The sequence below is a fragment of the Cornus florida genome, unplaced genomic scaffold, assembly GCF_030987335.1.
Source record: "Cornus florida cultivar Cherokee Brave unplaced genomic scaffold, ASM3098733v1 CherokeeBrave_3.0.0_Hap2_Chr04, whole genome shotgun sequence".
NCBI lineage: Eukaryota > Viridiplantae > Streptophyta > Magnoliopsida > Cornales > Cornaceae > Cornus > Cornus florida.
Genome location: NW_026775574.1, coordinates 100,231,729 through 100,303,817, shown reverse-complemented (window position 1 = coordinate 100,303,817; position 72,089 = coordinate 100,231,729). Strand labels below are relative to the sequence as shown.

General features: G+C 34.2%; 6 protein-coding genes and 1 non-coding gene across 9 annotated transcripts in view; 4 read left to right on the top strand and 3 right to left on the bottom strand.

Annotated features, from left to right (window-relative positions):
- The window catches only part of LOC132304206 (stemmadenine O-acetyltransferase-like), a 1,746-nt gene extending 744 nt beyond the window's left edge, over positions 1-1,002 (top strand). Inside the window, exon 1 of the mRNA XM_059801778.1 lies at positions 1-1,002. This exon is cut by the window's left edge and continues 744 nt beyond it. Within this exon, the coding sequence (XP_059657761.1) occupies positions 1-837 (837 nt within the window). The 3' untranslated portion in view covers positions 838-1,002.
- A 27,410-nt stretch (positions 1,003-28,412) lies between these two features.
- Positions 28,413-32,897, top strand: LOC132304205 (F-box protein SKIP14). The gene is made up of 2 exons (XM_059801777.1): positions 28,413-30,065; positions 31,176-32,897. Exons 1-2 carry the CDS (start codon positions 29,151-29,153, stop codon positions 31,659-31,661), a joined length of 1,401 nt encoding a protein of 466 aa, XP_059657760.1. The 5' UTR covers positions 28,413-29,150; the 3' UTR covers positions 31,662-32,897.
- A 3,101-nt stretch (positions 32,898-35,998) lies between these two features.
- LOC132304204 (uncharacterized) lies at positions 35,999-38,267 on the bottom strand. 2 transcript variants are annotated; one of them, XM_059801776.1, is made up of 2 exons: positions 38,135-38,267; positions 35,999-37,159 (listed from the first exon to the last, which is right to left on the bottom strand). In XM_059801776.1, the coding sequence occupies exon 2, from the start codon at positions 37,084-37,086 to the stop codon at positions 36,148-36,150; it is 939 nt and encodes a 312-aa protein (XP_059657759.1). In that variant the 5' UTR covers positions 37,087-37,159; positions 38,135-38,267; the 3' UTR covers positions 35,999-36,147. The 2 variants fall into 2 exon arrangements, with proteins under 2 accessions (XP_059657759.1, XP_059657757.1); XM_059801774.1 differs by having other exon boundaries at positions 35,999-37,140.
- Positions 38,268-42,949: 4,682 nt separating this feature from the next.
- LOC132304203 (trihelix transcription factor GT-4-like) lies at positions 42,950-53,844 on the top strand. Its single transcript, XM_059801773.1, has 5 exons — positions 42,950-43,807; positions 49,004-49,042; positions 52,435-52,566; positions 52,849-53,073; positions 53,403-53,844. Exons 1-5 carry the CDS (start codon positions 43,255-43,257, stop codon positions 53,603-53,605), a joined length of 1,152 nt encoding a protein of 383 aa, XP_059657756.1. The 5' UTR covers positions 42,950-43,254; the 3' UTR covers positions 53,606-53,844.
- Positions 53,845-55,223: 1,379 nt separating this feature from the next.
- Positions 55,224-55,295, top strand: TRNAW-CCA (transfer RNA tryptophan (anticodon CCA)). The gene has a single exon. It is a non-coding gene; the product is annotated as a tRNA-Trp (tRNA).
- Positions 55,296-57,222: 1,927 nt separating this feature from the next.
- Positions 57,223-60,027, bottom strand: LOC132304202 (mitotic spindle checkpoint protein MAD2). 2 transcript variants are annotated; one of them, XM_059801772.1, is made up of 7 exons: positions 59,498-60,023; positions 59,350-59,365; positions 59,119-59,249; positions 58,872-58,992; positions 58,663-58,766; positions 58,440-58,561; positions 57,223-58,354 (listed from the first exon to the last, which is right to left on the bottom strand). In XM_059801772.1, exons 1-7 carry the CDS (start codon positions 59,568-59,570, stop codon positions 58,298-58,300), a joined length of 624 nt encoding a protein of 207 aa, XP_059657755.1. In that variant the 5' UTR covers positions 59,571-60,023; the 3' UTR covers positions 57,223-58,297. The 2 variants fall into 2 exon arrangements, with proteins under 2 accessions (XP_059657755.1, XP_059657754.1); XM_059801771.1 differs by having other exon boundaries at positions 59,350-60,027.
- Positions 60,028-60,658: 631 nt separating this feature from the next.
- LOC132304201 (uncharacterized) lies at positions 60,659-70,432 on the bottom strand. Its single transcript, XM_059801770.1, has 3 exons — positions 70,403-70,432; positions 62,588-62,676; positions 60,659-60,867 (listed from the first exon to the last, which is right to left on the bottom strand). Exons 1-3 carry the CDS (start codon positions 70,430-70,432, stop codon positions 60,720-60,722), a joined length of 267 nt encoding a protein of 88 aa, XP_059657753.1. The 3' UTR covers positions 60,659-60,719.
- Positions 70,433-72,089: the final 1,657 nt, after the last annotated feature.

Here is a 72,089-nt window from a genome sequence, read left to right as displayed (position 1 = left end):
ATGTTCATGTTTGTCAATGGCTGGGCTGGCACTGCTCGTGGGGATAGTGATATGGTCACTCCCCATTTCGGGTTGGCCAAGCTCTTCCCTCCAAGAGAAATGTCTGGATTCAAGGCTGGCATTGGGATCTTCAAGGAGGAGATTGTGACAAAGAGGTTCATTTTCAGTGCCTCCAAGATTGCTTCTCTAAGAGCAAAATACACAGACAACACAAGTGTAGAAAACTCCAGACGCCCTACTCGTATTGAGGCCTTGTCAACCTTCATATGGAGCCGTTTTGTGGCCAGCACACAAACCAAAGAAGAGACCGAGAAGCTCAACACCGTGCTCCACGCGGTGAACCTACGCACGAGGATGGACCCTCCTTTGCCAGAGTACTATTTTGGCAACGTTAGCAGCTTCGCGATCGCGGTGCCATCCATGGACTCCAAGGAAGAATGTTACGGGGTTGTGAGCAGTGTGCGAGATGCTATCAAGAACATCAATGGTGAGTTCGTGAAGAAACTTCAAGAGGGTGATGACTTCTTGAATTTCATAAAGAATAGGGCTAAGTCGGTCAAAAAAGAGGAGGTGGTTTCGGTTAGCTTCACCAGTTTGTGCAGGTTTCCTCTCTATGAAGCTGATTTCGGGTGGGGAAAGCCTGTGTGGGTTGGGTCAGCTAGCTTGACATTCAAGAATTTGGTTGTGTTCATGGACACCAAATTGGGTGATGGAATTGAGGTATGGGTCAACTTGAAGGAAGAGGACATGCCTAAATTTGAGAGTGACAAGGAATTACTCAAATATGTTTCACCAATTGCAGACGATAAAAGTTCTGGTTTTCAGCTTCTGGTTTAGATGACAACTATACATATAAGTTGTGGTTTAATTGTTCAGTTAATTTTATTTCAAGTTTTTTATACTAAATTCAATTAAAATGGTGTAATAATGATCTATTTGATCTCTGCAAGTGTGTATTTTATCTGCTCTCTCTAGTAAGAAATATGTTTGGCCTTTTGGAAATATTTGGAGTTGTAGATGGCAGTTTTTTTTTTTCTTTTTCTTCAAAAATGTTATGAGTTCTTGTTTCACATCCGATCTAAATGGAAATGTGAATTGACAACATTATCTAATAGTTTATTCTGAGTGTTATAAATTTTGTAAGAATAAGTCCAGTCCTTCAAAGTAGTAAGAAAAAAATATATTTGGCCTTTTTGAACATTTAGAGTTATATATGGTATCCGAAAAAAAAAAAAAAAGAAGAGTTTGGATTTCACAAACTTTAGCAAAGTTTTTTGTCAAATGAAGAATGCTAACTGAGAAATTTTCAAATCAAAATGTATTAAATCCAAATCTTTGATATTATTCAATACAATTAAGAAACAATTTACCCAAAAAAACAAAGTCAAGAAATAAAAAAATTTCGACCAGCATCCTTTTTTTTTTTTTTTTTTTGGTTAAAATTTCGACCAGCATCCTTTAAATCACATGCAAGTTCACTTTTTTTGTGACTCTTTTTTCTACGCCTTATATGAGAGCTTTTGACTTCTATACACGACGCATCATCATGCACTAGCATATAGCATTTGAATATATATATATATATATAGAAACTTTATTCCTCAGCCGGCCGTATATCTACAATTATTTTCCATGTTTTTCATACTTTACAATATAATTGGTAGGTAGGTCCATTTCATTCGAAATGGAGTGTCCATAATCCATACCTTGTCTCGATCGAAGAACTGTTGGGGCACTGTAATACATAATTTGTGGATCCCATCAATTGTGGTTGGCTCCACAGTCCCTGTGCGAGGGGATATACATTATCACTCTGGCAGCATTAAAAACATATTTATTAAAATTTGCCACCTAGTAATAAATAAGATCCGCTTTAAGTTTAACCAAAAAAAAAATTGATCCGCTTTAAGTAATGTATTTTTTATTCATATGACAATATAGGTTGATGACATATATAATATATTACTCCAGTTGTATTAATGATATGGTATCATCAACGGATTAAAAAATGCCAAACTTACTAAAATAAATTATTTTTACTTATACGACAATATATAATTGATTGATATCCCTGACCTAGTATCACCCGTGTACACTAAAGTCTTTCTCCCATGTCGAGAGTACCAAAAGTTTCATTCGAACAACTTATCAAATATTGCCTTTGAAAATAAAATGGCTAGGATATAATATTGATATTAAGAAGTATGATTACGGTATTCTCTAATGATGTTTTTGAAAAAAATAAAAATACAGTATTCTCTAATGAAGTTTTTGAAAAAAAATAAAAATACGAAGAAAATAATATAATCTAAAAGGACTTTATTGGAGTCGTGATTAATCTTTATTTCTCAAAATATCATCATTTCATTTTTGTTTTAGCAAACAATCAACTCAACCCATAAATTTTTTAAATATCAAATAGTGCACAAACATCAAATGCTCACAACCGTCACAAATCATAACAAAATCTACGAAAAAGTTTATAATATTTTGGAATTCTCACACGTGCTGCCCAACCAATAAAGAAACATATAAACTCTCAATTTCTTATGTAATAAGGTAAATTGAGAATTTTTATGTCTATTCATTAGTTAGGGATACCACATATATAATACCCCTAGGGTATCATAAACTTCCTCAAAGTTTACAATACTCCGAGAATATTTTGATGCAGAAGTTTATAGTACCCCGAGAATATTTTGATGCACCACTCCGATTAAAGTTTACTCTATCTCAATCGATGGGGAGTTGGTTGGGTTTTGTAAAGGTTCTAAGGGGTTAAAAAAGGGTGATCATGTCTCTCCTTTCCTTTTTGTGATCTTCTCAAAGGACTCAAAATCTTCCCATCCCTAACTAACTGACAACCAAACATTGCAAAGAGTCAGATTTTCACTTTTAATTTTTCTATTAAGACCCCAGTAAATCATGGTTGCTAATTGTGGATTTGAGTTGGGTGAATTACCTTTCAAGTATTTGGGACTGCCTTTGACTTCATCTAGATTACTAACATCGTGTAGAATATTGCTAGTTGAGAGAATTACTGTTGGACTTCCAGATTCCTTTCCTATGCTAGTTGGCTCTAATTTATTAAAATTGTGTTGGTTAGCATTCATTCTTACTCGAGCAACCACTCGATCGAATTAACCAAATGATACTTCAATTCCTTTTCCATACCAGCCCAAGGAAATTCTGTTGAATCTACCCAACTCTTTTTTCCACAAAATAAGGAATCTGAAAAAAAAAAAAAAAAAAAAAAAACAACAAGAAGAGATATGTGGGAAGACTCCACAATATATTTTTCATTAATATTATCCTCCCACCTTTTGACATGTATTACTTCTTCTACCCTGCCAACCTCCTCTCAAACTTGCCATCGGATCCCAACTACCCACTGTCCTTAAAGACACCCCAAGGATAACCCCAAATACGTGATAGGAAATGAACGAACATTGCACCCAAAAGTATCAACAATAGAAGTAATTCATATAAGGGTCCTCCCTAACCATAACGATGACGCTCTTTCCCATATTAACTTTTAAGTCAGATATAACTTGAAACCAAATCAACACTCATCTTAAGTATCTCATCTGAGGCTCGTGAGCATCAGGAAAAACTAAGGTATTATCAGCGGATAACAAATGAAAAATCTCCAACTGACTGATCAGAGAATCCCTTCCCCACCTTAAAACCTCCGATAAAGCCCAAATACTTTACCCTCCTCAACATCGTACTAAGAGCCTCCGTCACAATGAGGAACATGAAAGGGGAGAGTGGACCACCTGCCTTAATCCCTACGAGCTACTGAAGAAACCAATCAGAGCTCCATTCACCAAAATAGAGAATCTAATAGTGGAGATGCAAAACTCGATCCATCTCCTCCACCTCTCCAAAACCCATCATCTCCATCATATAGAGTACAAATTTCCAATTCACGTGATAGTAGGCCTTATTAATGTCAAACTTGCAAAGAACCCCAGAACACCGCTACTCAATCTGGAGTCAACCCATTCACTTGCAATAAGGACTAAGCGAGTCGAAAATCTGATGACCTCTCACAAAAAATTTTGAGAGTCTGAGATAACCTCATCCATAAGATACAGTTGTGGCGATTGGTGGTCCAATTAATTGTAACTATATAACAATATTTTTGTTTTACTGGTCCAGCATTTTCCTTCTCCCAAAGGCAATTATCAATGAATTGAACAAGATACTTGTGATACCCCTCGATTCTAGAATCACGGGTGATCAAGTCCGAGCACAGATCCGAGGGATACCAAACAATCAATATATAATTGAACACCGAATATAAAAAAAAAATGAAATAAGATAAAATAATAATAAGCTGATAAGAATTCTAAATACGAAAAATCCTTCGAATAAAATTTTAATATAATTTAAACTTTCCAATCCTTACAACTCGGGAATCCACCAAGTGGACCCCTAATAATCCTCAACTGTAAATGAAATACAGAATTAAAGCCCAAAACTAAAATAAGAAAGAAACTCCTATACAGTCGGAAGAGTGAGTGTCTGTATCTGCATCACCACGATCAAGCCCTAAGTCTGGTACTCACGAACACCTGAAAAATAAGGGTGGGTCAGGCCCACATGCAAGTTCCATACTACTACAATCCATACATAAACCCGATAAGCAGATACATCCTAAATAGCTCGGCAATAGCTAAAATAGTCCATATAGATATAGATACACACTATAGGACGCTCACTAGTCCAACAAGTGTCTCAGCCTGAGGAGAGATACCATGCAAATCGCGCATACTGTGGTCATGTGTATCTAGACCTACCAAGGAACAACACCTGTGTTCAGTTATCCATCCTAGGCGATATACGCACCCTAACCATGGTCCTGAGACTCAAGCTCATACCATGACACCATAATGATATGTATATAAAGTCCGTATACTCCTAATACAAAATATCATCCATCTTTTGTAGTGGTCTGATATAAGTATAACAATCCATCCAGAAACCAAAGTATGTAATTCAATTCATAATTGATATGACACAAATATGAGTGGGATTGAACCTTTATGGTAAATTCACACCTTAATCCAGAATAAGTAAGTTATAGTGTTCGAACTAATCCATACCTAGTATGCCACCGTCCCATACCGGTGCATACCATCCTCCATCCAATATAGTTGACAAATTAATAATAAATATTCATTAACCATACTCCAAAATAAACATATATACAGTCTATTATATGTATGACCAAATTATGCATCCAGTATATAATTATAATCATAAAACTTCCATTTAAATTGTTAACGCATTGATAGACAATTTAAACCATCCATATCCATCCAATTGACAAAACAGAAATTTCAATAGTTCATCAATTAACACCCACACTATAGTATAATGACTATCAAAAATATGAGCTGAGCACATTATACTAGACATCCCAAACCATACTCTCATACTAGTTCATTTAAATTATTAAAACAAATACTAGTAATGAAAATCCTCCTTAATCCTTGACGGCATGAAAATTATCGTTTCATTACATGACGTCCTTTTTAATCCTCCATGTTAAAACCTATCCTTGACATAATATGTCAACTAAGAAGTCTCACAACACATTATATACAACCCCAATGGTATTTTATATTTACCAAAATAAACTGGTTAAAACAAACCGGCAAATAAAAACTCCTCCACTCCTGACAGTATACAACAATGTATTTAAATTACATGACGTCCACAACCACAACCCAACCAAACCTCATGGAACTTAAATATATCACAAATATCTTTGGTACAACATCCCTAAAATATCTTTCAATTCAGTCCATTCAATTGGCTAACCAAACTAGAAATTTAAGACTTTCCCATTCCTGAACAACATGCACATTAATCTTTTTAAAAATTCATGATGTCCATTAATATTAACACACTAGCATATACTTGTTGGGAAACGTGCAAGTTTTTAAAACTTTTGAGGGATTTGCAATCACGGATCTTGATTCATCACACAGAGACAAGTTTTATGCAAAGATAAATAAAGATGATGCATAATTCAATAAACAGATTGAATACTTACATCAAAGGTCTGAGTAAACCTTTTGAACTTTCCTCTAAAGCGAATGTTCTCACTTATTGTAGATCCCTTTAGCAAGATCATTTCTCCTTCCATTCGATTATTATCTTCCCTTTAGGAATCACCAATATGCCTTGATGAATGACCTTGGAATCTAGGCTGGTGGTAGCCTCCTTTAGAAGAGAAAACAAAACCCTAAAATCTAGAGAGAGAAAGTGTATTCCTTTTTCTTATTCTCCAAGTCACACCTAAAATATACATGAACTCATGTATATATAGGCAAAATAAAAATAAGAATAAGGAAACAATAAATCATTCTCCATCTCTAATTCAACTTTCTCAATCCTAACATGACTCCAATATCAACTTGGGCTATTGGTGAGAATCCTTTTGGGCTTACTATTTTCTTGGCTCTTATAAATTAATAATTGGTCCGGTCCATTAAACCATGGACCCAATTCAATTAATTCATAAATTAATTTCTACTCCACTAAAAGAAATTAATTGCACTCCAATTAAATAGTAAATAACCTCTAAGTCAATGTTGCACTTTGACCCCTCTATACTTAATTATTTATCGGATAATTAAAGCCATCAATCCGACAACATAATTAATATAATTATTTTGTTACCTTTGATTATTTCCGGCTCGATCACAATAAAATATTTATTTGACAAAAAATAATAATAATTTATTAAATAAATATATATATAAAACATTTGTCTAAAACATACGAAGGCCTTCGAATTTAATTTGTGATCAACCATAATCAAAACAAAATAAATACAAATAGCACTGATGCAAATATTGAGAATATAGACCTCTAATTATTAATTACATAACTACCTAAAGTGTCGATCTAAGGATCCCGAGGTATCCGCCGAACAAATCAAAGTAATTATTAATTAATAAAAGAGTCTATACTTCTCTCATACTTGAGAGTCAAAAACCATGACTGTGATAGAGAGCAATTGCATACGACAGCTCTCGCAATATATCTTAATCTATCGTGGACTCGGTTTAAGTCTTAACTAATTAAATGTCCATCCATAATTACCGACTTTAAACCATTTATGATTACTAATTTATATCATAGTATTAATTGCCATTACATACATATATAAATATATTTTGTAATCAAGCGGACACCATCAATTCCATAAAGAATCGAAAAATAATACATTCCATTCACCAATTGTATAATGCTTTAATAATAATATCCAGACAAGAAACCATGACTTTTACAATCCAAAATTAGAATTTGCTATGCTAGGGCACACATATCCTAACAGCTCCCACTTGCACTTATAGCCAATTCAAATCACATCTAACTCCCATGTTCTCCATATGACGATCAAACGTCTTAATCGGTAAAGCCTTTGTGAATGGATCAGCAAGGTTATGTTCCGATGCAATCTTGGCCACAAGTATATCTCCTCGCTTTACTATATCACGAACCACATGATGTTTCCTCTGAATGTGTCTTGTTCCTTTATGAAATTTTGGGTCCTTGGTTTGGGCTATAGCTGCACTATTATCACAATGAAGCGTCATAGGCCGATCTATATGCTCCACAACCTCCAGTTCAATTAGAAAGTTTCTCAACCAAACAGCTTCTTTTGCTGCCTCAGAGGCTGCAATGTATTCTGCTTCCATGGTTGAGTCAGCAGTACAACCCTGCTTGACACTCTTCCAACTAACTGCCCCTCCATTGAACTTAAACACATATCCAGATGTAGATCTCCTGGCATCTGGATCTGATTGAAAATCAGAATCCGTATATCCGACTGGAACCAGATCATCACCTCCATAAATGAGCATTAGATTCTTAGTTCTTCTAAGGTATTTTAAGATATTCTTCACAGCTGACCAATGATCAAGTCCAGGATTGGACTGATATCTACTGACAATCCCTACCGAGTAGCAGATGTCCGGTCTGGTATAAACCATGGCATACATGAGACTACTAACTGCCGAAGCGTATGGTACCCGCCTCATTTGCTCAATTTCCTTATCAATCTTGGGCGACTGGTCATTAGAAAGAGCCAACCCATGTCTAAATGGAAAAAACCCTTTCTTAGAGTTTTCCATTCCAAACCTGATCAGAACTTTGTCAATATAAGACTCTTGAGACAAGCCTATTTTCTTTTTAACCCGATCTCGCATAAGCTTGATCCCAAGAATATAGCTTGCTTCTCCAAGATCTTTCATCTCAAATTTATTGAACAACCACCTTTTAACTGATGACAATGCTTCTACATCATTACCAATGAGTAAGATGTCATCAACATATAAAACGAGAATCATGATGACATTACCCTGTTTTTTTCTTGTAAACGCAAGGTTCAAACACGTTTTGTTCAAAGCCAAATAATTTGACTGCCTGATCAAAACAAATGTTCCATGTGCGTGAAGCTTGCTTAAGTCCATAAATAGACCTATTCAACTTACATACACAGTCCTCACGACCTTTAACCACGAAACTATCTGGTTGCCTCATGTAGATGTCTTGTTCAAGATGGCCATTTAAAAATGCCGTCTTAACATCCATCTGCCATATCTCATAGTCATAATAAGCACTAATGGCCAAAAGAATGCGAATAGATTTAAGCATTGCAACTGGTGAGAATGTATCCTCATAATCAATACCTTCACGTTGAGTGAAGCCTTTGGCAACCAGTTTAGCTTTGAATGTCTCAACATTCCCATCCATTCCTCTCTTTCGTTTGTAGATCCATTTACAACCAATGGGCTGAACCCCACTAGGAAGTTCTACAACATCCCAGACTTTGTTAGAATACATCGATTCCAACTCTGATTTCATGGCATCTTTCCAACGATTCGCATCTATATCGGTCAACGCTTCCGCATAGCTTACTGGGTCCGACTCATGCTTATCGGGGACGGCCTCATAGACCTCACCCAAAAGTGTGAGTTTTTCGGGTTGGATGATAGTCCTCCCACTACGCCGAAGGACCGGTGCAGGAACCGATGTACTAGATGATGGTAATTCAACAGGGACTTCTTGTGTCTCATCATTCTCAGTATTTATATTAGGTGTGTCCACAGGGGGTATATCTGACGTGTCAACCATCTCCTCTAACACTATTTGGCTACTAGGTTTGTGGTTCATAATATAATCCTCCTCCAGGTAAACAGCATGAGTGCTGACAATAACCTTATTGTCCCTGGGATCATAAAATAATCCACCTCTAGTGCCCTTAGGATAGCCAACAAACAAGCATGCATCTGATCTTGCTTCCAACTTGTCTGCCTGTTTCTTTCGCACGTGTGCTGGACACCCCCATATATGCATGTGATTTAAACTAGGTTTACGTCCAAACCACAGCTCATATGGCGTTCCTGAAACAGACTTGGATGGAACACAGTTCAAAATATACATCGCTGATTCTAAGGCTAATCCCCAAAATGATAGAGGTAATGTAGCAAAACTCATCATAGATCTAACCATGTTAAGTAAAGTTCTGTTTCTCCTTTCTGCCACTCCATTCTGTTGAGGGCAGTCAGGTGCGGATAACTGGCGCACAATACCCTCATTGACCATATGATCCTTGAACTCCCCCAAGAGGTATTCACCTCCTCGATCAGATCGAAGTGTTTTGATAAGTTTACCTAATTTACGCTCCACTTCCGCCTGAAACTCACAGAATTTTCCATAAGCTTCTAACTTGTGTCGCATTAGGTAAATATATCCAAAACGTGAATAATCATCAATGAAAGTGATGAAGTACTCAAATCCTCCTCTCGCTTGGGTGTTCATGGGACCACACACGTCTGTGTGCACCAACTCTAATTGTTCTTTGGCTCTATCTCCTTTGGCTGAGTAAGCCCTTCGAGTCATCTTTCCTTCAATACAGGATTCACAAGTCGGCATAGGCTCCTCTGCCTCACCAGGTAATAAACCTTCTTTAACCAACCTTTGAATCCTATTTTGATTGATGTGACCCAATCGTAGATGCCAATGATACAATGAGTTTGGAGAAACTGCTTTTCTTTTAACATTCAATCTAGATGAAGTTGCATTTAATTCATAATTTTGCATTTGATATGAGCTAGGAGTTAAAACATATAGATTATCTTTCAATGCACCAGAAGTTATAACACAACCATTTAATTTAATTAAAACATTTTTTCCAAAAGTAAAAATATAATTTTTGCAAACCAACGAAGAAACTGAAATTAAATTGTGCCTAACATTTGGCGCATAAAGACAATCTTCTAAAATAAGACTCCTCCCACTATCAAACTGCATATGAACCACTCCCACTGCTTTAGCTTCCACCTTGGCATTAGATCCCATATGCAAGTATATCTCTCCTTCATTGAGGCTTCTGGACTCCTGGAATCCCTGCAATGAATTGCAAACATGATTAGTGGCTCTAGAATCTATGCACCAGGAATCTATAGATTCAACCACATTACATGCCTCAACAATGAATATACCTTTTCCTTTGCCTTGTGTGCGAAGTATTGGGCAGTTAGGTTTCCAGTGACCCGGTTGACCGCAATGGAAGTAGTTTCCCTCGCCTTCAACCCGCACTTTCTTCTTTCCCTTATCCTTTTGGATTACTTTGTTTGGCACAACCACAGTTTTGGCACCATCCTTCTTCTTTTTCTTGACCCTCCTCTTGGGCCTAGAAGTGGATGGTCCAGCAGACTGAGTGTAGTTGATAGATGCACCCTTGCTTTTGTTTATCCCTTCAAAGGTTACCAACTCATTCAATAGTTCAGCGAGTGTGTACTCAAGCTTATTCATGTAATAATTAACCCTAAAAGAGTTAAATGAGTCTGGCAATGAAGCGATAATCATGTCAACCTGAAGTTCACCATCCAAGTTGCATCCAAGGATCTCCAGTTCATTTAAAAAACCAATCATTTTTAAAGCATGTTCCCGAACTGAAGTACCTTGGACCATCTTAATGGTCATCAAATTTTTCATAGCATTTTGGCGTGCACTCTTACCAATTTGCCCAAACATTTCCTCAAGGTTAAGCATGATGTCTGCAGAAGTGAGATATTGAAGATGTTGACTTTGGAGTACATTCGAGAGTGAAGCAAGAATGTAGCACCTAGTCATCTCATCTGCTTTATTCCATTTCTTAAAAACTTCATGCTCCTCAGGAGGATCCTCAGGCAAAGGTGGAGAAGGTCTGGGAGTAGTAAGCACATAATTCAACCCCTCATATGTGAGTACAATATCTAGTTGCCTTTTCCAATCGATATAATTAGGTCCAGTTAATCTATTTTCTTTTAGTATGTTTGCAAGTGGACTGAATGGGCTAGTCATGATAAATCTGAAAATAAAATCATTCATACAATAAATAAAGTGAATAATAATAATTATGCAAGTATAAAATAATTAATTAATTGTGGGTCCCTTAACCACATTGCATGAAAAATCGGACAATCAATACGCCAATAACTTATCGGGTTGGCGGAATTCATTATTACTTATTGACGAGAATAACTCATTATTTCCATATCTCTTTAGACAATGCCTTATCTAAATATGAAATAATTCCCGATTAGATTTAGCCTTTCTAAAATCACCTAGTATAGACCACTCCGTTGGGGAGCTAATACTATTGATTTTAGATTGAGTGTATAACATAATTAATGCTCCAACGGAAAAACAAATATTAAATATATTGCCATTAATAGCTTAGACTCTTTAAATCATGCATAGGGCCTTATTTTTAAAGATCTAACTATAATGGTTATTTAATAAATATATTTTCGTGAGACAACCATTCTTATAATCTAGACTCTTTAAATCATGAGTGGAGCCTTATTTTTAAAGATCTAATCATAATGGTTATAATTACGAAGGCCATGGGGTAATGTATAAAAAATCCCCGCTCCCACTCAATTTTTAATAATATAAAACTAGGGTTTTTAATTCAAGATTTAATGCATGCAAAACGCCTTGATTTTAATCCAATTAAATTTAGAAAATATATGGATTTTAAATGATTCACTAATCTTTAATTTGAGGCAAAAAATAATTTTTAAAAAAAAATTTTTCTGTTTCCCAATAAATGCCCTCAAATTAATTAGCAATCTAATCCAATTTATCTTCATAATTTAATTAATATAAATCAAGCCATTTAATTAAAAATCATGGATCCAATGCATGAACAATTATAACAACTATTAAATTATTCAATGCATCAAATAATAGACAGAAGCAATATAAATGGCCAATGGATTCAGCTTTTAACATTTAAAAACTATTCTTGCTGTACGGCCATCCTTCAACTGTCTGTAAACACCCATAGGAAGCTTGTACGCGTCAGGAGAAGCAAAACGCCGCTTGGAACGAGCCCGGAGGACCCCACACGCGCTGGCACGCGCCTAGGGCAAGCTGCACGTGCTCCCACGCGCCCCCACGCGCCCCCACGCGCTTGGGGCGAGTGGAATGCACCCTCACGCGCTCCCACGCGCCTGGGGCGCGTGGGACGCGCCTTCACGCGCGTGGAGGTCAAGCTACCTTGGCTGGCGCGTGCATGTGCACTCTCCTGGCGCGTGTGGAACACGCACCAGGCTCACCATTTTGACGCCACACCTGATCCGGGCCACCTCCGACACCCCTTCTCGCCGCCGGCGAAGCTCCGGCCACCGGAAAAACGCCGAAAAAATTCCAAAAAATCCCAGAAAATTAAATTAAGCTTCAAAAAATTCCCGAAAAATTCAAAAAATTCCAGAAAATTACTGAAGCATAATTTAACCATTTCGGACCCTCTTGAAGCTTCATAGCATCCTTTGATGAATATTACATGGCTTTAATAAATACTTACAATTTGAAATACAATGGAAAAAATTAAATTACATCATTGAATTTTCAAACGGCTAAAACAAAGCCTTAATTACATTCATCCAAAAATAAAATTACATTCTATATACCTATAAGTTTCATCCATGGCCCAAACACACATCATCATCCATTCACAATTATACATACATCAACATGTATTAATATATATCAACATAATAAATCATACATCAACATATATCAATAATTTTATATATGTATATATAATTTGGATCCATGAATATGATTTTTATAAACACATGTTCTCTAGTAATGAATCAAACCATGTGCTCTGATACCACTGTTGGGAAACGTGCAAGTTTTTAAAACTTTTGAGGGATTTGTTATCACGGATCTTGATTCATCACACAGAGACAAGTTTTATGCAAAGATAAATAAAAGATGATGCATAATTCAATAAACAGATTGAATACTTACATCAAAGGTCTAAGTAAACCTTTTGAACTTTCCTCTAAAACGAATGTTCTCACTTATTGTAGATCCCTTTAGTAAGATCATTTCTCCTTCCGTTCGATTATTATCTTCCCTTTAGGAATCACCAATATGCCTTGATGAATGACCTTGGAATCTAGGCTGGTGGTAGCCTCCTTTAGAAGAGAAAACAAAACACTAAAATCTAGAGAGAGAAAGTGTATTCCTTTTTCTTGTTCTCCAAGTCACACCTAAAATATACATGAACTCATGTATATATAGGCAAAATAAAAATAAGAATAAGGAAATAATAAATCATTCTCCATCTCTAATTCAACTTTCTCAATCCTAACATGACTCCAATATCAACTTGGGCTATTGGTGAGAATCCTTTTGGGCTTACTATTTTCTTGGCTCTTATAAATTAATAATTGGTCCGGTCCATTAAACCATGGACCAAATTCAATTAATTCATAAATTAATTTCTACTCCACTAAAAGAAATTAATTGCACTCCAATTAAATAGTAAATAACCTCTAAGTCAATGTTGCACTTTGACCCCTCTATGCTTAATTATTTATCGGATAATTAAAGCCATCAATCCGACAACATAATTAATATAATTATTTTGTTACCTTTGATTATTTTCGGCTCGATCACAATAAAATATTTATTTGACAAAAAATAATAATAATTTATTAAATAAATATATATATAAAACATTTGTCTAAAACATACGAAGGCCTTCGAATTTAATTTGTGATCAACCATAATCAAAACAAAATAAATACAAATAGCACTGATGCAAATATTGAGAATATAGACCTCTAATTATTAATTACATAACTACCCAAAGTGTCGATCTAAGGATCCCGAGGTATCCGCCGAACAAATCAAAGTAATTATTAATTAATAAAAGAGTCTATGCTTCTCTCATGTTTGAGAGTCAAAAACCATGACTGTGATAGAGAGCAATTGCATACGACAGCTCTCGCAATATATCTCAATCTATCGTGGACTCGGTTTAAGTCTTAACTAATTAAATGTCCATCCATAATTACCGACTTTAAACCATTTATGATTACTAATTTATATCATAGTATTGATTGCCATTACATACATATATAAATATATTTTTTAATCAAGCGGACACCATCAATTCCATAAAGAATCGAAAAATAATACATTCCATTCACCAATTGTATAATGCTTTAATAATAATATCCAGACAAGAAACCATGACTTTTACAATCCAAAATTAGAATTTGCTATGCTAGGGCACACATATCCTAACAATACTAACTATTTTATGGTTTTAATAGGTTAATTTTAAATATCTAAAACCCCACACCACTTTCCATTAATTTCATTTAAGCCCCTGAAATCAGAAAAACCACAAAACGCACTTACTGTGCATTACCAAAAGTGGAGCCGGCTCCATTATATTTTGTAGCCTGCTCTATCCTCTTGGAGCCGGCTCCATAATAGTTTAGAGCCTGCTCCATCTCAATGGAGCCAGCTCCTTTGAAGAATGGAGCCTGCTTCATTATCTGAACCTCCATCTTCTTCAATTCCGAACACTTTCTGACTTTTCGGTTGCCCCTGTTCAAGTTCCTAACCCACTGTTTTAAGTTCCAGACCATCCCAACTAATTATAAGAAGTAATTTTGCATCATTACATGAATCAAAACAAGGGTACATTCAAGAGAAATCATGGTTAAAACAGGTACATAATCCAACCGTAAAAGCAGTCCTAAAACAAATTCAATTTCATGCAATTAAATTCCTTTAAATTCAAGCACGTTAATTAAATAAATTTTACTGTCCGTTTAAGTCCTAAAAATCCTAGAAGCTTCTCCAATTCCAATATGAATTAATTGACAAAACATAAACCATAAACGAAACAGTTTATGCTTCCCCTGTTTGCCCTTTCTGCTACCGGCGAACTCCATCCTTCGGTTCTGAATTTTTTTTTAAAAGTTTACAAGATTCATTCATGTGTCTAAACAACCCTAGAAGCCCTTCATGTTCCAATGTAAATCAATTGACAAAAATCTAAACCGAAAATAACACAATTTATGCAAGAGAACTGAGACCAGTTAATTAAGCATGCAACAGGTTACAGTCAGATAATCTTATATCAATCTTCCATTTTAAAGTTAAATTAATTTCCTGGAGACCATATAGAATGCACAGAACACAAGTTTACAGGAAGGAGATAGAATGAAACTTGCCTTTAGGTTTCGGTTTGAAACCTTACAACGTTGTCTATGAAGTTTCCGACGAACGGACGACCGGCAACCTTCCTACTGCTCAGTTCTAATACCACAATCTATCCATTCCTTCCTCCTTGATACGACCTTCAGGTCACGGTTGAACTCCTAACTGGTGGCCCATATAATTTCCTCTCAAAACCATTATGTGTGCCTCTGTTTTCTCTCTAAAGAATTCTTACGTGCATAGGTTTTTTATTTAACCTTAGCAGACTTGTAAAGTTAAATATATAGGCTACCATAAAAACTTAACCCTAATTCCAACCTCCTATAAGTCGGCACCCATAATTACATAATCGTAACACCCTAAACGTAATTAATTAATTACACGTAAAACAAATAAGGAAAGCAAATAAATAATCACTCAAAACACATAAATAAATTCAAGACAATAAATAATTAAATACATACCCACTATTTACAATTAAACAATATTAATTTAAATACACACTATTAATCACTTAAGAAAAACAAAACAATTAAATCACATAATTAAATCAATTAATCAATAAATAAATAAATAAATAAAAATCCTAATTTTATCCTTTTTAAAACTAGGGGTATTACAATACTTAGATCCTTTTTATGGTCAGGGCCTGAAATGAAGTCATCTAGAGCTAAGGTTTCTTGGGACAAAGTTTGCACACTAAAGGAAAGTGCTGGTCTGGGCATCCCTAACCTTGAATTGGATAACAAAGCTGGCATTCTTCACCACATTTGGGATTTGAAAACTAGAGACAGGAATAGGCTTTGGATATCTTGGTGCAACACGCACTTAATTAAATCCGGTAATATTTGGTCCACCAATATCCCACAATCATGTTCTTGGAATTGGAGGAAGATACTGCAGTTAAGGCACTATGTAAGGCAGCTAATCAAGCACAGAATTGGTAATGGCAATGACACATTGTTTTGGTGGGATAACTGGAGCATTGATGGTCCACTATGCACAAGATTTCCACTATCCACACTCACATAGGTTGGATTTAATGTCAATATCAAAGTCAATACCTTCATTGTCAATTCTATTTGGTCCTTTCCTGAATGTCTATCAACTGCAATCCCTGAGCTTCTTTCATTGCCTCCACCGTGCTCCACTAGAAATGACAAGCTCTCCTGGGTAGTTTCTGATGGTCAAATATATGTTTCATGTGACATTTAAGATATAACAAACCTTATACTACTATAGCATGAGATAATTAACAATATGCTAAGAAATCATTAATTAAGTATGCAACTCTATATTTAATTAAATATGCAAAATAAATTAATGAAATAATAATTATAAATAAAGAACCTGGACCGAGGCTAATATTGGATACTATGTCCTTAAGACAGATTCGCCCCGCTATGGTGCTAACGGACTCAGCGGCGTCTATCTCCCAGGATACAACGATTTACATCCACCAGTAGCAGCACTACAAACTCGTGGATACAGCGAACCTTCTCCGTGTAATACTCTCTCTGACTCAAAAATGCATCTATGTTATATAAATGCTGAATTGGGTACAATTCGAATCAAATGGTTCGGACCAATCTTAATATGGCTCGATGAAATTGGATTAGAGTCTAAGTGGTTCGGACCACTTAACCTATGGTTTAAACCCACTTGGGTTGGGTTCAAGTCTAGAGAGGGAGATAGAAGAAATTGAAAATGAACCACACGCAAATGATCCAAAGGGGGGTATTTATAGAAACAGAAATGCCTTTTCAGATTGGGTGTATCTCTTCATTATTGGACACAACCATTGCAATATGTTACAATGGTTCACATGGTGTCTGTTCACCACTAGACACATCTATTCCAATAGGTTGCAATGGTTCACATGGTGTCTACTCACCAATAGACACATTTATTCCAATAGGTTGCAATGTGCCTTTTCGAGTAGGTGCAACCATGGGTTATGATGGTTCGGAAAAAGGTGTAACCCTTTGAAAAAACAAAAAAGTGGTTTTTTAATTTAAAAGGTATAACCCTTTAGAAAAATTAAAATATGGTTTTTTAATTAAAAAGGTGTAACCTTTTAGAAAAACTAAAAAAAAGTTTTTTTAATTCAAAAAAAACCAACCACCCAAAAAATCCACCCATTTGTGAAACCCATTTAAATAAGCCCAGCCTAAAATTAGGCCCAATCCAAAATTCCAAAAAAGAATAATCTGGACTTTACAATTAGGCCCAAGCCCAAGCCCAAATCCTAAACTCAGCTTATTTAAATTTCAATTTGTTTTAACATTTTTTTTCATGTGGGGCAAACACTTCCCACATTTTGCATACCCATTTAAGCTTATCAAAACACCACACTTTGGAGCTAATTTTTCATTCACCCGGAAACGAATTTGAGAAAATAAATATACCACGTTCATTTCCTTACGGAGAGAAATGAGCTCGTCTAGAGATCCGCAAAAAATTATTAGCGGAATCTATTCCAAATCTCATCCAAAGTTTATGTTTTTAATGCCCCCGTTTCTAACAATCCCCCACATGAATGTAAATTTGCGTAAAATGTAAAAGATGATCATGCAGACACTAGAGAGAGTATAATCGGAAAGTTACTGCATCAGGATAGGTAACTTTTAGCTTTGAACCTTCCTTAGTGTATTGTTATCGGATTTACTGGTTAACCAGTGAACGCGATGTCTTGAACTGTTCAGCCGTTTGTGTAAACCAAGACAATAACAAACACACAGTACCTTTCCTCACAAAGTTGGTTCTCATTGTTGTGTTCATTTTTGCCCTGAACAACTCCTGGTATTCAATGAGTGCTCCAGAAAACTTAGCCTTTATAGTTCTCATAGAAGCGGCCCCACTTCACACTCATATAGGTGACTTTTTATTAAGAGTATCCTACCATACCCCACTTGAATTTTCAAGGTATAAGAGTCATTAAAAGCGTAGCTTATGCTAATCCTCGTTGTAGGTAGCACTGTCTCATCATAGAAATGGGCAGAAGATTTATATCTTCCTAGTGCTTCTGGTGAGTCACTCAGAATTTTTGTTATCCCTTTGAACCTAGATCTTGGGATCTCCAGTCAACTAGGTTGGGTTTCCATTAAGATGACTCGTTAGCTTTCGGCTTTTAATCCCATTTCCCTCGATGATCTGTACAATTGCTCTCTAGTACAACCCTCAATTTTATATGTGGCCACAAGGTTGTGTTTAGAAATATTACACTCTGCAGAGATTTCTCCAGGTGAGAGCAACTGTATACTTTGTGCCCTAAAATTGCTTATTGTTAGCAATATCATTTTCTTTAGTGGCACAGGTGTAAACTTACATTGAAATGTCCTCTAGGTGAAGTCTATTGACTTTCCTATTTGATTTATTCAAAGTTTCTAACTTTGAGTTATATTAAGAATATACAACTACACCTTTAATATAAAAGACATATCCACTCTTGGATTTGAAGTCTTTAATATCCCATATCCAAATTGCATCACTGTTACACCTCCAATTTAGTTAGATACCTCGATCTATGCAATATTGAATTTATGGTGTATCTCAACTACCCAATTTATTATTTTTTAATGATCCGATCCTGGATTAAAAATGTGCAATTAAACACAGTTATTGAGATGCCTTGCAATCTCAACCAATGATATACTTTGACTAGTATTTATATTTGAGATTTACATCTACAAAAGCTAGTTAGGCTTTTGTTATCATAACTAGTATTATCTTAATCTCACTCTATTGAGAATATACTATATTATCAGATGTTAAATCTTTCATATCAAATATAACAATCAGTATATCATTTATTTTTTAAGGCATACAATGACTTACGTATCACATTTATGTCATTGTCTTGGTAGTAGCTTTAATCCATTCAAGGACTTATAAGCTTGCACATTTAACTTTTCAACTGGAACAAATAACTCAGCACTTCAATTGAAAAAAGAACTCTTCTAGTTGTTCCATAATATTTCCCTCGAAGGAAATAATATGCACTATTGTTATAATAATATAAATGATTTTTGGTTCTATCCTAAAGCTCTTAGGACTTGGAACCCCCCACATTTATAAGTATTTCTGTTAAAATGAGTGACTCGTAACAAATTTCATCTATGGATAATATCTCCCTACAACTTTGGGATAATCCTGAAATTTTATCTTTAATGTATTTATTAAGATTTTTCAACTATGAAAGTACCATATATTAAATACTTCACCTCATCTACCTTTTCAAGGTTCCATATTCGCTTCTCAACAAGCATATATAACACTCTCTAGTGCATATGTACTCACTTTATCTCTAGCATATTCTTATAATAATTCACCGACATTACCGTGAATTAATATTAAAGATATTAATTACAATGGGCTCTAATTAATATTTGTTTTTACATCTTTTATATTTATAAATTGAGTTATTCATGTTTAGGTTCATGTTAAGTCAGTCATATTAACATGTTATAACCTTTCATGTGTCACACATCACATAACTCAATCATTTAAGCAAATAATTATCTTATTATTTAAGCTTTGGATACAATCACCACAGAGTGAGCACTCACTTCTCAGCTATCATTACTAGTTAAAAGTGAGTTCTTAACTATTATTACTAGCTTAAATTAAGTACACTCTTCTCATATCTCACTACCAGGTTATGATAAGCACCCACTTTTCAGTTATTACCGCTAGTTTGAAGTTAAGTTTATTTTAACTATCAATTCTAGTAGTTCATAGCTTTAGTACACACTTATCTAAGTAGTCTACCTTAGTAGTAGAATAATTTATTTTGAAGAATATTCTTCAAAAATTACTACTTTACAAGTAGTATTATTCCCTCCTACATGAGCAGATATGATGAATAGCTCAAATAGCTTATGGCTAAAATAGCTACTCATCATCCTCGTGTTTTTTTACTACCAAGTTGAAAGCTAGAACCAACTAACAGATTTTCCATCTTCCTCTTAGGTTATGTGCACCTCATTAATCATTTTAGCTTATAACTAAGCTACTTTGTTTGCAACTCAATAACATTTTAGCTTTTAGCTAAATAGTACATGAGCTAACTAGTTTGATTTAGCTTGTCTCAGTGTACTAGCTTAGTGTATCCATAACATTTTCCATTAAACTCTTTAGAGTTATAGGAAAATCTTTTCTTATTTAGCCCATTCACAGCTATACGTGTCTTAAACACTAGTATAGATCGTTCTCCCTTGACTATTGGAAGAATTGACATACTTAACTAATCAATTTGTGTCTGTTGTATTAAATACACAAACTAGTCATGAACTCATACAAAATTAATAATATCACACATTAAATAAGTTATATTGTAAAATTAAATTACTACGTACACTAAGTAATTCAACTACATATCTCAATATTATAATCTCAAATAATAAACTTTTGTAAAAATAATATTGAACTTGCATAACAATATAGTTTCATATTATATCACATAATTAATTATATCACATAATTAATTTAAGAAAAAAGATTTGTGGCTCATTCTCCAATAAACATACTAGAAAATTAGCACTAAAAGATGTAGACATTCTAGCCTACAAGAAAATGATATGCACTGATGTTATAACCTATCAAAGGTTTTATGTAACGATCCATTCCATCACATAGTATGATATTGTCTACTTTGGGATCAAGCTCGCACGATTTTGTTATTGGGTTTTATCTCAAAAGACCTCATACCAATTGGAGATAACATCACTATATAAAATCACTTTACCTTTCCCTTACGTAGGTGGTGTGGGACTATGCACCTGTAACTTGCTCAATGTGATAACATGTAAGTGCCTCTTGCACCCGCTACGACACACCCACCCACAAAGTTGCCACATTATAGGTCTCACTTTAACTTTCTTAGGAGAAAATACAACCTTAGTTAGACACCCCCACTTTTTTAAGAATTTATAGGAAGGTTTTCGACTTTTCCATAATTCATATGGTGTCACATTCGTTTTCTTTAGAGGTATTTTATTGAGTAAAATAATTTGCAGCAAGCAGAACTTTCCTCCACAAATTCTGAGTTAAACCAGAACTTATCAATATAGCATTCATCATTTCTTCGTGAATGATACCATATTCTAAACAAATATCAGCACATGATGTTTTGTATTCACAAATTTTGAACCTCACTTTTGTAATGTTTAAACATTTCTAAGGTTTATCTTTGCTTCGTAGCAAATATACATAACAGTATTTTGTGCAACTATTGATAAAAGTAACGAAGTACCTTTTTTCACCTCTAGTTGGCACACGTTTAAGGTAATGTCATATACTTCATAATATCATATTACAAAATTAAAATATTTCAACCAATATTGAATTATATATATATAAATAATTCAATAGTCTATAATGTAACATGCTTCAATTTATATAACATTATTTTATTATATCTCAACTATTAGTATGATATCTACTTATTTATATCTTAAATAGAAGCATATAATAAAATCTACCTAAGGAACGAGTCTGTCTTAAGATTGATGGTAAAATATATGCTTCATGTGACATTTAAGATATAACAAACCTTATACTAATATGTCATGAGATAATTAATAATATGCTAAGAAATCATTAATTAAATATGCAACTCTATATTTAATTAAATATGCAAAATAAATTAATGAAATAATAATTATAAATAAAGAACCTGGACCGAGGCTAGTATTGGATACTATGTTCTTAAGACAGATTCGTCCCGCTATGGTGCTAACGGACTCAGTAGCGTCTATCTCTCAGGATACAACGGTCTACATCCACCAGTAGCAGCACTACAAACTCTTGGATACGGCGAACCTTCTCCGTGTAATACTCTCTCTGACTCAAAAATGCATCTATGCTATATAAATGCTGAATTGGGTGCAATTCAAATCAAATGGTTCGGACCAATCTTAATATGGCTCAATGAAATTGGATTAGTGTCTTAGTGGTTCGGACCACTTAACATATGGTTTGAACCCACTTGGGTTAGGTTCAAGTCTAGAGAGAAAGATAGAAGAAAATGAAAATGAACCACACGCAAATGATTCGAAGGGGGGTATTTATAGAAACAGAAATGCCTTTTCGGATTGGGTGTATCTCTTCATTATTGGACATAACCATTGCAATAGGTTGCAATGGTTCACATGGTGTCTGTTCACCACTAGACACATCTATTCCAATAGGTTGCAATGTTTCACATGGTGTCTGTTCACCAATAGACACATCCATTCCAATAGGTTGCAATGTGCCTTTTCGAGTGGGTGCAACCATAGGTTATGATGGTTTGGAAAAAGGTGTAACCTTTTGAAAAAACTAAAAAGTGGTTTTTTAATTTAAAAGGTATAACCCTTTAGAAAAACTAAAATATGGTTTTTTAATTTAAAAGATGTAACCTCTTAGAAAAACTAAAAAGTAGTTTTTTTAATTAAAAAAAAAAAAAACCAACCACCCAAAAGACCGACCAATTTATGAAACCCATTTAAATAAGCCCAGCCTAAAATTAAGCCCAATCCAAAATTCCAAAAAAGAATAATCTGGACTTTACTATTAGGCCCAAGCCCAAGCCCAATTCCTAAACTCAGCTTATTTAAATTTCAATTTGTTTCAATATTTTTTTTTTCATGTGGGACAAACACTTCCCACATTTTGCATACCCATTTAAGCTTATCAAACACCACACTTTGGAGCTAATTTTTCATTCACCCAGAAACGAATTTGAGAAAGTAAATATACCACGTTCATCTCCTGAAATGCGCTCGTTTAGAGATCCGCAAAACATTATTAGCGGAATCTATTCCAAATCTTATCCAAAGTTTATGTTTTTAATGCCCCCGTTTCCAACAGCTTCCAATTCGGTTGAGTACAACTTGAAGGAAACCACCTTATTTCTTGCAGGCCAATCCCCAGCGGTCCATTGGTTCAAGTTGGTATGGAAGGCTTCTATAATTCCTCGCATGAAATTCAATATGTGGCTGGCTGTGCAATCAAGATTACCTACCCTGGACTCCAAAGCTATGGCACTTCATCATAACTTGTGTGTTCTTTGCAACAGCAGCCAAGAATCTCATGATCATCTTTTTCTTCAAGTGTCCTTTTGTTTCCCCTATCTGGCGATTCATTCGTGACAAATGCAATCTAATTACACCGAATGTGAATTGGGAAAACCTAATTAGATGGCTCTCCTCACAATGGAAGAGGAATTCAGCTCTGAATCTTCTTCGGAAGGTATGTCTCTCAGCTTTGATCTACCACATATAGGAAGAGAGGAACGAAAGAATCTTCAACAGGAAAAAGTCTTCCACCAGAGTGGTCTCAAACAAAATCTGTTACACCATAATATCGATTATGAAGTTGGGATTCCTATATGATTGTTCAAGCTCTCGGAAAATCCTCTGTGAGAGGAACCTGTCTCTATCTTGTTGCCGTCCGCCACCTCATCCACCTGATCTTCCTCCTTGAGTTGCAGATGTAACTCGTCATCATTGCTTCACCGGAATTGCTTCACTGGAACCGCCATTAACGGTCTGATTCGTTAATGCTTGTTGTTGTACCTGTTTGGGCTGGGCTAGGTTAGGCTTATCGGTTCTCTTGATTGGGGTTGCTTTTGTTAGGCTTTGTTTTCCCCTCCATTGGGCCTGGTTTCTGGCCAAAGGCCTACTTTTGTAATTATTCTATTCATAAATATATTCAGTTGCTTTACTTTCCAAAAAAAAAAAAAAATTGTATGTACTATTTTATGATGTACAAATCATAGGAAATTAGGGAAATTCATTTCACCACCTGAGAAGCATCGAAAAGTCTCGCTGGCAACAAATATGAATAACACGCTTGAAAGAATCTGCAATTGTTGAACAAAATAACTGGAACACCAAAAGGAGGAGATTTTTACACGTTTACTTGCCACACCTCTTGTTCTTACAAAAAGATCTTCGACTGTTGTTAGTTGCACTTGAAAAGCATAAGTTACGACTCACTTGGCTAAAAATACGTTTTCTAATACACAATATCCATAGTTATTTTTTATTTTTTGAAATTACCATTATACAATTTTTATTTTTTTAAAGATGGATAGTATTAACGTACTCAAAATTATTTTAAAAGAATATTCATATGATATTATTTTTGTTTCATTAATTAATGATAGTGGTCTATTTTATATTTAGTGAATGTGTGGTTTCTATATTTTGTTGATATCAATAATTAATATATTGTATTTGTTTTGACAAATGTTATTTTTGTGACAGGTTCGGGCCACCTGATATATGTATTCTTTGAGAAAAATAATTAGACTTGAACAAATTTAAGATAAATTTTATAAAAATATTAAGATATAATCAAATGTTTAATAATCAAAAAAAAAAAAAAAAAAAATTTAAAAGTATGTTGTTTGGAAAGAAGAAACCTATATAACTGATAAAATAATATTTATTTATTATCTAATTAAGTTAGGTTTAGATTGCGGACTTTAAACTTCTTTTCAAACCTGCCCCTAACAAAACCAGTCCTAATAAGAGTAGGACCACTGTTTTTGCTTTCCCAATCCATTGTTTTGAGCGGAAGCGTGCTCGAAGTTTGAGAACGACATCAATTGAGAAGAATTGTATGAGTTAGTAGTTTTCTATATTATAATTTCAAGAAATTAATCTTATGCATATTCTTATTAATAATAGAACATACAAATAAATAAATCCAAGTAATAGCACAATTATTAATCAAACATTTTTTCTTTTATTTAGGTGCACTATTTTAGAGATTTCTATAAGTTGAGAAATTTGAACTATTATCTAAAAACTGGTAAGATATTACTTACCCAACAAAATAATCTAAGATATTTCAAAAGGTGCAAAAAATTTTACTCTAGAATAATATAAAGAAAGTGAAGAGTTGGGGTGGACTATAAATACCCGAAGGGTTTTAATAGCAATTCATCCCATTAATAAAATAAAATTTCTTCCTCTTGCAATGTGCTTTTCTAAATTGAGGGGACAGCAACAGTTTGCAACACAAGCCCAATTGTTTTTTAAAATTTTTGGGAGGAGATGTAATTAATGGTTGTTAATTCTTTATCGGTTTAGATTTTAAGAGTTGGTGACATACAAAATATTGGATGTCTTGTTAAATCGAAATGCCTTTTTGATATTTTCTTATAAGGTCAATTTTAAATTATATATCTTTAACTAGTATATATCCCAATTTTTACTTATATCCAATTTAGAACTCAATGTTTAATAAATCATTACATGTAATTTAATTGAAGTTTCAGCCATAAATTAAAACAGCACGATTGGTGGAAAAAAATGGTATTGTTGAATGTTGATGACCTCAAATAATTATATCCATTGTGGGTCAAGTAAAACCACATCCTGCATGATATACATGCATGGCATGTTGCGGATCCGCGTAATTGTGTTATGGTGCACACCAGAAATGTATACTATCTTGTACGGACTTGTTAGTGGACCAGGACAATGGAACAGGCTTGACAATCCAGCTATAGGCCCATAGCCTTAATGAAACGAGTGATCGGCCCAAGTTACAAAGTAATACAAAAAAGCCCACCCAAAAGCTAAATCCATTCACATGAATGAACAAAAAACATATTTGGTAGGACTTGTGACCCTAATATTTTTAAAATACTCTATATATATTTTTTTTAGTTGAAATTTAAAGGAAATAAAGTACAATAATTAGTGAAAACTAGCTATTTTTTGAATGCTATATTAATAAATATATATATATAAATAAATAAAATTAAAATAAGATCCTCAAAACACTAAGCTGCCAAATATATCTCTATTATTGAATTGAATTTATAAACAAAGTAAGATGGGCTCTCTTGTTCTTTTCTCTTCATTGGGCCGGGTCGTTTCAGTTACTTGATTGGGCCTTTGTTGGGTTCTCTCCTTCGTCTCGTATATACCCTTTTTGCTCTAAAAAAATATTTATTTATAGAAGAAATAAATAGATATTATTAAATATAACAAACTTCAAATAACTCTCCACACCTCCAATTAATAGGATCACACCCAGCTTAGCGGTATCTCTTCTACCTCCGAGAAGGGATGTGGAGAGTTTTAATCCCGTAGAAACAAATAAATATGTGAGTTTCTTGACAGTAATATAAAAAATTTAAAATTAATTAGGACCAAAATGGTTAATGACACTTTCTTTCTTTCTTATTTATGTTTGTAGAAAAAAAGACTTAAGTGACATCAAAATAGTGTAACTGCAACTTTAAATTGCCCAAAAGTTAATTAATATATTTAATTATGTGAATTAATATAACTGTATAAAATAAAGTTAAAAAGAATGTCAAAACTGTTATAGCTTATAACACCCACATAATTAAATGCTTCCATGGCACAAAAAAGAGTTGGTTGGAAGTTTAGTACAACTGTTGGCATAAAATAAAATAAAATAACATAAAATAAAATAAAATAAAAGAAGAAGTAATATTTAGTATTTAAGTCATATCTGTTTCACACTCTCAAATTTAATGGTGTAACAAATTTAACCAACTTTGGGTTGTTTTTATGTTTTTTTATTTCATATAAAATTAAAGTTGTGTTTGAGCAATGCTTAGCTCATCAGTCATCACACTCTTGAGAAATTTCCAAACCACCCTCAAACTTGCAAATTAAGTTTCCAATAGGGTCATTTTCAACCTTGTTGTTCAAAGCATCACTTTGAAATTTATTTATTTATTAGGAACTTTTTGCTCATTTGTCCTTATATTAAAATTATAACAATAGGGCTTTAACTTAGCCACATCTTAAAATAGTTTGAGAGACATTATTTTAAACAAAAAAATCATTTTCCTTCTATATAGATAATGAAATGAACAATTATTAAAATATCATATAAGGTACTACTAATCCTACATTTCACAATTTGGGTATAACTTATCTAGAAAGTGATCAAATTCAATCAATCAATATGTTTTTGACTATTGTTACAGGGGTGTTTGTATCACATCGAATTTGATTAAAAAGTGAAGAGGTATAAATAGGTAGGTATTTAATACTACGCAATCGTTTAAATTTTTTAATAAATAGGTAAGCGCTCACTCATTATAATTAAGATTAGAGCCAAACCCAATCCTTATTCTGGTGCCACGCTAAGCGCTTGACGTGGAAAACGTTTGGGTGAGCCACCCGGATAGGCAAGCTGGCTCGACCGAGGATATTCATCTCACATCGGATCTCAATAGAAAGTGAAAGGGATATGCAGCACTACCCAACAGCTTAAATTTTTAAATAAGGATTTCCCACCAGTTACATATATATATATATATATATACACACACGCACACTCATATACATAAATTACATAAATATACAAAGTATAATTATAATATTATTAGAGTTGCTATATCATTAAGAATTTGTATGTCTTAATATTTGATAATTTTATTTAAATTAATCAAATATTGTAATATTAGTAGTTTCTCCTAAACCTTCAAACCCGGATGGTGAATTCAAGTTATGGAGCCAAATAAGGGTGTAAATTACTTGCTAAAGAAAAATAAAATAAAATAAAAATAACTAAATTATATAAATATAAATATAAAAGTATAGTTATAATACAGTCGGAGTCCTAAATTAACTTATTGTATGCATGCATATCTGAACTTTCGAACACTACAACCGCGTATATCTGAACTTTCCAAACTCCACAACAATTTGTGTGTGTGTCCAGTAATTTATGTATTTCTTTTGTATATACACATAAATTATATAAATATACAAGTATAGTATAGAGTTATAATACAATTAGAGACGATTCCGTCTCCCGCCACATCTTATAGCGATATAACAGTGACTCTTTTCACGTGTCCTTTTTTCCCGTCTCTCTCTCTCCTCTCTCTCATTCTCTCTATCCTTTATTGATTCAACACAAAAGGACCTAAACCCTCTCTTTCTCTCTCTAGATTTCGTCTCTCCTATTCTTTTCTGTTTTCCTTCCACTTTCTCTCTCTTCCCTCGCTCGCTCCCCTGAACTCGATCGACAGATGCAACCATCACTTTTCGAATCAAATTCGATCAAAGAATAGTATTTGATTTCTATCGTACACACATTCAAACATAGTATCTTAATCTTCCGGAGATTCGATACCAAAAGGACACCATTCTGTCGATTGCGTTCCTCCCAGCAAATTAGGGTTTCGTTTGGTGGTAATCGGGTCATTTGTGTTTTTCATCTTATCAGGTTCTGCTCTCATTTATTTTTATTCTTTGTTCGATCTAATTTTTTTTTTTTGGTCCTTGTATTCATATTCTTCGCAAATCCCAATTTGATTAGGTTAACAGATGAAAAAAGAAAAAAAAAGCTTGATTTGATTTGTATTCCATAGTCATCTTTAACTACAGTCTCGTTTTTCTATCGTTTCCATAGCTGATATTAGGGTTCCTACAAGAAACTCTGTGAAATTTCTTGGTGCGTTGTTTTAGTTTGCTATCCAAAATCGAGGGTTTCCTTGTTGAATCTTTCGTTCTTTCTTCGTGTTTCCTAATTTTTTTTTTCTTTTTTTTTTTATTGGAAAACTATACCCGAAATCTAGGGTTTGTTTTAAAGATCGGGTTGGGGCATTTAGGATGGCCTTAAATTTTTCTCATCGTCCCATCTTTCCGGCCTATTTGGCTGAAGACAATCTTGTTTCACCGATGAGGATTGCTAATGGGTATTTTGTGGAAGGAATTTCAGAGAGAGATGGGGATGGTTTCCCGGAAGTTGAGGATTGCTTTGATTATATGAGGGATAGAGTTGATTTGGGTGGCTCGCCTGAGTCTGTGTCTAAAGACATTCTTGAACTTTTGCCTTCAGATCCTTTTGGTATGGACATAAGTACTACTTACACGGCAATTACGGGGTGGCTTGAAGATTTGGAGGTGGACTATGGAGGTTATGGGAGGAATAACATCGGGGCACATAGCGAAGATTATGGTTTAGTTGCAGGGTTGAATTGGATTTGGAACAAGGCTGCGAGATTCCAGGCAGTTCCTGCCAACATGCAGTTTGATGACAAATCTAATGCAGCTTGTTTAATTGATGGATGTACTCGAGGGAAAGAATTGGGGAATGCATTGTGCCGAGATGGATTTGGCTTAGCTGGCAATGTGGATGACGCGGTGAGTTCTGACAATAGGAGTAGTCGCACCGTTGACCAACTAATTGAAGAATGTCAGGAGCTTTCTGGAAGTTGTTCTGAAGAAGACAAGGGAACTCCTCATCCGGCTTTGTCTTTTGCCCTTAGTTTTTTGAGTGTGAGAGATCTTCTTTCTGTGGAAAGGGTTTGTAAATATTTGCATTCCACAGTTCGATGTGATCCCCTTCTTTGGAGGAATATCCACATTGCTCAACCTTTGAATGAGAGGATCACAGATGATGTTCTTTTCAAATTAACAAGCAGGGCTCAGGGCAACTTGCAATGTTTGAGCTTGTTGGAGTGCCCAAGGATTACTGATGATGGTCTGAAGCGTGTACTTGAAACTAATCCGAGGTTAACCAAGGTCAGTAAGACTTCATTTAATCAATATCAGATCTCATGCTGGTTCTATAATCTGTGTTGTTGTTTATATGCATTATATATTTGTGGATGTCCATGGTGTTTTTGTGTGTGTGTGTTGGGGGGGTGGGGAAGTTGATGTCTTCTACAAAACAAGTCTGACTTCTTTAAGGTTCTGAAGTCTTTAGAGTCATGTGTTCATAGTTTTTCTACTTTATGATCTCTGTTTCATTTTCTGTCAAGGATGTGCTCACCTTTCTGTTATTCTAGTTCATTAATTGGATGTTTTTATTATGAGTTGCCTCTCCTCAGAAGCCTTTGGCTCGTGGGAGTTATTCATTACGTAGATCTGGCTTTAACATGTCAATCAGAGTTTGTATTGCTCGGTTTTAAGACGGTAATTAAAACATGAAGGTCACATAATATGTCGGAGAAAAGTGGGAAACGGTAAACACCATCTTTGTCTTTTAGTTGGTGTGACAAGGACTTATTTATGATATAAGAGTAGGCTAAAGTTAATGTGTTTGTGTGTAAATATATGGATATACATTTATCTAATTTTGCAGTTTGTTAGATTCATTTGATACTCTCGTATCCAGCTGAAACATGTACATAGTCAATTAAATCATTCTTGTTTATCAGATTGGGAGGTCAAAAGCATACTCATTAACTTCTTTTAAAATATAATAATAAGGAATTATGTTATGTATGTTCTTTGTATATTTAATAGAGGATTTTTTGCCAGTTATTATGCACACGTCACATGCATATTGTGTATGTGGATTTACCCTAAATATATATTTGGAAGGGACTGATCTTGGTTGTTTCTCATGGCTTTAAGTTGAACCACCTAGTTTTGGTGAATTAGATTTGGTTAAGTTGATTTTTTTGTGGCACCCGAACCAACTTGCACTCTATGGTCATGTTTTGACAATTATATGGACTTAAGGGTGTTAAAATTGGACCTCTGGCATTCCTGCTCCTAAATTAAACAGGAATTGTGCAGTTTTTGTTATAGTTATTCTAATAGAATGGAGTTCTTTGTTTGAGATTTAATTTGCTTGCTACATGCTTTCGGTTGTGTTGGCTGCTAAATTTTTATTGTTTCATGCAGCTCTGTGTTGCCGGATGTACGAGACTCAGTATTGATGGTATTGTGAATAGCTTAAAGGCTTTTAAGTCTAAAGGTACACCAGGGATAAAGCACCTCAGAATTGGTGGGCTCTATGGCGTAACACATGAGCATTTTGAAGAATTGAGGTTTCTGTTAGGCGCAGATAACTCCATGCAGCAAAATGGTCACAAGCCACATTTCTACCATAAAGGAAACTTTTACATGTTGTGCGATGATGATCGTGCTATTGATATTGAAGCATGTCCGAGGTGCCAAAAGTTGAGGCTAGTCTATGATTGCCCTGCCGAGGGTTGTCAAGTGAAAGACCATGGTACTCAGGTATGTAGGGCATGCACGCTCTGTATAGCACGTTGTGTTCAGTGTGGCCGGTGTGTCAATGACAGTGAATATGAAGAAACATTTTGTCTGGAATTTCTTTGTTCAGATTGTTCTAAACAGCTACTTAATCCAAGAGAGGCTGGATAGAAAGGTTGCTTCCACGAACCAAAGTCGTAACTTGTCTTCTTGACTAGAGGTTGATATTGTTTGTGTCATCTGTTTCATTTTAGGGATGAGGATTGGCAGCCATATGGTTGGCTATTTGGATACAAACGCACAAATTCGAGGCAGCCAAATGAGATAGTGGCTTGCTTTCTGCCTAACTGTTGTGCTTTAAACTCGTGGTCTGTGTTCCTCTTGGTGGGTCGCATTTGGGGATCAGTTGATCTCAATTTTATGGCTATATGGAGAAAACAATAGAGAAAAGAGAAAATTAAAAGCAGAAAAAGATTATGAAAACAGAAAAGGGGATTTGTGTTTGAAGAAAGTGAAGATTTACTTATAATCCCAAAAAAAAAAAGAAAAAGAAAAAGAAAAAGAAAGTGAAAAAAATTTGTGAGGCCTTCAGGTCTGCTCGTCCTGCATATTCTGCTCGAGCGAAACGATGTCTCATGGTAAGTGATTGGAGTTGTTGGTAGTAGTTCTTGAAGGAATCGAAACAACAGCAATACTGTCGATATGTCCTGCCCATTTGTGATTTTGGGTACTGCCACGTAGAAAACGGTAATTAATAGTAATTGGTTTGCTTGTGGATGTTGGGAAGGGGGATGGACTGATACAGAATTTCATTGCTTTCATATGGTGGTATTTTGGTGAGAACCAGGAAAATGGCTTGGGTATTGTATGATGGACAGAAGGTGTTGTTTTTCAGTACAGCCCATTAAAGCATGGCCGTCAGTTATTTTGTAGCGATGAAGGGGGAAGAAAAGAACGGCGGCAAATCATGGATGTGACCTCTCCATCATCAATCAAGTATTTTATTGATTATTATTCAAACAATGCGCGTGTGTTTCTGTTCGAGCATTAGTATTCCATGATTGCAGGAAAAGCTTTTGATGGAGCCGCAAAGCAAGTTCTTTCCTGTCTCAAGCAAGGGGAAGTCTATCCATTTTGCCACTTTACCCGCTCTTCTTACCTTTATGTCTCCTTTCCCACTCTGTATTGTGAAACTAATAACTTTTACTATTTCTTTATGGGGGGGAGGCGTATGTATTTTTCCCAGATTTCAGTCTCAGGCAGGCTTTCAAATATACAGATCCTGACAAATTGCTATTTGTTTCTTATGTTGTCCTTTCTATAAGTACACTAGGAAGTCAAACATAGCTTCTTGTACCTGTTCATTCAGAAGTATATGTTATGCAATGATCTAGATTCCGACTGGCATCTGAATATTGTTCCATTTTGAGTGGTTTTTATCTTGTGCCTATTTTTGGAACCCTATGTGTGTGATAATTGTGATTATCCATCCTCAGGTTCAAAAATAGTAATTACCTTGTTCAATGTTTTTATAGTTTAATTCTGCATTTGTTTTATTGTTGCCCAGGGATTGGTTTCCTATTAATGGAGATGGATAAGGAAAGGTAGAAACAGAACCTTCATTCCGGATTAAAAGTGAAGTCCTCTCTGGCATCAACCTAGTTCATCGTGTCTTTAATCTCTAGTTGCTATGGAATGTTCTCTTATCCTGTGTCACCTCTTTCGTGTCATTTTTTAAAAGATGTCATAATTTGCTCATTACAGCAAAATGAAACTATAAACCACCAAAGTATGGTATGTCCTCCAGGACCTCCACCTTCCCAAAGAGAAGGTTGAGGGTTCCAGTCTGAATATTACGTGAACGGAAACTATAGTAGTAGTTATTGAGGGTTTCAAGTTCGAATAGAAACTATAGAAATAGTTATTGAGGGTTCAAGTCCGAATATGAGCAAGCTTAGAGTATATTATGGAAACGGAAAAAATCAATAATATCTGAACCCATAGAAGTAGTTAACACAATTGTGCTCTTTACTCACATTTAATGCTGATTTGGGGGAAAAACCAATTATGTTTTTAACAATTGGTCATAATAGCATTCTCTTTGTCAAAATTCTTTGGCAAACAACTCCAAGTGCATGATCTCTTTGGATTCTTATTTTGTGAAGTTGTATTGGTATATCCTCATTCCTAAGCAATGTGAATACAGTAAGGGGTGGTCAATGCAAAACCACCTCTCAGGACTTACTGAGGATTGTTGAAGTGCATTTCTTGCTTGCGACAAATAAGTTTATTCTTGCTGCCAAAGCAAGAAAAGAATTCTGAGGAAGTGCTAACCAAATATTGTTGGTAGTGGGTGGAATCTATTTCTGCAACCAAGAACTTGATCACCGAACTTCAAATCAGACGATTTCAAAGTTTTAAAGTGGCAAAAATGCTTGAACATTTCTTCGACTCAATCAAAACGTTAAACATCATTAGATCTGCACTTAAAATGTCAGTAATGCGTGTGCAACTGTGTAGGCACAAGCCATTTCTTTGAAGAATAACATCTACCACTGTAATATAAATGACAAAACCTCATTGTATTTTTTATTCTTAGTGTTGATATGTGTGTGTGTGTGTGGGGTGATGGATATACTAGTAATAGATAGTACCCAGTCCTTATCATTCTATATGTTCATCACCCTGACATTTGATTGCTCACAATTCATCATATTATTATTGTATGATACCTCTTAGACAGACCAAGCAAAGCTAATAGTTTAAAACATACAAACTTGTACCATTAAAACAGGAGATGTCAAAACAATTCAGCTTCCAGTAGTGTGACATGACATTCTAATTTCTACATAATGTAGGCAACCAAACTTCATGGATATTCCTTTGCCCACTTGATTTGTAAAAGGGCAAAAAAGGAAGAGCACAACCTCTGGAAGGTCCATGTATTGAACAAATTATATACATTGATTACAAAAAGTTTTTTAGTTGTGTATTACATTATAGTACTATAAACACAGATGAGGTGACAGAGCTGTATATATATTAAGCTTATTGATATTGGGGGAAACAAAATGGGATAAGAAGTATATTATGTTGTTGAAGTCACAAAAGAGAGGGTGGTTCTGTGTCTCTCTATTTCTGAGATTTCTTGCAGAGATCTTTCACCCATTGGAGCCCAAATTTCTTCTTCCCTTTCTTCTTGCTAGACCCATCCTTGTCCTTATTGTCATTCTGCTGTGTTTCTGAAGGCAGAGGCTCTGGGTCCCACTGATCAGCCCAGGACAACCCATTGGAATTGTTATATATATCCATCTCTCTTTTTATTCCCCTACCCCCCTTTGCATTAGGTGAGATTTGAAAAGAGTTCCAGAAAGTTTAATTCAATATTAGTGGAATTGCTTATTTAAATTATGAAGGGTTTGCCTTAACTAATCCCACCCTTAACTTGGTCATTTCCTATTTTATTTGACAGAATGGTTAATTGGTTATCTCAACCTTTGATTAATTAGTTTGTTATTTTGGGAAATAAGCTATGGCCTCTCATTAACTCTTGTTGACTTGGTCTCCCATCAGTTCTAACATCATTTCACGGATCCAACTTTAGGATCTTGCCAAACCTCCAAAGTTCACAGAGCCATTCAGTTGTTATTAGGTTTCAGTTGTGTTTTGATCCTTTAATTTATATAAATTAGCTACTTATACAGTAGGGGTGCAACTCGAACGGGTTACAGGCTCAACCATGAACCCGATAGATTTTGGGTTAAATTCGAGCTCCAACTCAGGATAGATTTTGGGTTCATCTAATATAATAACAAATAAAATAATCTTAGCTTTACATAAATAACAAATGGATCAAAAATTAATAAGTTCAATATATCATCAGGCCCTTACTTTCCAAAAGGTGGTCAAGAGTTTAAGCCGTCAAGAGTTTAAGCCATACCGGAGGCATGTATATGTGAATACCAACTATGAATTATATATATATATATATATATATATATATTTATTGAGATCAATGTTACGCTTCTTGTTTCAGGTTTGTCAGGTTTTTTTGTAATTCGGACGGGCTCGGGTTGCCGGAAGCATTAACCCGAGCCAAACCCAAAATGAAATCGGGTTCAGAATTTTCAACCTAAGCCCAGACTGAATTGCAATTTACGCAGCCCAAGCCCAAAAAAAAATTTGGGTTGATCAGGGTTGGCCCTGCCCGGGTAGCAACTCTATTTTGCAGTAAAGAACATCCTACAGATACAACCTCCATGCTTCATAGATTTCTCACTCAGCACAACTCATCCTAAATTTCATGGTAAAGGAACTGCAAAACAGGAATTTCTTACCTCAAACCAACATTAGGAAATCATAACCAACAAGGATATTGCAACATTATGAATATAAAAAGGGATATAATTAGTTTTAGTGAATGAATGCATGTAGGGAGACAACAGATCATAATCAAAAGAGACAGGTGAAGGAACTGCAAAACAGGAATTTCTTACCTCAAACCAACATTAGGAAATCATAACCAACAAGGATATTGCAACATAATGAATATAAAAAGGGATATAATTAGTTTTAGTGAATGAATGCATGTAGGGAGACAACAGATCATAATCAAAAGAGACAGGTGAGGGTTGCTCATCCTTACATTCACAGCCCATCAACTGAAATATTCAACATGACCGGCAATCTCTCTACACAACAACTTCGCCTCGGTAGCCAACTTTATGCTCTTAAAAATTACATGTCCTGTCTGTTTGTGTGTTGACGACGGCATGTATCTCTTGGCTTCTTCCTCTTGCCCCAGCAGCAAAGCTTCCCTAGCAGGAATCACATTTTCCCACCAAAACTCCCATAAAATCCCATGTATCAACTCCCAATAACCACGATCCCTACAGACCCGAAATATTGTGCTTCCATTCGGAGTCCAACAATACAAATCAGCCCAATCTCTGTCCATTATCTCCATTTGACCCTGCACCTGAGGCATGTAATAGAATGGCATAGATTTCCAGGGCAAACCAAGCTCAGGCTTCCCTTTGTTATAAGGGCACTTCACTTCCAAAATCCCACCTTCGGGAAAGCACCCAAGGAGGCCGTCAGGGGAGGCACCAATCCAGTCAAATCGCTCCTCTGAGTGGGTTGCAAATCCTAATGTGCCCACATCGCGACCAGTAATGCTTCTGTATCGTTCAATAGCTGCTGCTTCATTGAGGACTCCCCATTCCATGGCACTGGCAGCCTTTTTAGAAGCTTCCACTGGTTGTTCTTCTGAGTCAAAAACTTTCTCGTGCCAGAGATCACATCGACGGCTGCCTTTCCACAATCCCAGAGCAGTGCTGAAGGTGCTTGTTGTTAACTTGTCCCTGCGAAGGGCAAACCATTCCTCAGAGCGTTGCGGGGCATCAGATGGAGTGAATCGGGAAGTAAACACCATTGATGAGTGGGGAAGGATAAGGAGAGGAGCAGTTGGAGCAATCCATTGAAATTCACAGGTCGAAAACATTCTGAATGCTTCACTAGGATTCTTCCTTCGGGTCAGTGGTGTTACTGCTTTATGGTGAATGACGCGGAATGTAGCAAAGGAGGCATTAGTCATTGCTGATCTACCAGACTGTCAGTGGCAAGTGGCAACTGTTGTTGGTTAAGAATCCTACAGAAGCCACATGCCACTTAATGATTAAGCAGCAGTCAGTTAAAGACCATTTTATAAGGAGAAATTTCATACTCAAGATAATAGGGAATCCTTATGAAGTTGTGTGGACAAATGGTTAGAAAACTAAGCAATAGTTCCTTTTAAAAAAATGTAGGCCATAGTAGAATTTTAAGTTATCGTTGGAGTATAATGGAGATAGATTTTTCAAGGGCACAACTGGTAACGGAGAATTCTTCTTAATCATAATGCAAATGGTAGATCAATTCATTTTTATAGTCTACCATAAACCCAAATTGACTAGTTCATTTATATTGTCTAACTTAATACAACAATCAACTATAGAACTCAACAACATTCTGATTTCTGAAGGACTCGTAAGGCTCAAAAATGTCAACATTCTGAAGGACTCATTACGCAACTTCTTCAAGCTCAAAAATGTCAAACATTCTTCTTGATCACTCAAAATCAATACAAAGAAAAACCCAAAACCACCTGAGTTTTCCCTCAAATGGGGTATAAAATTTAACTGAAATCTACAATTTTTCAGAAAACACACAACCAATCAATCAAGCAACCCATATTAATCACACAGCCATACATGTATAAACAATAAAGTAGGCAACTTTCCTCAACATCCAATAAATGAGTACAACTTCATTAAATATGAGAATCGAACACCAGTAAATAATACTTAATTAACCAAAATGAAGTCGAAAACATCAAACTAAAACAACTAATAAAAAAAATTAGAGCATGAGCATCAGAAATGAATTTTATCGTGAGGTGTTTGTATATATAACTGAAAGAGAGCTCTTGAGCAAAGTTAACCAATTGATAAATTTAGAAGCTTTGAGTGAGTTCCATTATTATCTTCTGATGTAAAACATGTATTTGTCGCAAATATATACATACATACATATATATATATATACCAGTAAGAACATGTGTAGGAAACACACAGTCGAATACATACATAACGAAGAACTGTTACCTTTTTCTGTAATAGCATTCGAGTTGTTCTACTTCTATCAGCCCCCTTACATTCCAGTTGGGTTTTTAGGGATTTGTTTGGAGAGAGAGAGAGAGAGAGAGAGAGAGGTGGACCTGGTTAGAAAATGCCTAGAGGCTTGGGGATCGCAATGGTATATAGGCCCCTGAGTTGGGCTTGGAAAAGTATTTTGAGAATGACCCGGCCCAATATTCACACGATATCATCTAGTTTAACCTTTTGATAAGATCGGAATTTTAGAGAATGTGATGGGATGGGACACTTCATCCTCAATTTCGTTTCATAAATAAATTTAATTGTTCCCATCTAGTTTTGCAACTCGCTCGTCGTGATTGAGTCACCCTGTTTATTCATCCAAATTTTTTCAGATCAAGTACTTGGCATGATATATCAAGAGATTGGTCTAATTCTGATACTAACTGTAATGGATCGAGTGTTTCGTGATCCAACCAAAACACTTAAGTTATTAGATGTGACTATCACTTAACCAATAGATACCCGTTCACTTCCCTATCGGATCCGATGTAGGACAAGTTCCCCTTGTAACAGTAAGTCACTTGGCCTTGGTGCCTCACAAAGCATCAGGTCTAAGATTCGACTTCTCTTTGATGCAAATAATTCTTTAAAGGGAGTGTGTGAGTACCAACTAGGAAAAAAATTATTTATTTATATATTTATTATGAATTAAGAAGGTTTTAAAGTTTGGGGGTTTAAAACTCTCTTTGGGACTACCCTAAGGGATTTTTCCGGTGCATGTGGAACAGGAGTTTTGCATGTGCCCGATGATGGATTATAGGGTGCTCTAAAAAGCCCAATACATCCATCATTGACAAAACTCACCCCTAACTTTAATATGATTATACCAAATCTATCCCAATAGAGACTAGGTAGGGTGAAGCTGCTACAAGATATGTGAATTTGACATCTTTAGAATTTTGCACTTGGCTATCACAATTATGAAAAATGGGTAAAAAATTCGAATACTCATCAATAATTTTTCTTTTCAAGTGTCTCCAAATCTCCATTCAACGAAAAATAATAATAATAATTATTATTATGTCACGTCATCATTTATACAACCACTGTGTTTAATTTCATACACAATTTAATTTAAACAAAGAGAATGATGCAATGTTTTTGTAACCGTCATGTCTAGATAGGTTTGGAGATACTCTGATAGAAAAATTAGAGAGAATCCACGTGCAATCAAATTTTGGGTTGCAACTTAAAGATACTTTTTTGTCTTTCAAAATAGAAGGTCGATGGTTTAAGTCTCCCTAATCATTTGTATCGTAAAAAACTCTGATGATATCATCTTTTCTCTTCAAAAGCGAGGTTAAGTGTTCGGTCTATACTTGGACAGAGTCATGAATTGTTGCCCAAAAGCCGAGCCGAACCACATAGCGTAAGACTTTGGTGAGGTTCCACGTTTAGTTATTCCACTTTTGGTCACCAAATAATAACTTGTCAAACAAATAAATAAATTTTAATAACTAGACCTAAATAAAATTGCTCTAAAAGTGACTAAAAAGAGGAATGGTTACCAAATTTTTAACTAAAATATAGTTAAGTGACCATTTGAGATGTATTTTTGTTCGATTTGTATGTCCTAACATAGCAATTTTGATGGGTTAAAGGAAGACATTTTTTTCATGTCTATAAATCTGTGGTTTATTTTATGTTTTCTTTATATATAATTGGTAAATGATGTGTATTGGTCGATTTGGTATTGAAATTGAGGTTTCCACTTGATTACGGAAGTAATTTATATGTATATAAAAGCGTTTATATGCAGGATATATAAATTGCTAAAATTACGTAATTATAAATGGTTCATGGTGATGGACTCTTTATCAAGAGATGAACTGGATTTAGGATAAGGTAAGCAAATTGTGACAGCTATTGTAACAATTTGCTCCTTATCAATGTCATGGTGAATGTTCTCAAGCATGAGAGAGATATAGACTCTCATAGTCTTATATTGATGAATAGTTACTTTGATTTATACTGTGAAACCCGTAGATCTGAAGACTAGTACTTTAGATAATTATTAATTAATAGCTTGGAAATATACTCTCAAGATTTGTATTGGTGCTAACACAATTATTCTGACTTGATTAATTGATCAACGGAAATTCAGAGGTTTCGTGTTTTTGATAAAATGATTTTCACATATTTATATATATATATATATAGTATATACACACATTTTATCAAAAACACGAAACCTATATATATATATATATAATACATTATTTTATCAAATAAATGTTTTTCTTGGTCAAATGAGAAATAATCAAGGGGTTAGAATAAATGGATTAATTTAACAGTAGAATTGATCACCCGATAGCTATATTAAGCATAAAGGGGTCATTATCCAACTTGATTTTGTTGAAATCACTACTCTAAATGGAGATCAATTAATTTTATATAGTGTATTCAAATTCATTAATGGGCTAATTGAACGGGTCAAAAGTTGTTAACCGGACCAATTATTAGTCCATTTAAGCAACGAGCCCAAAAAATCCTCACCCGTAACCCAACTAATGAATTTAAACCCACAAGAAAGGTAAAAGATAAATGAATTATAGCAGATGATATGAACATTCTATGTACTTAGTTGTATTAATACAACCACTCTTGATTGGTTATAGGAGTTGATTGCTTCAGTGTAAGAAAACAAATATTCCTTTTATTTGTTGTCCATCAATCTTTCCTTTTTGGGTTGTCCCAAAATATTTATCCACTTAAAAAGTTCAAACAACATATTTTGCATCTTTTTCATAAAATGCCCTTGAAATTTTAAAAAAATAATTCAAACTTAATTATATATATATATATTCAAACCTGAAAGGGCAAATTAATAATTTTTAGAAGAGACAGTGCAATAATTATATATTCTCTTAAGAAGTTATATTCTCCAAAGGGGAAATCTAATATGGGAGAGGGAGTCTAAAAAGGGATAAAGATCCTCTCCAATGCTGGAGAAATCTTACACAGAATTCAATGGTTGAGATTGAATTGATAAATAAGACCCACTAGTGATGATGCACTCTCAACCCCTGAATTATGTGCATGACCTCTCCTATGCTGGAGAGGATCATTGTCCTATAAAAAGAGGTATTTTAGATAAATCTTTACACCACAATAAAAAGAGGTATTTTAGACAATTTGAGAGAAAATTGCAAGGGTGAGAAAGTGTTGTACTTAACCTATAGATACTTTCTCTATATCTATCTCCAGTGCCAATTCATTTGTTTTTTTTTACACCTCTAGAATTGCCTAACAAAAATTCATTGAAGAGGTCATATGTGTAATTCTTGAAGACAATTTCTACTACTGGACGTTTGGATCTAAAAGGAGGCTTGGATCAAAGCTTTGGAGGGCTAAAGTTAAAGATCTATACAAATTATAGAGAATTGGCTTAGAGATGTTCTCAAATTTCTTTGGTGAGTATTCATACACTTTTATGTGTAAGTATGCATATATCATAGTGTGTTTTCATCAAGCCCAAAATTCTAAGTATCAACAAGACATTGAATAATTACACGCATACACTTAATATTAAAAAATATCATTTTTCAACAAATTCACACATGAGTCACTTGCACTAAAATAATTAACTTTTCGAGCGTGTGTATTCAAGTTAAAGTCCCTCTCCCATTTGTTTGTTAAAAAAAAAAAAAAAAAAGAAAAAAAACCTAGAATCTTTACTCACAAAGCAAAATTTTATCAACTAGAGACTTGTCAAATCGAGTCTTTGGTTGATTTGGGAAAAAAATTGGAATGAGAATTGAGGAATGAATATTAATGATGCTTACCCTTAAGGATAAAACTGCCATTAAGGTACATTGACGAATTTAGAGGGAAAGTAAAGTTTTGTTCTAGATTTGTCCAATTATAAAGTAATTCATTTTAAGAAGGATAATTAATGAGATAAATCATAAATAGTCACTTATCTATTTTTAAGTTTTAATTTGGTTAACTATTCATATTTTTTTTCAAATAATTTTGTTGATAATTGGTCAATGAAATTTAATTTTTTAATAAAAAATCTCTATTAGTTGTCATTTTTGGTATTAGAAGTTTATGAACGGCATGTAATTAATTCATCGTTCATTTTTTAATCAACGATGAAAAGTTTAACATTTATTTTGCCTTCACTTATTAAATTGGACAATAAATTTGGACATCCTAAAATAGAAACATAGATTATTAATTGTAAGAAATAAAAATGATACTCCATCCTGACCAACTGTCCAACCTTCCATATTTAGCATTTTCGAAATAATTGTCTAAATTTAAAATTCAATATACTTCTATATTTTATAATATTCATAACTTAGCCTGATATTTATTAAAAATATCATCACTGTGGGCCACTATAAATATATTCGGTAAGTGTAATTAAAAATATAAAAAGTAGCACCTCCAAAAATTAGATTTTTTAAAAGGCAACACTTAAAATAGGTTGTTTGTATATAAAATATTTTTATTATTTTTTATTTTTTAGTGTTTAATTGTCATAAAATATTTATAAAAAGAAATAATCAAAACTTAACAAAAATTATTTATTTATCAATTTTGTCAAGTTATTTTACTGTTCTACTCGATGAACTCAGCCTATACTTTTGTTAAACACAAAAATATTAAAAAGAAAAAATAAAAAATTCTGGTGAAACTAAAAACCTGGCAAAAATGAAAGTTCAATTTTTGTCCCATTTACACGCATTTACGTCAAATCGTAGTCAAAGCTTTTACTTCACGCACCATTTTTATCTCTTTTCCAAAACACCCAATCTTTCCCACTGATAAAACCAACCCAACCATTTGTAGACAAGATATCTTCCCCATTAACAGGAATTTATCCCATACCCTCTCTCTTTCTCTCTCTATTCTATTTATATGTGTATGTGTATATATATATATACAATTCTAATTATATATATATACATGCACAAACACTATATACACACAGTTGTGTTTACCCTTTTCAGTAACCAAACTCATACTTAGATGAAGCATTTTGTCATCAACCTTCCATTCAATGTCTATATAGAGTCTAATCCACTTGCTGCACAGAACAACAAACAGACCCAATCATGTACTTGTCCGAAAGACCTCGTCCAATCGATTTCTATAAAGAAGAAGACGAAAATCGAGACATGATGATCGAGGTCGCTTCCAATGGCGTCTTGCCACCTCAGCAGCAGCAGCCTCCGCCGCCGCCGCCGCCGCCGCAGATGATTCTCGGCGACAGTAGCGGCGGCGAAGACAGCCTCGAGGTCAAGGCGCCGAAGAAACGGGCCGAGACTTGGGTCCAAGACGAGACTCGGACGCTGATCGGTCTGAGGAGAGAAATGGATGGTCTGTTCAACACTTCCAAGTCGAACAAGCACTTGTGGGAGCAAATTTCGTCCAAAATGCGGGAAAAGGGCTTCGATCGATCGCCGACTATGTGTACTGATAAGTGGAGGAATTTGCTGAAGGAGTTCAAGAAGGCTAAGGTGCAAGATAGAGGCGGAAATGGGTCTGCCAAGATGTCGAATTACAAGGAGATTGAGGACATTCTTAGAGAGAGAAACAAGAATGCAGCGCACTACAAGAGTCCCACAACTTCGAAGGTCGACTCGTTTATACAGTTTTCTGATAAAGGTATAACCTATATTCTGTTTAATTCTATCCTGAAATTTTTGAATTTTTTTGAAGGTTTACAAAAGGGCTTTTGGGTTGAATTACTTTTTGTTGATTGTACAATGGGTTTATCATATTTGAATAAGGTTGATGTACCTCTTTGAAAAATTTTAAATTTCTATATTAGGAAATGAGTTTGATTTTTGACATTGAAGGTAACTAGGTCAGCTTTATTTTTTGCTTAGGTGCATTATGACCCACCCACAATGTTGATTTAGTTAAATTCTACTTGTTGATGGTGGTGAATTTATCTGCTACTGTTTGCTTCAAAGATTTTGTGAAGTATGTAAGTCAGGAACTTATTGGCTTGATTTGTGTATATTAGCTCTATATAAAGACAGAATATTACTTGATTTCGCATAACTCATAAACAGATCTTGTTTTGTTCCATCGTTATTTTGGCTGGTATGTCAACACTTATTTCAATATGGATTTTGTTTATATTGGCAGCCCTTTGAAATTAAGGCTTACACTCTTTAAGATTAGATCATACTCTATTGTGTGGATGGGTTATGATTTTTGATGTGTGCTCTGGAAGGTAAGATGGTGATGGTGAGCTCGTAGAATTTTCAATTGCTTTCTACTTTTCCAAAGATATATTTTTAATCAGTTTGAACAAGTGTCAACAATAGCTAAGAGTGAAGTGGTGATATCAACATGAGCATAAAAATCCAAAAAGTGAAATGATTGAATTGGCTATGGAACTGGAGTTCAACTAGAGAATCATCGTGTCTTAAATCATATGCGACAACAACTGACAACCATGTTTTTAAGCAAGGGGAGAGAGGAGCTCCTAAAATCAAATTGTTGGATCAGGGAGAGGGAGAGGGAGAGGGAGAGCGTTCAAATTAAGCTTGAGGAAATTGGTTTGTCATTTTCTCATATTTGAGGGAGAGAATTAGAAAATGCTATACATGTACAGAGACCTTCATAGAGGTCCTTTGGAGCCTAGGCGCAAGGCGAGGTGCGTGCCTGAGTGAAGCAAGGCGCACAATTGAAAAATTAATTTACTTTTAAAGCATATTTATATTCCATATTAAAGGTGCAAATGTTGTCAAAGGCAAACCTGGGCACGCAACAGGCGCAAATGTTGTGCCTGTATGAGCCTGGAGCCTAGGCGCGTCTTTGACAACACTACTGGGAGCTAACAGTGAGAACATAAGCAATTCATGTTTTTATTTCAATGTTTATTTATTAATTTGTTGTAAATTCTACAGGTCCTTTTTTGCCTCAAACTCTCATATGATTTGTTTTGTTGTAAGCTAAGAACCTTTGAGAATAAAACATGCAACTGGCAGTTTTATATTTATTTTTTTGCTAGACAGAGCCTCATCAAAATTTTGACTTTGAAGAAATGATTATAAAATGGCATGTGGATAGTAAATTGAAAATGCCATTGAGCGTCTGAGATAGTGAAGGAATTTTATGTACTTTTGAGGAGGGAACTATTTAGGTTTGGGTGCTGTTCTCAAAAAGTCATTACCAGTGGTGCATAGATAAACTGCTAAGAAAGAAGTTTGGTACAGAATTGTTCATTTACACAAGGAATACTTTTTCCTATCTTTACTTTTATGACTTGATTTTAGTTTTAGTCTGTCACTCAATATTTTTTTATAGTGTCTACATCACATAATCGTCTGAGATTATGCTGCTACCGTTTTCAGATGTCTTCCTAACCATGTAAAGGTTTCACAAACAGATATTCGGATTGATTCATAAATATGCACTATTTTCAAGCAGTATATATAGGCAATGACTTAATTGAATGCTTTTATGATTAGTACTTCTTAGATGCACTAATACTGTTGAAAGTTATCCCAAAACTGCCACATATTTCAGATGTGTCCCTTTTCTTTTTTTCTTTTAACTAAGAAGTGCTTCCTAGTTTTTCATTTATTTATTTATTTATTTTTATCTCCTTTTTGTTTTGGTAACAATTTTTTCATATCTATTGTCTTCTCATACTCTAGCCATTTGTATCCTTGTCCAAGCTAAATGTTGTGTATCAAAACAAATTTCGGAAGTATATGTCCTAGGGGCAGAACAATTGTTTATTTTTTTAGACTGACAATTTGTCGTCATAGATATGATGATTATGAAACTTTGCAGAGAACTTTATTGTAATTTTACTGCCCAGTGTTGTTAAAGGAACGCCTAGGCGCGCACCTAGGCTCCAGGTGCAGTGGTGCACAAGTCTTGCGCCTTTAATATGGAATATGAATATGCTTTAATAGTAACTTAATATTTCAATTGTGTGCCTCGCTTCACTGAGGTGCCTCACGCCTAGTCTCCAAAGGACCTCTAGCTCCTTAGTGCACCTTGGGCCTTTGACAACACTGTTATTGCCTAACAAAGGACATGGCCATGACTATTTTTGACTTCTGCATAACAGCTGACAACATAGATTTCACGAAACGTCACAAAAAACTTTCTTTTAATTTTAGCCTAAGAAAGAACACGGCCTTGACTATTTATTAATTCTGCATAACAGCCGACAATGTCAATTCTGTTTTACTCCAAAAGGACGAGGGTTGGACCAATGAAGGGACCAAGGGGGGCCATGGCCCCCCCAAGGTTTTGCAAAATCATATTAATACCATCTGTATTAAGTCTTGAGTTTTGAATATTTGTGATTTGGCCCCTTCAAAATTTTACAAAAATCTATTAAGTACCTCCAATTAAGTCTTGAACTTTGAATGTTTCATATCTGCCCTAAATCAAACCCACATGATAACAAACCACGTTGTGCCAAAACTCTCTTAACATATAGCCTCAAACTCATAAAAGTATATCTCCTATGCTTCATGTACACAATTTCATAATTCAAATTTCTAATACATCAGATGCACAATATCAAAACCTAATGTGTGTGTATATAACTATATACGTGAATTGTGTGTGTGTGTGTGTGTGTGTGTGTGTGTATGAATATGTGCTAGTTCAATGTTTGTTTAATTTGATTAATTTTCTTGAAATATCTAATGAATGTATCATTTCATATTTGTTAAGCTGAAGTCTATTATTTGTTTATTAATTTAATTTTTCCCACAAAAGAGTACATTCTTTTATGTGTCTCTTTTGAATTTGCTTAACATCTATCTTACTACATTGGTCTTTTTCATGCTAGATTATGGAAAAATTACTAATTTTATGCAGCATTTATTAATTAAATGCTTTGTGTTATATTATTCCTTTATAATTTTCTGGCGCTATGTGCATGTGAACTTTTGAATTTATTTGGATGCTTTATTTTATATGTATCATGTCACCATCTCTAAAGTGCCGTCGGCACAATGCTGATAGAAGTTATTTGATATAGTTGTTCCGTTTTTATGCGAATTTATGTCATAATTAACAAATTAAATGACAAAATTGTTTTTTTATCCAACTTTGTACGTAGCAATTCCCGAACTAACTAGACATCTTTTTGTAAGTACTTAATGGATTACAAAATCCATTTAATTAACAAATGATATTATTTTAGATCTTCTTTTATATTAAGAATTATGACTTCTATTGTAAAAATATATATATCTTACAAATTATACCTTTTTTTTTATAAATTTCTTTACACTATTAGTTGGCCCCCTCAATTGAAAGTTCCTGGGTCCGCCCCTGAAATGGACCAAAATAGTGCATTGGTTGCTTTGACGGTTGGGTATGTCTAATGCTGCTAGAAAAAAGAATATTTTTTACAATTATGTTGCATTGTGATAGTTAGGATTGAAATATGTGCACACTTGCTCTAAAATCAGGAGTCACCACGTGAACACAATTTCGTTGCTCATCTAAGTTCGTACCGCTGACATATAGGCTTAATGAACAAGGAGTTGCACATGAATATTTGCATGAGGTTTATAGCGTCTATAGAAAGATGTCAGTGAGGGTGGTGGTCTATTGCTAGGAACCATGGTAGTGATCATTGGGTTTATCTGTCTACATTTTGTCAGTAAAAGTTCCTGAAGCCTCTTCCACTCTTTTAAAGGGACCCAATACTGTCAAACATCATGCTTTGTTTTTTTCTGAATTTATAACTCCACATTTTCATATTGAACTATTTTCAGCCACTGTTATTGGTAAATTCCCCCACAACTAAATGGCAGTTTCTTGCCCTTGCATCTTCTTTTTCTCACATGCGTTAGTCACTGCATATTTTTGCCAGTTGGCCACTATACATAGAATACTTGGGGGCATTCTTTTGTTACATGTTCTTATCTCATTCTCTTTTCGGTTCCATATGCGAAGCAACATTGTGCAAATGTTTTTTCTCGTGGCGTTGCTAATATGGTATCTACTCACTATTATGACAAACACCCGCGAACCAAGAACAAATCAAGAAACACGACAAAATAGTAAACACGCCACACACCAAAGACAAAATAATAAATTCGCCCCCACAAATTTTTTCTCAAACTAAGTATTTACTGTATTAATGGTAATTTGTATAGAAAAATTGAAGTTGGCCCCTTCATTAAAATCCCATTTATAAATACGTATCTATGTAATTAAAGGTGGTTTGCGAAATAAATTACTTGTAACCCAAATCTAATAAAAAAAGTGTTGTAATCCTTGCTACAACATATCAGTACTCTATTTATATATATAAATTATTTGTTATCATTTAAAATGCACTGAAACAAAAATCGTTACAATTATTATATTTTATTTATTTATAAAATTTAATTTTACATTACTACCTCGGCCCCCCAAACTAATATTTCTGGCTCCGCCACTGCATAAAGATTATGTGATTCGGCAAAAGGTTTCACTATGGGAAAATCAGGTGATTACAAGTTTCAACCCCCAAACCCTCTCTCCCTCTCCTGCGAGGCTGCGATTTTCAGTATTCTTTCACTACCCACTCCAAACCCTAAACACCCTTATATATTGGGCTACAAGAGAGTTCTAAAAAGGGTCTATGATCCGCAAGTGAAAAACAGGTCAAAATTCATTGGGTGAAAACGGACCACAGCCAAAACAAAATTCGTGCCACTACATCACACTTGCCTTTTTTGATTTGGAAGTTTCAGCTTATTTTTCTTTTCTGGTTTGAACTGCTGACAAAATTTAATTCAGTTTTTCTTTGTGTTCTTGTAAGGAATTATTTAGCAGCAGAAATGATAATTTTTTTGTTCTTGACTAATTTCGTTTATGTAGGTATCGAGGACACTAGCATCACATTTGGACCCGTGGAAGGTATGTCATCAGAATTGGGTTTCCAGTTTACTAGTTTGTATTTTATGTTTGCCAATTAATTGAGACTGGCTATTATACTAGAATTCATGTCTTTGTGTGTGTGTCAGTGTGTATTTATTACCAAGTATAGGTTTGTGAAAGAGGTCTGCAATACTTAGTTGTGGGATTTAAGGTCTTAAATAACAGAATGAATGCTCTGATGCTAATGGTTTTTTGTATTCCTTGTAGGAGGGATAAAGACCTCCAACCATCTTCTTGTACATTGTCTTGTATCTTATTCGCTTTGCTTAGACTTTTAAATCTGGCAGGCATTTATCAGGTGACCTCTCTACATATTTTTTTTCTTTATTCAAAACTTCTTTTCAGGGTTTTGGGAAGGGAGAGACGGTGGTGCCATTGTGTAATCATGACTCTGGTTTAAATTATTTGGATTGAAAGGAATTACTGTATCCAAGATAAGGAATAATGTTGAGGTGATTTGGGGCAAATTTTAGTCTTGGGGATAAGGAATAATATTGAGGTGATTTGGGGAAAATTTTAGTCTCGGCTTCATTTTGGATTTCATTTACTAATTAGTTTAAAAGAATGCCGCTTTCCTTGATCTTGATGAACTGTAGGGCTGTGTGTCTTCCTTTTTCATGTTTTAAGTTTGCCCATCTCCACGATGGAATTCCTCCTCCAACTGGGAAGGTGAAGGTTAACTTAAATGGTTATTACCTTGGTATTTCGGAGCAGTTGGTCTTTGGGGATATCTCCGAAGATGCTGATGGAAATACCATTTCTTGTTTTATTGGTTAGAAGTAGGCTTGTAGCAGCTAGAGGGTAAGCAATAGATCAGTCCATTCCCTTCTTGAAGGTCTCAAAGGTGTCTGCTTTGAACTTGCATCATTGTTTGACTGGGAGTGATTCCAACATGACGATATGATGTTTTAGATCACAATCTCTTTTTCCTTGGTGCTGTAGTCACCTTCTCAGAGAGATTCTGGAGTTTTTTATTCTTCAAAGGTGGTAATTAGATGGATCTCTAGGTTAACCAATGAGAAAGCAGACTCCTTGGTTAATGAAGGGGTTTATTCTTTAGTTCCAATAAAGTGCCCTTTTTACCCTCTTGAAATTTGTTTGCTATTTGAGAGCATTGAATTTGTTTTACCCTGGGGTTTCTTAGATTTACTATTTAATTGGTTGGTCCTCTCTCTTTTTCTTTGTCTTGGAGGATAGCTGATCCTTCTTTCTTTGATTTATCCCTGATCTTCTTCAATAAACTATTTCTAGTTTCTTATCAAGGGAAAGGAAATTGGGAAATGAAACCTTGTCATCAAAATAACTAACACTCATGGTAAAACAAAATTTCTTGAAAATGCATCTCCGAAGACTACTCATGCTATACTTCTGACGTACATTAATTAACAACTTCTTTTTACTGGTTCTGTTACCAGTTAACAAGAAACTAATATTCAGTTGTCATTCAACAGAACCACTTGTATGGAAAGCAAACCTGCCTAATAATCTGAATTGCTTTTCAATATTTCCATAGAGTGCTCGTCTTAGCGAGCCAACCCCAGCTCAAGGTATTTTTTTCCTCACTGAGCTTGAACAGAATGTTTAGGCATGAGTAGGAGCCAAGTCTAGGTCAAACAAGACCAAGTTAGACTGACCTGAGCTTGAGCAGTTAATTTTTTGTCTTGTTTGTTTGTTATCCCATTTAGACAAATTAAATACCCTCGCCACCATCAATCTCATCATGATCCTTACCTCTATTTGCTTAGTATTCTACCTTCTTATTGAGAATGGTTTTTTCCACCAAATTGGCCTACCTGTCTTAAGTTATTTCTTCCTCCCACTTTTGATGGCTAAAAGTACTGCAATTTGTAGCCAAAAAAAAGGCACCTAATTTCTGCAATTGGTTGTTCTAAAAATATTATTTTCTTAAGACTCTGTGCATGATCATTATTACAACCGCGCTCTTATTCTTCACATTTTCCTTTGTGGAAGAATTCTTCCTATTACACACACTTGTGTTGTTTCTTCTTTCATGTAGAAACCACTCTTGTTTCTTCCCCTACTCATGTTCTTTTTTATAGTGATTCTTTTTCTCGTGTCTCGTAGTGCCTAGATTCTCTTGCAGCTGAATGCACCCCTTCATGTCACTACTGTTATTAGATGAAGTGTATCTTCATATGATTACACACCAGTATTACTTGCACATTAACATAGCATCTCACTGGATGGGCTGTGCAGCTAACCATGATTATTATGGGATTGCAAATGAGAAACACATAATTAGAATCATTGATTGGAATCTGGATATGCAATATTGAATTTAGCATGGATTGAGCATTGATAAGGTTTTGGAGAAATCCCAGTAGGGTATTAGGGTGCGCACATCCTGTTCCCAAACAAAGCAGTTCAACCGACCACAAATATAAATGGGGCTTTAAGTGACACAAAAGTCATTTAAATTTCTTAACAAAAACTTTTTCTTTGGTTAAACTGAATGGGGGAGAGGGTGTGTGTGTTGTGTGTGTGTGTGGGTGGGGGGTGGATGGAGTTTATAAATGTAAAAGAGGAGAATGAGAAATTTGGGGCAAATGATATATGGGTTGCATTGTAGTTGTCTTATGGTAATCCATAGTCGAAGATAGTGACCATATGAACCGCATCTTACCGACCGATAAAACACCATTCTAGAAGCAATTACAATAATGTTATGCAAGTCCCTCATTGGTCTTTTCTATTGTGTAGATATATCATCTCACTTTGCTTGATTTGCATTTCAGGATATGGAACAGTATAAGAGATACATCAGATATGTTAACGAAAAATTATTCAGTTGTATCTCTCTAGTGCATCTTAAAGAAGCCTGATCTAAAATTTTCTATAATGTTGTTAGTACTTATATAGTGATTAAATGTACAGTGAGTCATTATTTTCACTTTCTTTGAGTTTCCAAGAGTAGATCTGAGGCTCCTGGTGACTGGGAGGTCAGTTTCCAAGAGTAGGAGCCAACTCAGCGTTAGTGGCTTTGTGCTGCACTGGAGTGATCCAATATTTGGTTCTGCAAATATCGCGTTTCACCTGATACTTTATGAAGCTATCCTTTGTCTAAAGCACTCTTACGTTTTTAGAGAACAGAACAGAAACAACTCAAAATTTTCATCTGTTGACTGTATTTTGAAAATTGTTTCTCTGGACAGTGTAAAAAATAAATAAATAAATAAACCAATTTTAGAGAAGAGTCTTTCAGAGATCTGACAGCTGTTTTTTATTTCTTGAGTTATTGAAAACTATTTTTTATAACTTAACCAAAAAGACCTTAAGTATGCATATTTCAATTTTTATATCTGTGTCATGAGAAGAAACCTATCGCACCTTTCTAAATTTCTTGGTTACAGCTAGTGGCAGGCCAACACTTAACCTGGAAAGGCGTTTGGATCATGACGGACATCCTTTGGCCATTGCTGCAGCGGATGCAGTCGCAGCAAGTGGAGTTTCTCCTTGGAATTGGAGAGAGACCCCAGGAACTGGTTAGTTTTGCCAGTCAAATTCACAGCTTTTGAACTTTATTGTGTCGGAAATTGTAAATTTTATTCATGAAGCATCATAATTAATGAAAGTAGCCCACTTTATGCTTCAATTAGGCAGTTGCTCCAGAGATCTGATTTATGTTTTTAATTCACATTTAATATCAATTCCAAGCACTTTGGCCAAAATACTGTGTTTGACGAGACCATGTGACATGTAACTCTTTATGTTTAATCTATAGTTGCAAGCTGTCAATTCATTCTCCATTTTCTACTTTTTGGCAGGTGAGCAGGGTACCTCATTTGATGGGAGGGTTATATCAGTCAAGTGGGGAGATTACACCAAAAAAATCGGTATTGATGGCACTGCAGATGCGATCAAGGAAGCAATCAAGTGTTCTTTTAGGTTGAGAACAAAGCGTGCATTTTGGCTGGAAGATGAAGATAATATAGTTCGGACTCTTGACAGGGACATGCCTTTGGGGAATTACACTCTTCACCTTGATGAAGGTAATAATCACACGTACATTATCTTAGCTGTAGCCAAATTGACATAATCTCCTGAATTACATACCAATTTTTTGAAAGGCACACTCGTTAAGTTGCTATCAACAGGATTTGGCTTGTGATTTTTACTCTCTCTTGATGGAGACATTGCTCTTGTACGCATTCAATGTTGCTCAAAAATATTATTTAGTAAACATGGTAAATAATGGCCAGTGACTTCACCAACCCCAAAAGGCAATATTATAAACCTTGGATTGATCAAAACTCTTCTTCAAAAAAATGAAACTTGAACAATTTCGTGCAAGACTTTTACTCTGGTTTCCAATTTTCAGGCCTGACTATAAAAGTGTGCCTGTATGAGGAGTCCGATCACATGCCAGTCCACACAGAGGATAAGACATTCTACACCGAAGATGACTTCCGTTACTTTCTGTCCCGTCGGGGCTGGACATATCTGAGAGAGTATAATGGGTATAGGAACATCGATACTTTGGATGAGCTATGTCCTGGTGTAATATATCGTGGTGTGAGTTAAAAGGCAGAACACACCGCATTGCACAAGATTCTTACTCTGCACAGGAGGCTTAGGGAATAGACTAAGGTATCTTGCTATGTTCATCCTCTGTAAGTGTCCCTATGATCTTGGAGAGTTTCGCCCGATTGTATTCGATGTGTCATGGAATACAAAACTGTTGTTCCTGTATAATTTTATTTCTAAATATCATAGCCTGGAGAATTCATAATTGTTAATATAGTTTTGAACTTCAAATTTAATGTAGTTGTTCTGAAATCTCTTTGCACCAATTGAATTGCTTTGTCATGCAAGCAAGTGCATGGCGAGTGGAAGTTTGGGACCTGCTATCAAATTGTTATTTGGAATTACTTTGTGACTTATTTTAGGTTACAAACTTTGTCCATTTATTGGATCTGGGAGTCTTGAGGTTTCAGAGCATGTATTTGAAGGTGAATTTAAACTTTCAGCCTTTTCATTTTTGGAAGGTAGAGGATATACAATTTATTTTTCCTTTTTGGGTAAGTAAGATAACAGGTAGAGTACATACATTTGGTATATATATCTATATATATATCTCATTTTTAGTATATACATTTGGGTTATAACTTTTGGGATTTGATATATATGAATTACAACCTATTGTCATTGATTGATGATGACAGTGGATGAGATTTATTATTATTATTATTTTTTTTTTTTTGGGCGTTGGTTGTGAAAAGAATAAAAAACCTCTCCGGTAGCGATTCCTTGTGAATTTTAATGATGATTATTTACCTATGTATTCATTTATTTGTGAAATTTTATGTGAAATGTACCTATAAAAAAAAATAGAAAAACAATCATCATGCAAAAAGAATCGAGTACATAAAAGACGAACCTCGAGACGTAATTAATATTTAATCCTACCTTCAACTCTAAAGGAAAGGGTACAAATTTCATTGGGACCACCCTTAAGGAATTTTTCGGTGAATGTTAGTAGTGAGATTACAGAGTATTCTCGATGGTAAATTATACAGTATTCTAAGAGATCTGATATCATCATTGGATTCACTTCTTTGTTTGGGATTGTGTGCACTCCTAATGCAACAACTTCACAGAGTGAGGCAACATACTATATCACAATGCAACACAGTTATATCATGAAATGCAACACTCCTGTAATATATTTATATTGAAGATGCAACACTCATGCAACATATTATATCACGTTGTAACATTATAACACAATTAAAATCAAGAATATAACACATTTATATAATTGTTGCGTTGTCAATTTATAATTATATTGTTGATTTAAAGTTATTACATTAGGCACATAATTAGACATGACCAAACTAACACTGAAGTGGATCTCATTCTTGACGATGATAGTGGATAATATATTTTGTCTTGGTTGTAAAAGGGGAAAAAAAGTTCTTTCCAATAGAGATTTCTCGTTTCTTACAATTGGTGAATTTTACCACATTTAATGTTGATTTTGCAGAATTGAAAGATCACATAAAACAAAGAAAAATATTATTATCGAAGGTTTCAGGTTCGATAAAAAGGAGCGCAATTAAGGCTGCATGCACGCTGTTGAACAAGGTACTCGAACGTCAAAAATGGAACTTATATAATAATTCAGAAAGTTATCAACAACGGATCCGTGGCGCAATGGTAGCGCGTCTGACTCCAGATCAGAAGGTTGCGTGTTCGATTCACGTCGGGTTCAAATTCCCATAAACCGTTCACCTGTTTTTGCTTGCCTGATTTTTTTGATATGGTAACAAAAAAAACTTCCCTAATTTTCGGATATTAAACTATATTTTTATGGACAATACTTGGGTCATTCCCTCTGAGGATAAAGTTTATCCTTTAGTTGATGTTGCCCAATATAATTTAGACACATATTTAAAATTTTAAATCTTTAAAAAATAACCATTACTCAATTTCTTACTTTAAATTTTTTAAAAATAACCATTACCCATTTTTTTACGGGTTAAACCTAATTCCAAAGTTTTTTTTTTTTTTTTTTCCTTTCCAATAGAATATGATTGTTTCTAAACCCAAATTGAAAAATTACTAAATTTATTTAAAGAATGTATTATATCAAGTGTTGAATAGGGAAGGAATACGAAGTTAAAATATTATATGAAAATTTGATGTTAATCTATATTTGAATAGAGCTTTTCTCGTATATTTATTTCTTGGTCAGAGTTAGATCTATTTTTTGCATCCCTCCCAAATTCCCAGCACCTTCAATTAATAGGGCTAAGGGTTGGTTTTTTTCTTTTTTCTTTTTTATCCCCTTTCTCTCATTGGTGGAAAATATGAAAAAGAAATATCAAAAGTTTGTGAATGGGCTAATTCCAATTGGTGTATAAAAGTTGAGTGTTTGACTAATATAGATTGACTATGATTTTATATTGAGGTTGAGTATAGAGATTTGTGGGGAAGAGCTAAGTCATACAATCCTTCTCAACATGTGTCACTCTGATGCTCCGAGCATACTCTAGCTCAAATTCTCACTATTTTTGACTTAATTTTGTCGCTTTCACGCTCCCGCTCCCACTTTATGTGACTGTAGGGGAAGAGAGGAAAGAGGGGGGAAGGGAGAGAAGACAGTTGTACTAAAAGGTCTCACAAATTTTAAATAAGGAAAGAAAAAAAATTTGGGGATTCTAAAAATTTTAAATAAGGAAAGAAAAATAAAAATTAGATTTGGATTTAACCCGTAAAAATTTGGATAATAACTATTATTAAAAATTCTAAAAATTTAGACATGTGTCTATATTATATTGGGCCACATCAACTGAGAGGATAAAGTTCATCCTCCCATAGGAGGACCCAAGTATTGTTCTATTTTTATGTTGTGTTTAGAAGCACCAATAAATTTATATTGAAGTTGGGAGCACCTAACAGTCTAAATTTAGAATTGGAGGAAATTTAGTGTGAATTCGATGTTCACAAACATAGTTTTAGTTATGCTATGTTTGGTTAGGGGAAGAATTGAGGGAGGATGAATGAGAGGAGAGATGGATAAACATTTTCGTATTTGGTTGGAGAGAAGGGAATAGAGGGAGGAAACAAGGAGGCATCCCTCCTTCCTTTATATTTTTTTACCGCCCGCTCTTGGGGTGAATAGAGTAGAGAAAGAAGGCATAACTTCTTTAAATACGTAATTTACAATTTTAACCTTTTCAAAAAAAATTGAAATAAATATTCATCTTTTATAATTTTATATAATGAGAGTGTATTGGTAAAAAAAATATAAAAACTCTACTTTCCTTCATTCCAACCAAACAAGAAAAAAAATATCACTTCATTCTTCCTTTTTACTATCCATTTCATTTAACCAAACAAAAAATGAGAATTTAAATATGCCATTTACAATTTTAACCTTTTCAAAAAAATTTGAAATGAATATTTATCTTTTATAATTTTATATAATGAGGGTGTATTGGTAAAAAGAATATAAAAACTCTAGTTTCCTCCTTCCTTTCAACCAAACAAAAAAAAAAAAGTATCACTTCATTCTTCTTTTTTACTATCCTTTTTACTACCCATTAACCAAACAAAAAATGGGGAAGACGCATTTCCTTCCCTATGATACCTCCCTCTTCCATCCATTTTTTCATCCCTCCGACCAAACGAAAGGCTTTGTTTTTTTTTTTTTTTTTCTTTTGCAAGTGAACTTTTGTTAAACCACAAGAACAAGACTCCAAGGCAACCAGACACAGGCCATGCCCATTTCCATATCCCAGAAATGATGGAAAAATAATTAAAGTTAGCACCAATGGGGTTCTAGCCAAAAGCAACAACATTCAATACGTTCTGCTGTAAAATCTCAGGGAAAAGAATTGAGACTGCCATCTCCATCACCAACAAATGACATTCAGACATTGTAATTATGAAGGTCAGAGAGCTGAAATCCACCAAGTTCCCAAACTTCCCAAGAAACCACTCTAGCCAATAATACAGCATTTGGAGCTGTCCCTTGTTGGAGCATCGAGTCTGGAAGTTCTTTCCAGGTTACCGGTAAAGCACTTGAAACCAAGGAGGGGGTGATTTGAGAGAGCTCTATGAGGTTTTGACGCGAAATACTTGGGTTAACATAATTCTGCTACTTATTATCATCTTGTTTCATTAGTCTTTGCCGCGCAATTAATTTTGCTTGTGCCTAATTACTCTTAGTAAGACATACTTCTGCTTTTACAAGGTTTTTGCCACACAGGGCCTTACAAATTGGCAAAATTAGATGGAAAAAAGCATGTCAAACTAGATAGGGCTGGCTGCTTTCTTGAAATATGAACAAGAAAATGGAACCAAAGAGCCTTCAAACTAAAATTAGATCTAAAACTACTTATCTGTGCTGCAAACATAGTAGCAAACTGAATTTGAGTATTTTCAATTGCACTTTTAACATCCATACATGTATATATGGATACTACTCAATACACCATTCATTCACTCTCTTTCACTTTGCACAACTCACAAAATGTGAGTCAACCACCTTCGTTATAAGCGAAGGATCGAAAAATACAATAGTACTACTAAGTAAGGTTCCCTGCAAGTTTGTTAAACCTCTGAATTGCTGAATGCCATCAACATAGAAAAGATCCAATCCAATTAAAGGGGACTCATGCAAAGGAGGGCGATTCACAAAATCTAATAAAGCAATAAGAAGAAGACGATACTGGAAGCCCAGAGCTCTGAAGGAAGGTATTATTATCACTACGCCTCGTCCCATTCATCGTTCTTGTATGATACCAGGGTGTCAACTTTGTGTATCTGCACAACAAAAGGACTACTATGAGCTAATAACAGGAACAACTCCTCAGTTTAGAGTTTATCAATATTAGCCCACAAATGTTACCTTGGTGTCAAAAGAATGCAATTTCACCATTTGTGGATTGTCAATCAGTTTGGGGTCACTTTCAACCCAAGTGAAGGGGACTGCAATATCTTTATCAGTGTATGCTAACACATCAAACACACCTGCAATAAAACCAAATAAACCAAATTGATCAATCAAGACCATAAAACCATAACCAGCACAATACATGAACATGATCATAGGTTTGCGTAGCGATTATTACAGGATTCATCAAAGCATGGCAAGTATGTAATGCTGGATGCTATCTGTCTCATAATTGCTTGGATCTCCCTCATAATTTCCTTATCACTCTTCTCCCTTGACACACTGAAATCAGATGAAATTAAGAAAAAAACATAAAATGTCATTAAATTTCAGGACAAATATTATAATGTTTAAGAACATTTTTGTTGAAGATCCAGATTAAGTTACCCCTTCTCAATGACCTCGCTATCGGTCTCGATACTGAAATTCCACCTCTCCAAAACCTCACCAGTGGCCTTGGTCATTATCACAAGAACCAACCTCTGTAACTTCCCAGCTTCAAGCCATTCTTAATAAGAATCCAATATTAAAACATTTCTTTAATCAGTAACAATATAAACAAACCAACCATTAGAAATCCAACCCCAATATATAAACACACACACACACATATGCACACACAGACAAAAATTACCTGAAATTTGGGCGGTTAAATTTGCAATGAAGGTTTTAACACCCTCATCTTGTGTAAGCAACATTGGGAGCCCATATTTCTTCACCTTTACAAAACTTTCTTCAGGGTAGATTCCGCGATTATATAGAATACTACACAAAGTTCCAATCAAAAAATTAGTCTTGAAAGCGCACAGATTATGTGTCCAAATTCAAAGAACTTAAAATTTTGAGCGTTTCAATGTTTTATTACCTGTTTGCAGCATAACCTGAAAAGGGTTCACAGAGAAATACAAGATCAATCAAAATTTCAAAGATCCCGAGAAAACCCAAAAAAGAAAATGAAGATTCAAAACAAAAAAAAAAAAGGGCAGAGAAATTCAAAGACACTGGGTACATACCGAAGAATTCGCTAACAATCGCCGCCGATCCACGGAGAGTGATGATATCTTTGGTCGCGGTTCTTGAAGCCATATGCAACCCTTTTCAAATCTAAATCTAAAATGCTGGTTTCAAATCTTTAAGGGGAAAAAAAAATTGGGTTTGTTTTGGCCAAAAAATCAAACAGCTTGTGTGCGCTTTGTGGTACGAAGAGAGAGAGAGAACTGGGACGATTTCAATTTAGTGAACTAGGGTTTGGTTCAATCAACAAAGCGCGAGTATGTGTTGGGATAATGTGTGATGATAGAAATGGAAATTCGGTGGATGCAAAGTAAATGGACAAAAAGCAGGGTAACGGCTAGTTTTTTCTTTTTGGTGGCTCTAGCAACGGTCGGGATGTTTTGAAATTGCGGATTTAACGGTTACAATGTGGAGCCTGCTTGGGGATAATGATTTAAATTGCAGAGACAATTCATTATATGGAAAATTTAATAATACTAGTTTGGAGTCCATAATTGACTTAGTTTAATAATTTTGGTATGTGTCGTATTTATAATTATGAACTCTAAATTAGTCAATTATTAAATTTTCTATTCATTATATATGGGTCCTCAATTTATTAATTCAAGAATTTTAATCAATTTATTAATCTATCCAAATTAGTAAACTACAAGTCTACAACTTACACGGTACAGTCACACCATCTTTAAAATATTATATTATTATTCCTTTATTCTTTTCTCTTTTTATTTCACATACTTTTCAAATAATTTTTCACTCTTCATAATTTCATTAATGCTATATTTGAGAGCATAAATTGGTGACTTAAATTTGGAAACGAAAAAAAATTAATTAAAACTCTCAATTATATTTCTTCCAATTTCAAATTAAATACACTAAGTCGGTACTCTCAAACATAACATAAGACTAATTCCCTGATTTAGATCCACTTCATTAAATTTTCTTTCAAAACATATTAAGCCATCATCAATGGAGTATATTAGTTCGCTCAAGCGGAATAATTCAACTTTGATAAGGCTTTTGGGGTAATTTGCTTAGATTTTCGATTCGAGATTCACCAAATTTTACACGAGTGATGCATAAAAGACCTTAGTGATGCGAAATTTTACACCAGCAAAGAACAATTTGTGGAAACAAACTTTATTTTGTTATTTGTTCGATTCAATCATTAACAACTTTCAGAACATAATGAAACAATGTAGAAAGCTCTCTGCACTTGCTTCACTTTGGATCTGAGAAGAACTGGTTCAGAGAAGGCATGATCTCGGGCTTTTTGCCACGAACGAACTTCCTCACGCTGTGTTGTGCATATTTCTCACCCTCTTCATAGTTCTCAAGCACTCCTGCAGCTCTGTTTTCCTTCTTAACCCTAAAATGGATTCCAAAACTTTATCAGTCAATTTATTTTTTGTCACATTTCTGTTAATTTTTTTAGCATGATAGCAACTATTAGCATATAGTCCCATAAACAAGCTAGGATAGGGAAAGTATTGTACCAATTTGGTTCAGTAATATATTCTCAAGAATAAAAAATTTTAAAAAGTTGAAAAATTCATTTCATCAATGAAAATTTAGTTAGGATTTTTTTTTTTTTTTTTTTTTTTAAATAGCGGATTTCAGATGACTGGTTTAGAGCAGCTCCATTGGTGCTGCCTTTTGCGAATTTGGCCCAAATTTTGGAGACTACTTGCTCCAATGGGCTATCAAAAGAGTGGACCACCAAATTTTGATCGCCAAAAAGGACGATCCTAAAGGCGATTGTGGCTCACTTTTTGTGGGCCCATTTTTTTTTTCTTTTATTTTTTTAATTTAGGTTCAGAACAGTGTTCCTAAGGACATGTTTAGTTGAAATAAAAGTTAAAATTCAGATTTTTAGCTTATTTTGGTCTTTCTTTTTTTTCCTCAAAATAATTGAATCAAAGAGCCGTTAAGACACTGTTTGGCTGACACAAATAGTGCCTTAAAGGTTTTTTTGGGTAAAAAAAAAAGTTTAAAATTTTTTTTTCCTATTCAAAATTTTCAATATTCCTATTGACATTATAGCCATTTTAGGTACTGTTTGGCTGACCCCAAACAGTGCCTTGACAGCTATATTGGCTAACCAAATAATTTTTTTTTTTTTATATTTGTTTTTCCTAACAAATTGAAATTTATTTTAAAATATGATTTTTTTTATTTAAAAAAATGTATCTTTGTTTTCACTATAAATTAATAAATCAAATGATATTAGATATTGTATTATTTACAAGATTTCATACATATTAGCTAAATAATTTAATCAACAAATAATGTAATGATGATGAGATGAACAAATGGTTGTTTATATAACATGAAAAATATAGCCGTTATAAATATAACCGTTAAGAAAAAGTTAAAAAATAAATTTTATTTTAAATTTTAAAAAATATTAAAATATTAATATTTTTGGAGAGCAAAAATACACCATTGGATTACATGCGATAGCTAAAATTTGGAGATTCTAAAATGTTGACGTGGTTATGGGAAATGTTAACGTGACTATTGAAAAATGCTAATGTGGCAAATTCGGAGAGCCTAAATCCGGAGAGCCCATTGGAGATGCTCTTATATGTAGCTAGAAAATTATTGCACAAGAAATGAAAAATAAGATCCATAAGTACTTGCATAGAGGTGTGGTATCGTTGATCAAATATGTGAAGTTGTGGTTGAATTTTATTTCGACTCTAACCTAAAAACTGTTTTCTCTTAACTTATATCCATTATATGAAGAAACTATCACATAATTCCCGCCAATCACAACTCGGGAAAAAAAATAATAATAATTTTGACACATTTATTTACGTGTTGAATTGTGATTGACGAAAACTATGTAGTCCCGGGGCGTGTAATAAATTCTGCTATGCTTAACGTTTGTGGTGTTGTATGAGAGAATATTGAAAGCAGTTTTTTAAAGTAAGAGAGAAAACATGGAGGGTTATGGTTTGAAACTTGTCATTTCCTATTTTTCACACAGTAAAATTAAATATTTACGGTGAATGTAGTAGCCTTAACATCCAACACATAAATATTATTGCATCCCCAAATTACGGCATGGTTCTAAACAATTCTACCTCACTTCAGGATTGGTGTAGATATTCCTTGCAAGTTGCATGATGCAAATTCCAACAGCAGTACCAGTTGCAGCAAAGAGTGGATACACCTATTAATGTGAAAATAAAAGATACACGTAGTTAATTATATGACATTTTTCCAAAAACTATAATATAAATTAATTGGTGTTAAATGGCCTACAAGAGGTATTTTATCCCACATTAGATTCAGATGTGAAGTGAAAGGGATATAAATATGTATTTTGTTCCACATCGAATTCAGATGTAAAGTGAAAGAGATATAAATAGGTAGGTATGCAATACTACCCAATAACTTAAGTTTTTGGTAAATGGTCAAGCATCCATTGTTGGAATTTTTATATCTATGCACTATGTTTTGTCCTGTCGTATCGTGCTTTATATTTTTTCAGATCTCTCAAAAGACCATAAAGAATTTATCTCTCAAAAGATCATAAAGAATTCTCAAAGGTATATGTGCGTTAATCATCAATGAGGTACGAGCTTAAATTTCCTATTTAATTAATTATTCTTGATTTCTACCAGTGAATTATTTATTTAAATCTAACAATTAGTATCAGAGCAAAGTAAGAATTTAAATTTTTTTATAAAAATCAAGATCAATAAATTGAATACATATTATATATTGTTTTAAATTAGAAGCATGGTAAATATGTAAATATATATTTGATCGCAGATTGTGTATATGGGTCTTGCTCGTAAGGAGTCGAAATAGCCCGACTGCCTTTACCTTTGTTCCAATAGTGAAAAGTAGCTTCCAAAGTAGGGGTTTTGTTTTTTTGCGTGTGTGCGCGTGTCACTGTGTGTGATGGCTATCAAAAGCTGAATGAATATATATATATATTAAGGTGCCTTGTTTTGTTTTGTTTTTCTGTGTGTGCGCGCGTGTCACTGTGTGTGATGGCTATCAAAAGCTGAATGTATATATATTAAGGTGCCTTGTCTTGTTTTGTTTTTCTGTGTGTGCGCGCGTGTCACTGTGTGTGATGGCTATCAAAAAAGCTGAATGAATATATATTAAGGTGCCTTTTCTACATGTGTCTTTCATGGGAGTCCATAATCTATGGCAGTGCAAAAATAAATAAATAAAATTAAGGGTTTTATTTTATATTATATTTTATATGAAGATAAATACGACCTTTATTGAAGTTGGCTCAGCAAAAATTTCAGTTATTAATACTGTCAAAGCACTTGCCATCAGAACACATGGAAATCAAGAGCAGGCTTTAACCAAATAAAAGTTAATGAGTTTTTTCGTGCATTATTTTACCTATATTTTAGCCTATTTTGTGTTGAGATTTGGTCACGAAATTACTGTCAGAATTCATGATATGAATACCGGAATTCCCACTCCGGAAATAGTGTCAGTGGTGTGAACTTGTGATTTAAAGATTTGTGACTTGTTTTTTTAGCACTCTATGTCTTTAAATAGCAAATTCTATATGGAAAAGTTTCAAGTATTATTTTTTATTTTATTTTATTTTTTTGTTTGTATGCAATTCGTTTGTATGCAAATTTTTGTGCACGCCGCACGAGATGAGTATGTAAAGAAAGTTTGTATGGTTGGTTTGTTATCATAAAGTGTGTACGGGTAATTGTGACTGAATTTTGTAAGATAGTGTTGGACACTTCTAATAGACTTATTTTCATAATATATTCAAATAAATAATATATATATATATATATATATATATATATATATATATATATTCAAGTTTCTTTTGGCATCTATTATGATTTGAATTAGTGGGACTAGTGTCAAGAACTAAAATATAGATATGTTTGGTTCTGCACTTCATCAAGGTACTTAGACAAGTACTGATATATAGGCAGATAATATATATGATAAATTTTCTCTAGAAGTTATTCCACCGTCTGTAATAGGTGTGGTTGGGGTGTGTCATAATTGATTTAAAAATTTAAGTATTTTTTAAAATTATTTATCGGAAATATAATATGCATGCATCATGTTTTAAGATTTCTTTTAATTAAAGTATTATAAAGAAATTGTTTAACTTAAATAAATGGAACTTCAGTTTAGGTTTTTCCTTAAAATTTAGGAAGACCGGTAAAGTGACCGTTTCAAAGGTAATAGTTAAAGTGGGTGCTGTCTGCCAAAAGGTGACACGCTCATGGAAGTTATTATTTTATTAAATTTTAAGGCATTGGTCTTATTGAGGTCTTACAGTGCACTTACTTACATAAGGGCGTTTGTTCTGCCAAAAGGTGATCAATGTCTTAGTGTAGAATAAGTGAGGAGAATTTGAGAGTGTTTGGATTATAACTAAATAACCCTCTTGCCAAAAGGTAGTGGAAGTGTTTAACAATAATGCAAGTATAATCAAATAGGTCTATGTAGATTTTATCGCAGGTTTGGGAGGTAAAGTAAAATTTAAAATTCTGCCAAAAGGTGAATTTTAGATTGCATTTTATCTGTTCCAGCAGGGTGGACAGTTTTGCACATAGTAAAACACCCTGAGAAATTCGGCTTAAAATCCCAAGTACGAATTAAAGTAATAATCCCTAAAGTTATGACATATTATTTTATATGTTGTTATGTGGTGTTATTCAATATAACATTTATTCAGACTATAGACGCTTCCGCAATTTAAAGATAGCTCATAGGGATTGAACCATTGAATGGTTAAAATTATATTGCTTAGAAGACATGTTTTGATATTATATTGGATTTCTTAGACCATGAGCCTATGTTTTGAGGAAGAAACCCATATGCCCAGTGTGGAGTCTTCTTAGGTGGAAAAATTGTAGCAATTTTAGGTGGACTAAAGTTATTACCATGCCATTAGGTTAATTTATGCTTTTATTGGTGATACTATTCATGGTGGTATTCTAGTTTTGATACTGTCAATGAGCTTCTTGATTTTATCAAGAAAGAGTTAATGGGCATTAAGAAACAAGTACAATACTATTATCTAACATAATTATGTTAGTGAGATATGATGACAATGGTTCAGTGAAGGAGTACATCTATAAGATGTGCAAGCTGGTTAATGATTTGAAGAAGTAGAGAATCATATTTGCTAATAAGTTAATTAATCCACCTGGTGATCTATTCTCTACTTAGATTGTTTCAGTTTTTCAATGTGAATTATAATTCACAAGAAGTTAAATGTGGCATTAACCAGCTATTAGCACTTTGTATGATTGAAGGGGAGCGACTCAAGGGTGTTAAAATTGAGTGAGCTCATCTTACCGTGACAGTAAGAATAGTTTCAAGAAGAAACTAGGTGGCAAGAAAGTGTATAAGGCTAAACAAAATAAAGAAAGACAGAACAATACACGAAAAGACATTGATCATGGAATGATAAATGTTGGTTCTGTAGAAATAAAAGACATAAAAAGAAAAGGCTATTATGGTGAAAAGAAAAACAAGTATGAAAAAAAATCGCCATGTTAATATTTGAGCCAAACTTGGTAAAAGTACAGTTACATGGTAGATGGATCCGGATGTGATCTTACCTGTTTCTTGTTTTTCTATAGACTTGATACCTTCCGAATAAAATCATGCTTTGGTTAAAGAGGATTTATCTATGCTATGCATAGGATATTAGGGAATGTCTTTCCAAAGAGACTTAAACGCTTGGTCAAGGATGAGATTATTGGGTCACAAATTTTTTGCGTTGGTTGTATCAAAGGATAGATGCAGAGAAACGCAATTTTGAGGTTAGTCGATTATTTGGTCTTTTAGACTATATTTATACCGAATTTTGTGGTCCATTTCTTATTGTAACTCGTTCGTTTGCGGTAAAGGTATCTCATTGTCTTTATTGATGGGTTCTTAAGGTATGATTGTATACTTAATCCACCAGAAGTCTGAAGCACTTGATGTGTGTAAAATTTATTAGACTAAAGTTGAAAGTAGTTCGTATAAAGATTATGGTTTGAAGATCGGACTAAGGTGGTGAATTTTAATGGTAGAATGGTAAGGATGGTATAAATCGTAATATTTTCAGTACATACTTAAAGATCAGTGCATTGTATCACAGTACACCACTCCTAGTTCTCCTGCGCAAAATAAAGTTACAGAAAAGAGAAAGTGTGGGGATGTTTTATAGATATAGAGTTATATAATGCAGATATCAAGGAGCTTGATACTCGCACTGTCAATGATTATGTTATTGGGCATCTTGAAAGATTAAAAGATTTGAGATTTTACTATCCTGTTGACCTATGGAGATTATTGGAATATGTCATGCATATTTAATGAGAGTGGTGAATCCAGTGGGAGTTTAAAATATTGTAGTTTCTTTTGCAGAAAAGTTTTTTCAGCATCCATTTTATTTATTCCAGGCTTCATTCCACTTTCTTTAGTGGTTTCAATTAAAGCTCATGTTCCCATTTTTCAGTTATTCCCACTCAATTAGTTATTTCTTCTTTGCAAGTTTTCTTTCAGTTTCCAATATAGTTCCTAAGCCTGTTTAGCTTAGGAGATCTTCTAGAGCTTGGAAGTGTGCTGTAGTTGGTGGTGTTTGATGGATATAAGACAAAATAGATGGCCAAGTGCTTAAGCAAAAGTGAAGTGTTATTTTCTTTGAGATTATTTTCCAGTTTCATTAAAGGACTCTTTAAGAGTCATTCTTTCATTATCACTCATTTATGCCTTAAATAAGTTTTACAGCAGTAATATCGAAAAATTTTGATACAATGGTTACTAATTGTAAGTTCAAAGATAATGTTATAGATAAATGCATATACCTTAAGTTCAGCGGGAGTCACTTTGTTTTCCTTGTCCTATTTGTTGATATTTTGCAAGGTAGCAATAACATTCATGTGATACATGATATTAAAAATTTTATGTAAAGAATTGACATGAAGGATATGAGTATGCAAAGTATGTCCTTGGCATTAGGATCCATACAGAACACGTTATAGGAATACTTGGACTTTCTTTAAAGGCTTATATTAATTAAGTATATGAAACAATTTAAGGGTGATCAAGTGTAGTAAGCCTATTGACATAAAGTACATTTTCAAGCCTGAGAAGGTTAAGGTTGAAGTGTCATTAAGATTTTCCTATATGGTTACAGAAAGATTGTTGCAAATCATTATACTAAAGTCTTCAGTCGAAGATAATAAAGTATTTAAAGAGCACGTGATTCGGACAGGTGTTCGAGAGTCATTATGGTATGATGTCTGGTATTTCTTTTATATATGCTACATTACAGTTAGTTTCTTTACGCCTTATGGTGACAGTTATTTTTCCTCCAGTTTACGCCTTATGGTGATAGTTATTTGTATCCAAAATAAAGTTATGATGCATCATTATTATTATCTTGATATATATGGTTTATGCACGTGCTATTATGTTTGTCTGGAAGTGGTGTTTCACTCTTGAGGTTGTTTGGGCTAGATATGAGATTGACACCATATCAGTAAATCCAAATATAAGATTTGTCTGAGAGTGGTAATACACTCATGATGTTGTTTGGACTAGATGTGAGATTGACACCACATTGGTAAATCTAAACATAAATATTAAAGTTTGTCTGTGGGAGTTTTTCAAACTCTATGAGGATAACTTGGGCTAGATATGGGATTGGCTCCATATCGGTAAACCCTCACACTGAACAGATGGTTAGCGGTTTACTGTAATATGTTCAGGTGATATACCGCGATCGTAAATCCAAACATAAATATTAAAGTTTGCCTGTGGGAGTTTTTCAAACTTTATGAGGATAGCTTGGGCTAGATATGAGATTAGCTTCATATCGATAAACCCTCACACTGAACAGAATGTTGGCGGTTTGCTGTAATATGTTCAGGTGACATACCGCGATGGAATGAAGCAGGACGGATAGTGAGGTGTGCGTTTAGACCCCATGCAGTTTGCACATCTCATGAAATACAGTAAAAATCACTATATTTGCTTGAATCCTAGATGGAATCGGTTTTGAGACCATGGAACTGTTTAGACTAATATATTACTTGTCTACGCATTCATGATCCACTATTGAGGAAATTTATGGAGAAGAGTGTTCTAAAGTTTCAATCCATCAATTTCGATAATTGTGTTTTCTAAATAAAAATGAGTGGCCACTCGACTTTTATAAAGTGTGTTGCAATCCATAGTATCATTTTATAAAACTTAGAGTGCATGGACCAAGTGGGAGATTGTTGAAATTTATATATATATATATTTAAATAATAAAAATTATTTTATGGTCCTATGCACTATGTTTTCTAAAATAGGATTGCAATGTGATTATTGATACTTGATGGATTGGGTTTGTACTTTCCAATTTGGTGGTCTAATTGGGAATATGGTTTTATACCGTTGGATTGTGGTTTTTCAACTTATTTGGTGTGATTTATTTCTAACCATTGATATCTAAGTTTCCCTGATAGGAAGGGAGACTTCGATATGCTTGTTTGTAGAGAAGTCGTCCCCCCTATTGTTGTTATATATAAGGGTTTTAAAACCCTTATTCAGTCCTATCGTATCGACAACTTTCAGAAGGGGGTAAAATGCTCTATTTTTTTTTCAGATCTCTCAAAAGGCCATAAGGAATTCTCAAAGGTATATATGCGTTAATCATCAATCAGGTACGAGCCTAAATTCCCTATTTAATTAATTGTAATATTCTTGATTTCTACAAGTGAATTATTTATTTAAATCCAACATCCATCCGTTATAGTTAGAATCAGAGCCAAACCTAATATTTGATTCGGTGTCACACCAAGCGCTCGGCCCGGAAGGCTTTCGGGTGAGCCACCCGATAAGAAGGGTGGGCCGACTACAATAAGGACGTTGCGAGTTCGGATGGGGGAAAATGTTACAAGGGATATTTTGTCTCACATCTGATCCGGATGAAAAGTAAAAAGAGTATAAATGGGGTGGGTATGCAGTACTACCTAACAACTTAAACTTTTAAATAAATGGACAAACATCCACCCGTTTTACCTAACATGCATGCTTAATCTTCCGGGGTTAGTATATAAACAAGAATACTTGAAATATCAAGTATATATAGCGTACAAGAATGTCAAAAATAAGTTTTTGAAACCATACAACATACTTTAATTGTTTAAAATGAAATTGAAACCGAAACAGACAATAAAGCATAACTTAAAACGGGTTGACCCTGAATAACTCGTCCGATCCATGATTATTTGGATTGAGTCACCCCTAACTAAAACCAGCATATGATACTTTAAAAACAGTTATTTCATATTTGTTTTGAGAACAGTGATGTGGTTCATTACATCCATTAGAGTGTTCATGAGGCTGTAACGAGTGTTTTTTGGAAAACCAATTTCTAAAAAGTGGCAAAAGAGGACACACACTTGCGTATGCAAGAAATTCACCAATTTTTCAATTTTTATTTTTTATTTTTTATTTATTTATATTATAGATGTCATGTATATATATTGTTCCATTTTGTTACAATGGTCTTGACATGCAAGAGTAAGCTAATTAGACAATACAATTTATATATAGATTTCATTCAAGATTAGCTTCAATTCATTCAATTAATAGAAAATGATATTACCCGTTTGTTAATGTCTTATATGATATTTCTTCTGTCTAGTTTCATTCTTTTTAACCTGAAAATGACAGTTCAATATTGGAGTAATGTCATGCGCTAAGTATATAGTAAGAAATGAAACGATAGCACATGGCTTGACTAAAATAATGGCTGTAAAGGAAAATTAACATTTACTGGTAGTAAGAAAAGAAATGATAACACGTGACTTGACTAAAATAATGGGTGGAAACGTACTTTTAACATTAATCAAACGTGTCATATTTTTTAATGAAAATATGTAATTATGTACCTCAGGTCTCAACCATCTTGAAGAAGCCATGTTGGAGCTGCAAGAAATGAGAGAGCTAAGAAAGGAGAATAGGGCTACTACCAAGAAGGAAAAACCCCTTTCTCCAAGGAAAAAACAAAGAAAAAACAGAGACTATATATATGTGTTTTGTATAAACATACAAACCCAAAAATAAGGGAATTATTTTGTCTGCCAACAAGGATCAAATCAAATTGGTCAACGGTGACTTGTTGCCAACCGTAGTGGCATGTTTTGTGGTGGGACTCAAAATTAGGGACACTTAGTTGTCTGAATTTGAATTAATACCTCTATAATAGTAATTAATCATAAAAAATCGTTGATATTTGTAAAAAATGACTAAAAGCTTTGACTTAATTTGTTTTTTTTTAAATCTTAGACACTGACATACTATTATGCTTGGCAGGTTATCATACTGATGGTACCTTAGCAAGAGACAGTTACTTAATAAAGAACAAGGCAAGATAAAGGGATAAATTGAACAAAATTACAAAACTAATTTTATTTGCTATAAAATATAAGACAAAGTACAGAAAATTCTCATTAACTTGCAACATTTTTCAGGCAAATTATCTTTTAATTTTTACCAAAAAAACCTCCTCAACTTGTAACCATTTTCAATAAATCCCTCTTGTCTAATTTTTTATTAAAGAACCCCCCTCAACTATCTAATAAAAAAATAAAAAAATAATATATATTTTTTTTTTTATAAAATAAATTTTTTATTTTCTCTAGATTTTCTTACCTTATAATATTTGCTTTGAAATTCTTTGGAATCCCATTTTCTTTTAAAATCTCATGATTTCAAAGTAAGTAGAATTCCTTTTGAAATCTCATGATTCCAAAATCAGTGGAAGCACGACTTGTTCCTGTTCTTTCTTTAGAGGAAAACCTCCGAATTGATGATCTATAGGGAATCCGACTAAAGATGTCTTTCCTTTTGTTTGTGACGATGTAAACCCGCTGGCCCAACTTAAATGGGATATGATAGCTTCTTTATGGTCTAACATTCTTGCCAATACATTATCCTCATTTTGTTCCGGATTGTAATCTCTAATGAAAAATCAAAGACTTTAAAAAGATGAGCATATTCTGAACGGTCAGTTAATGAAGGGGTCTATAATAGCTATGCCAGGTTCATCTGTATAGGCCGGTCGGCCCAACCCAAGGTCCAACTACGAGCTTTTTAACTGCAACAACTTAAATATACGCTATTGGAGCTGGAATTACCGCGGCTGCTGGCACCAGACTTTGCTCAAATTGAACACATTAAATGTGAGCTATGAAGTAATTTAAAATTGTCCAGATGTATTATTTATAAATGCTATTATTTAAAAAAGTATTTTAAAATTCCAAAGTGAAGTGGGTGAATCCTAAATCGTCTTTCTAAAATTAAATTCAGGAGTGTCCATAAACCAGTCAATAAATGGAAATTGTTGAATGGTTAGAGCTTCGAAGTGTGGGTTTCTAATCAAAACAAAATTCGATGAGTCCACGTGGCAGAATATAAGACCCCAAAATAAAATCTAATCCAACTTTTTCAACAAATATGCATACGTGTCAAACAAGAATTGGATAAAACCAACATCCAACTTATCCAAGGAGGCAAATCATAGATAAAGAATATCATCATATTTTTTATCTATTTAATTCAGACGTTTGAATCTTA

What these genes read in the sequence shown, in the direction of transcription:
- LOC132304205 (XM_059801777.1), top strand. Translation starts at nt 29,151, where the DNA reads ATGGCCTTAAATTTTTCTCATCGTCCCATCTTTCCGGCCTATTTGGCT. An exon ending in CTAATCCGAGGTTAACCAAG is followed by an intron (nt 30,066 to 31,175) that starts GTCAGTAAGACT and finishes TGTTTCATGCAG; the next exon opens with CTCTGTGTTGCCGGATGTAC.
- LOC132304204 (XM_059801776.1), bottom strand. Translation starts at nt 37,086, where the DNA reads ATGACTAATGCCTCCTTTGCTACATTCCGCGTCATTCACCATAAAGCA.
- LOC132304203 (XM_059801773.1), top strand. Translation starts at nt 43,255, where the DNA reads ATGTACTTGTCCGAAAGACCTCGTCCAATCGATTTCTATAAAGAAGAA. An exon ending in CACATTTGGACCCGTGGAAG is followed by an intron (nt 49,043 to 52,434) that starts GTATGTCATCAG and finishes TCTTGGTTACAG; the next exon opens with CTAGTGGCAGGCCAACACTT. An exon ending in GAGAGAGACCCCAGGAACTG is followed by an intron (nt 52,567 to 52,848) that starts GTTAGTTTTGCC and finishes ACTTTTTGGCAG; the next exon opens with GTGAGCAGGGTACCTCATTT.
- LOC132304202 (XM_059801771.1), bottom strand. Translation starts at nt 59,570, where the DNA reads ATGGCTTCAAGAACCGCGACCAAAGATATCATCACTCTCCGTGGATCG. An exon ending in GCCATGCTTTGATGAATCCT is followed by an intron (nt 58,562 to 58,662) that starts GTAATAATCGCT and finishes GTTTTATTGCAG; the next exon opens with GTGTGTTTGATGTGTTAGCA. An exon ending in TGCATTCTTTTGACACCAAG is followed by an intron (nt 58,355 to 58,439) that starts GTAACATTTGTG and finishes TTTGTTGTGCAG; the next exon opens with ATACACAAAGTTGACACCCT.
- LOC132304201 (XM_059801770.1), bottom strand. Translation starts at nt 70,432, where the DNA reads ATGGCTTCTTCAAGATGGTTGAGACCTGAG. An exon ending in CAAGATGGTTGAGACCTGAG is followed by an intron (nt 62,677 to 70,402) that starts GTACATAATTAC and finishes TCACATTAATAG; the next exon opens with GTGTATCCACTCTTTGCTGC. An exon ending in TACACCAATCCTGAAGTGAG is followed by an intron (nt 60,868 to 62,587) that starts GTAGAATTGTTT and finishes AATCCATTTTAG; the next exon opens with GGTTAAGAAGGAAAACAGAG.